This window comes from Podarcis erhardii (genome assembly GCF_964252035.2).
Source record: "Podarcis erhardii genome assembly, chromosome: 5".
Taxonomy (NCBI): Eukaryota; Metazoa; Chordata; class Lepidosauria; order Squamata; family Lacertidae; genus Podarcis; species Podarcis erhardii.
Genome location: NC_138509.1, coordinates 94,731,224 through 94,802,796, shown reverse-complemented (window position 1 = coordinate 94,802,796; position 71,573 = coordinate 94,731,224). Strand labels below are relative to the sequence as shown.

Genomic DNA, 71,573 nt, shown 5'->3' with positions numbered 1-71,573 from the left:
ATTCAAAGCAGACTTGCTAAGCACTGGACTAATAACCTCAACTCACACACTAGAAAAACACGCCTAAATAAGGATAGTAGTGTGTATTAAGGGAGGTAGAAGTTGGTAGTTGCAGAAGCCTACTAAATAAGATTAACCTATTGATATGTTTGCCTTGGACTTCATCAGATTTTGGAATGTGGACCTAGGTAGGCAGAAAAAAAAATTCCCTGGCCCATTTTAGAGAGTTTGGCTTAGGACAATGGAGTGTTTTAATCTGTGCTCACTATCACACAAGTGTACCTACTTCTCAGGGTTGTTTTGAAAATAAAGTGGGTGAGGGAGATATATCACACTGAATCCCTTGGAGAAAATGTGAGATTAAAATGTATTGCTAGACCAAATCATGAGAGTGACAGGTTTTGTTTTCTTCTTCCGTGCAGCTGTATGAACTCTTCCCGTGGTTGATGAAACATCTCCCAGGACCTCACAATAAGGCATTTTCTTCCATAGAGCTAGTGCATTCATTTGCAAAGGAAGAGGTAGAAAGGCATAGAAAGCAGCAAAAGGATGAGCCTCAGGATTTCATTGATTTCTATCTACTTCAAATTGAGAAAGTAAGTATCCAATAATAGCTCAAGACACTTTAGTGTATGAAACGAAGCAAACTCAGGTGGATTTAGCAGAAGTCCAACACCTGGAACCATCTTGCTGCACCATTTAGACACACATTCCTGGTCTCATCTATGAATTCTGAAGGCAGAATCAGAATTCAAAATGACCTTAACAGATTGAAAAACTGGACCCAAATTTGTTAGTTTCTGTTCTTATCACTGTGCAGCTGCGTGGAGTCACAGGACTCTGTTTACATTCCAGAGACCTTGCAGTCTCTTTTTTTTAATAATAATAATATTTATTACTTTCCCAATTTAAACACTACAAAAAAAGAACAATACAATACAACACAAAAACACCACACAACACCAACACATTTAAACTAACAAAACCAAACAACAACAACAACAACAACAAAACAAAACAATTTAATACACATCAAATAATTTCAATATCTTATCTTTCATTCACTTATTTCCGCGACCTCCTCACACCTCCCTTTTTGTATTTCACTTCTGTTAACTGTTTCAGCAATTCCTTTCCATCTTTCTCTGTTTTCTATCCTATAATTATCTTAACACATTCTAACCTTATTTTTCCCTTTAATACTCTATTAATCTATTTATACTTAATTCCTTATAACATTTCTACTAAAGCCATATAACTTCATTCCAACATTTTCCTAGCATTCATTCATTTTACAGTATTTCCGTAAATAATCTTTAAACTTTTTCCAGTCTTCTTCCACCGACTCTTCTCCCTGGTCTCGGATTCTGCCAGTCATTTCCGCCAGTTCCATGTAGTCCATCAACTTCATCTGCCATTCTTCCCGGGTGGGTAAATCTTGTGTCTTCCAATACTTCGCGATAAGTATTCTTGCTGCTGTTGTTGCATACATAAAAAAATGTTCTATCCTTCTTTAGCACCAATTGGCCGACCATGCCCAGGAGAAAAGCCTCTAATTTCTTCAGGAAGGTATATTTAAATAGCTTTTTCATTTCGTTATAAATCATCTCCCAGAATGTCTTAATCCTTGGGCATGTCCACCAAAGGTGAAAGAATGTACCTTCAATCTCATTACATTTCCAACATTTATTATCGGGCAGATGGTAAATTTTTGCAAGCTTGACTGGTGTCATGTACCACCTGTAAATCATTTTCATTAAGTTTTCTCTTAGGGCATTACATGCCGTAAATTTCATACCTGTGGTCCATAACTGTTCCCAGTCAGCCATCATTATATTATGTCCAACATCTTGTGCCCATTTAATCATAACTGATTTCACCATTTCATCCTGAGTGTTCCATTTCAACAGCAAGTTATACATTCTTGACAAATTCTTGATATTTGAGTCTAACAATTCTGTTTCCAATTTTGATTTTTCCACCTGGAAGCCAACTTTTTTGTCCAAATTGAATGCCTCCATTATTTGGTAATAATGGAGCCAGTCTCGCACTTTATTTTTCAATTTCTCAAAACTCTGCAATTTTATTCTGTCTCCATCTTGTTCCAAAATTTCCCAATATTTCGGCCATTTGGCCTCCATATTGAGTTTTTTCTGTGCCTTCGCTTCCATTGGTGACAACCATCTTGGGGTTTTCCTTTCTAACAAATCCTTATATCTTATCCAAACATTAAACAATGCTTTCCTAACAATATGATTTTTAAAAGCTTTATGTGCTTTTACCTTATCATACCACAAATATGCATGCCAGCCAAATACATTATTGAAACCTTCTAAATCCAACACGTCAGTGTTTTCAAGAAGCAGCCATTCTTTCAGCCAGCAAAAAGCAGCTGATTCATAATAAAGTTTAAGGTCTGGCAGGGCAAATCCACCTCTTTCTTTAGTATCAGTTAATATCTTAAATTTTATTTGAGGCTTCTTGCCCTGCCAAACAAATCTGGAAATATCTTTCTGCCACTTCTTGAAGCAATCCATCTTATCCAAAATTTGCAATGTTTGAAACAAAAACAACATCCTTGGCAACACATTCATTTTTATCACAGCAATTCGGCCTAACAATGATAACTTCAAATTTGTCCATGTTTCTAAATCCTTTTTCACTTCAGTCCAACATTTTTCATAATTATCCTTAAATAAATTCACATTTTTAGCAGTCATGTTAACCCCTAAATATTTCACTTTCTTAACCAATGTTAGTCCTGTCACCTCCTGAAACTTCTCTCTCTCATTCACAGTTAAGTTTTTCTCTATAAGGACTCTCCTCCCTGAAAGAGAGAGGAGTGGTTGTGGGCGGGAGCCCGAGCACCGCTCCTAGCAGGGGGCGTTTGCCCCCTGCCTCCAGCTCACCTGGCTGGCGCTCACGCCCCCCCCCCCCCCGGTGGCCATCCAACCAGGTGCCACGGAGGGGGAGTGTCCAGCAGCCTTTTGCTGCAGCGCCAGCCTCTCCCCGGCCTCATTCCTCGTCGTCGTCCTGTGCGAGTCATTCTCTCTCTCATTCTCTCTCTCATTCACAGTTAAGTTTTTCTCTATAACCTTAGTTTTCATCTTGTTCAACTTAAAACCTGCTACCTGTCCGAATTCTTGAATCAGTTCCAATACCCTTTTAGTACTGGATTCTGGCTCCTGTAAAGTCAGTACTAAGTCATCAGCAAATGCTTTCAGTTTGTACTGTTTAGCTCCCACTTGTATACCTTTAACCTCTTGGTCCTTTCTAATCATATTTAACAATACCTCAAGGACCGATATGAAGAGCAATGGAGAAACTGGGCAACCTTGTTGTGTCCCTTTCTCAATCCTAAACTCTTCTGTCACTACATTGTTCACAATTAATTCTGCCTTTTGTTCTGAGTAAATTACACCTTTACCATTTTCAAAACCTTGACCTACCCTCATCCCCTGTAGATTCTTCTTCATAAAACTCCAAGAGATGTTGTCAAAGGCTTTCTCTGCGTCCACAAATATCAAAACTGCCTTAGTATTGATATTCACTTGTAATTTTTCTAGGATATTAATTATATTCCTTGTGTTATCAGACAAGTGTCTGCCCGGGAGAAAGCCCGCTTGGTCTTTATGAATTTCTTCTACTAACACCTTTTTTAATCTTTTAGCCAAAATATCTGCAAAAATTTTGCAATCCACATTAAGCAGCGATATGGGGCGGTAATTCTTAAGCTGTGTCTTTTCAGTCTCTGTTTTCAGTATAAGTGTAATGTAAGCTTCCTTCCACGACTCTGGTGCCTTTCTCCCTTCCAATATTTCATTGCAGAGTTCCTTCAATGGTTGTATTAACCATTCTTTCAGAGATCTGTAATATCTTGAAGTCAAACCATCTGGTCCTGGAGATTTACCTCACTGCATGTTCTGGATGGCCCCTTCCACCTCCTGATCCATTATTTTATAATTCAACATTAGTTGTTTTTCCTGAGAGATTTTGTGTAGTCCATTTATTTTCAAAAATCGATCAAATCGACCTTGCAGTCTCACGGGGAAGGGAGACGGGATGTGACGTTAGTGGTTTCCTGTTTCCTTTGTTCCTTTGTTCAGTTGCTCTCTGCTTTCATAGAGAGAGATGTCTTTTCTGTTCTGAGTAGTTTAGAAATAAAACTCTTTACAATGTAGCCAAACCTCTCCTCTCTTTCCTGTCCTGGGAACCCTGCTGGATAGAATGTGCTTGAGGCCTTATCAAAGGCTCAGGTCATTAAACACGTCGGAGGCGATTTCAAAGGCTCGGCTCGGAGGAAGATGAGGCCCTATCGGCTTGGCCGAGCGGAGTTCCGACAAAATTAACAAAGTGAATTTTAATAGGGACAAATGTAAGGTTCTGTGTGCTGTGTGATCATGATTATGAAGCCCAGCTCCCATACTTCTGATGACTAGTGGCTATTCCATGCATGATTTTGTCCTACAACAATGGAAAAAGATATGTTACATGCCACCACAATCTCCACAGCAGTGCGAGAGTCCAGGGGTCTGGGACTTTACCCAGGGTCTGTGCATCCTTTGGAAATGTGGCACAGTGGAGACGGTGGTATCTTTATGATATATGGTTTACACATATATACAACCTGAGCCTGCCTTGGAGAGGTTCAGAGCATTCACACCCTAAGAAGGCCTTGCTTCTCCCATAGATACAGTTCTGGATTCAAACAGAAATCAAACATGCTCCAAAACATCACTCTGCCCCCCTCTATAGCTTGCTGACTACCCAAGATTTTCCTCCCTCACATATCAGGCAAACTGCAGTCCTAAAAACTACCAGCAGCCTTTTGTCTTACTAACTAAAACCAGGGCCTAGGGAGAGGCTTTACCCATTTGAATTTCTGGCAGTGATTCTCCTAATGATCTCTCTACTTTTTCTTCAGTTCACAACTCACAACAGGCTTTGTTCCCCTAATGACCCACTATCACAAGGCAGGGGTTCAATGCATAGCACAGTTTAACCCCCAAATTGTGATTAATTCTAACTTTTATTGGACCCAGGAATTTAGGATGTCTTGCACCCCACAAACTCATATCAGATCTATCTATCTATCTATCTATCTATCTATCTATCTATCTATCTATCATTTATATGCTGCCATGTAACATTATGTTCTTGGGGGAGAACTTAAAAGCAAGTCCTATCAAAATGAAAGATCCCCCCATCCCCACCCTTCACCCCATCACCTCTCATGCTGTGGGTGCTTCCCCAATCAGTTTGATTCCATTTTGGGGGTAGGAGAAGACTGGCTGATGTATGTTTTTTGGACAACTGAGCTGCAGAGCTATTCAGAAGTGTAGGAAGTCCCAGATCTGCTTTGAGAAACGTTGTTAGTGGGGTGATTTGATTTGGAAACATGATAACTTTTCCCAGATCACCCCAGTTCACCTTGTAATTCTGGGTTTTCTTTTTATTACCTCTTATGGTACATGTCTTCAGAAGAAAAGATCATTTCCTGTACCTTTTACACTGTAATGCTGTTTAAGATTACTACTCCAATCCATGACTCTGTACAGATATCTCCCAGCACACTCAGCTGTAAAACATATTATTAGGTGTTGCGATAGGAAGACACGCCCCCCCCCAGGTCATATAGATTTTGTGTGGCCTGTAATTAATTCCAACATTTCACCTTTTCCATTATCGTCAATAGAGCAAGGATGACCCCAACTCTACCTTTGATGAAGACAACCTGGCAGAGTGTGTTCTTGACCTCTTTATCGCAGGGACAGAGACGACTGCTGCTACTCTGCAATGGGGACTGCTGCTCATGGTGTCTTATCCAGATGTTCAAGGTGAGGGAGAACTTTGCAATGGAAGCAAGCACCTCCCTGGATCCCTGTAGGGAAGAGCTTAGATTTATTTGCTTTTTTAGTAGCAGGTTGTGATTCTTCCAAGGTTTCATAATGGGTGGATGACAAATATTCATTCATATCTAACAATCAACTAAAATGTACCGTATTTTTTGCTCTATTGGACACAGTTTTTCCCCTCCAAAAATTGAGGGGAAATGTGTGTGCGTCCTATGGAGAGAGGCTGCATGGGGCTATGGCTTCTTTAGCCCTGCGCAGCGTCTCCCGGCAAGGAGAGGCTGCACGGGGCTAAAGGGGAAGCCAAAACAGTGAGCGGGATCCATCCCGCTCGCTGCCTTGCCTTCTTCCATAGCTGCGCGCAACCCCTCTGGCAAGGAGAGGCTACACGGGGCTATGGATTCTTTAGCCCTGCCGAGCGTCTCCCGGCAAGGAGAGGCTGCATGGGGCTAAAGGGGAAGCCAAAGCAGCGAGCGGGATCCATCCCGCTCGCTGCCTTGCCTTCTTCCATAGCTGCGCGCAACCCCTCTGGCAGGGAGAGGTTGTGTGCAGCCTGTACGCTGCTCTTTGGGGCTGGGGGGGGGGAATATTTTTTTCCTTGATTTCCCCCCCCCAAAAAAAACTGGGTGCGCCCTATGGTCTGATGCGCCCTATGGTGTGAAAAATATGATATATATATATATGTATTTTTAATCCCACACAAAACACTTCAGGCCTAATAACCTATCTTTGAAGTTTAAAAGTGGGACATGTTCCAAGGAAAAATTTTATGGCTGTTTTGGAAAGGCTCAGTGAACTGAACTGAAAATGTTTGATCTATATCTGATATGCAAATGTAGTTTCTCCTACACTTGGCCGTACATTAGAAGCGATCATCAAAGGCATTCTCAACTGCAACAGCTTGGTACGTTAAAATCAAATGGATAGAAGTTCAGTCTCCCCCTGGGCATCTAGCACTTTGAGGTATTTCTGCCTACTCCTCATTTATTTATGTGTTTATTTATTTATTTTATAACCCATCACTGACTGAACCAGTCCATACTTCACCCGTCATACCAATTTCCACTGAATGAATCAATTTGGGAAGCCGGAGTGGGAAAAGGTGAGCCAGATGGATTTGGCAAAAATGGTGCTTGTTGTGTGTCAAGTAAGCTATGTGGGTATATAATATGTATATTTAGCTGGCTGTAGATTAATACTACCTATTAGAATACAGTGATACCTCAGGTTACATATGCTTCAGGTTACATACGCTTCAGGTTACAGACTCCTCTAACCCAGAAATAGTGCTTCAGGTTAAGAACTTTGCTTCAGGATGAGAACAGAAATTGTACTCTTGCGGCACAGCGGCAGCAGGAGGCCCCATTAGCTAAAGTAGTGCTTCAGGTTAAGAATAGTTTCAGGTTAAGTACGGACCTCCGGAACGAATTAAGTACTTAACCCGAGGTACCACTGTATATGGGAACAGAGATTCTATTCTGACTTGTCAACTGTACTAGATTCGTCTGCTGGGATAATCTTATTGCTTCTATGCAGAATGCTCAAAAAGGTGCTAAAATGCGCCACCACTTGGATAATGAACAACTCTCAGAGGAAATACACAGAGAAGGGCTTCATGTGGCAAACTTAGAGCGTGAGTAGGTTTTATGGAGAAAGGCAGCCCCCAATGTACTGGGGTCCTGAGCCAAAGAAGTCTTGGTCTGTGTTCTAATGTCGGCTATTATCAACAATGTAATTTTGTCAATATCTCCCCCCCCCCCCCAGTTCATCGGAGGGCTCACAGCTGCCACTCTGCCCTTTTTCCATTCTTGAGCCTCATAAGGGAAAAGGAGGGGAGTTCTATGATCAAGATGGGGAAAGCACAGAGCTCTCACCACTGCCATTTTACCTTTTTACATGGAAAAAGGAAATAGCTGCTAAGGATAGGCCTCAGTCCTGCTGTTAGGCTGTTAGCCATCCTTTTCCCCTTTCCTGCCCTGTCTCTCTGAGGCACTGAGAGGAAAAGGCAGGCCAGAGTGACCAGGCTGCTGCTGGTTACATTCCTGAGGTAAAAAAAATATGAGGAGAGGCCCCAGGGGACTCTGTGGGGCACCTTCACTCCTCCTTTAGTATCTGTGGGCTCTAGTTGTGGCCAAATGCCATTTTGCTGCTGCGGCAAGCTGCTTAATCCCTGCTACTCCTGCCACCTCCTTGGGGTTCTTTACATGGCGTCCCAAGATGGCAGCCGCAGGAGGGTTGGTTGGCCCTCAGTCCGACTCAGGAGCGTCATCGCCAGCTCTCCTCCTCTGCAACGCGCTTGTGCCTGCTTTGCAGATTTCACCACAGAAGCATTCGCTGCAGCAGAAGGCCTTGGGGCATGGCTGAGCAGGGCACGGTGTGGGTCGCCACAGTGGCCAAGCAACCACTTTGCCCTACTCCTGGCCAGGAAGAAGACAGGGGGGAATGGGCAGCCATATAATTGTGCCAACTAGCCCCTTTTGTTTCCATGCCCTGGCTGCAATCCTGACTGACAGCAGCTCTCCAGGGTTTCAGAGAAGGAACACTCCCAGCCATTGATGTAGCCAGGATTTTTGTTAGTGGGGGCAGGCCTTTTGTTAGGAGGGGGCAGAACCTCAATTAGCTATTTATTTTTATTTATTTTTATTGCTATAGGGGGGGCATCTGCCCCTACCTGGTCCCCCTCCCTGGCCCCCCTTGGCTATGCCCATGCTCCCATCCCTGACTGGAGATACTAGGAACTGAAGCTGGCACCTTCTGCATACAAAGCAGATGTTCTACCTGAGAGCAATAGACCTTTTCCACATGCACCTGCATTTACTTAATTGTTAACTTCTTATTTTCAGGATGCTGCCAGCATATATCAATGAGCTTCACTTAATATATCAGGGTCTTTTCATCCCACCCTACACAGCTTGATTGTCAGAAGTTTCTCAGATTTAAACCAGGGTATTTTAAAATAAAGCTTCATTTCCCACTTTTTCCTGCAGATAAAGTCTACAAGGAGATGGAAGATGTTTTTGGTTCCTCCCTTCCCATATGTTATGAAGATCGAAAGAAACTGCCTTACACCAATGCGGTGATGCATGAAATTTTGCGTGCAAAATATCCCTTATTAGTTGGGATTCCCAGACGAAGTGCAAAGGATATGAAGATGCGTGGTTTTCACATTCCAAAGGTAGGAAACATCTGTATGTTTTGAGAGAAAAGAGCATCTGATGGTGACACTTTGAATTAAGCATCCACATGTGTAATGCAGAGTCTGAGGAACTAGGGAAAGAAACCCTGAAGGTTAATAAACTGTTACGATATTTCCAGTTACAGATAGGTAGCCGTGTTGGTCTGCCATAGTCAGAACAAAATAAAAAAATTCCTTCCAGTAGCACCTTAAAGACCAACTAAGTTAGTTCTTGGTATGAGCTTTCGTGTGCATGCACACTTCTTCAGACACACTGAAACAGAAGTCACCAGACCCTTCTATATAGTGAGAAGGTGGGGAGGGGTATTACTCAGAAGGGTGGTGGGGTTGGGTGATTGGCAGATAGCTGTGATGAGCCTGTTGACGACTCTTAACGACTGCAATAGGTCTTACAGGAAAAAGCAAGGGGTGAGAAGGTGAAAAATGGCTTTGTCATGTATAATGAGATAAGAATCCAATGTCTTTGTTCAGACCAGGTCTCTCCATGGTTTTAAGTTTGGTAATAAGTTGCAATTCAACAACTGTTCTTGTTGATCTTGTTGACATTTGTTTCAGTGTATCTGAAGAAGTGTGCATGCACATGAAAGCTCATACCAAGAACTAACTTAGTTGGTCTTTAAGGTGCTACTGGAAGGAATTTTTTTATTTTGTTCTGTTATGATATTTATAAGCCAGAGACTGATTGTGTAAGCAATGTGGGATGAAGCCCAGATACTTAAGACATAACCAACTTTATCAAGATTAATAACTTCCCTTCACTATATGATGACTTCAGAATCCAGTTTAATTATCTTTTTCAACTGAGTCCTCGTTGATATCACTGTGTTGCCTGGGGACAATGACGATACAGTCTTCCCATAAATCTACTTCGTGTGCCAGCCTGCCAGCTCCTAGTTTTTCAAAACCATTCTGAAGTGTGCTGGTCCGGATGCATTCTGAGCCAACTGTTTCTTCTTTTTAGGGGACATTTGTTATTACAGATCTGAATTCTGTTCTTGTTGATCCCACACGATGGGAAACACCTGAAGAGTTCAACCCACACCACTTTTTGGACAAGGATGGAAATTTCAGGTCTAGAGAAGAATATCTCCCATTTGGAGCAGGTATGCACAGAAATAATTTACAGTTATATTTAGTAGCTTGCTTCAAAGAAACTGATGGTCAAATGTGTGTGAACAAATAAAAATGTGCAGGCACCATTCTAACTAGTTGCTTTGTGGGTAATGAATCTGCTCCCACTTTTCACTGTTTTTAGCTAAAGACTACTAGAGGGCCAGTGTACCTGCAGGAGCATCTCCACCCCTATCATTCAGCCCGGACACTGAGATCCAGCGCCAAGGGCCTTCTGGCGGTTCCCTCACTGTGAGAAGTGAGGTTACAGGGAACCAGGCAGAGGGCCTTCTCGGTGGTGGCGCCCACCCTGTGGAACACCCTCCCATCGGATGTCAATGAAAAAAACCACTATCTGACTTAGCAGACATCTGAAGGCAGCTATGTATTGGGAAGCTTTTAATGTTTTATGTTTTATTTTGTTTTTAGTGTTCTGTTGAGAGCTGCCCAGAGTGGCTGGGGAAACGCAGCCAGATGGGCAGGGTATAAATATTATTATTATTAATAAAAATAATTAAATCTAGACAAACACACACAGAGTGGGATAGGCACCAGACAAAAACATTCCTCTTTACCCAGGCCTTTGGCCACTATAATGTATGGCCTGTTAAATGTGGATGAGGGGAACTGATGTTATGATTATTTTATCATTTTGCTGTATATTATTTTGTTGTGTGTTGCGGTTTTTATCATGCTGCATAAATTATGTTCTTAATGTTATACACCAGTTTGGGATCTTAGGATAAAAGGTGGTATATAAATTGAATCTTGTTGTTGTTGTTTGATTAAAAAGTGAGAGGACCATGGAAGGATCACATATGGTTTAAAAATCAGGCTGGGGTCACAGTGCTGAGAGTGTGGGGATTTAACACTTTTCTTCCATGTCACTTTTCCAATGTGAATTCCCCTTCAAAACACTTTTTATGCCTTAGAGCAGGGATAGCCCTCCAGATGTTGGACTACAGTGCCCATCATCCATGACTCTTGGCTATGCTGCCTAGAGCTGGATAGTTCAAGAACCAGATGGAACCACATTGACTATCCCTCCCATGGAGCAACTGTCATCTCTTGAAGAGAAATTCAGTTTGGGGAAATGGTTTAGAAGTAAAGGGGTTAAATCCTCAGCTCCACCAGCCACACAGCTGCAGTAAGAATTGGGGCATTTGGTTCCTGTGCTTGGTTTTTTTATTTATTGGCAAAACAATATAGAAAAAAGAATGGATCAGTTAGAAACCGTAGCTCTGCTGTAAATTGCATGCACTTCCATGTACAGAATATTTTTCTCTGCATGGCTACTGCAGGAGCTGAGCCCAGAACAAATAGCTGCTCCAGCCTCTTTCTCTCTTTCCATCTCTTCATTTCTTCTTTCTGTTGTAGCTTCTGTTACCTCCATCACTGTTGGACTTGGTAGCTGCCACTATTAGCCACCAGGTGTCAGCTCTGAGATTCACACACAGGCAATGTGTGATTAAATGCACTTTGATTTATTCCTTCTCTTATGTCCTTCTGGCAGTAGTTAGACCTGCTTTCCCAAAGTACTACATATAGTGATGCAACCATGACCTTTGCTCCATATCCAAATTCTCACTCTGCTTTCAAGCTTAGTCTTCCTTTGGGAACTGCAGCCACTCAAGGTCAGCTTCCAGTATTTCCTGGAGCAAAGCCAGGACCCTCAGGATGTCAGCCCAGAGGATTAAAGGGAGGTACTTTGGGAGTAGCTGTTTTCCAGCTTTTTGTTGTTGCTGTTGTTATGGCTAAAACTACTGGCTGAGCAAACCAGGTGAACTGGAGAATACATGGAGTTGGTTGTGTCTCACTTGCTGCTTCCCCCTTCTTTCTTCTGCAGGGGCTCGAGCCTGTGTGGGAGAGCAGATGGCCAAGATGGAGATATTCCTCTTCCTAACCACCCTGTTGAGGGCATTCCGCTTCCAGCTGCCAGAAGGAGTGAAAGAACTCAATAAAAAGCCTGTTTTGGGGCTGACATTGCACCCCCACCCTCACAAACTCTGTGCTATTCCCCGCTGCAGTGCATCAGGAAGCATATAAAAATAATTACCGTGGTTTATTTATTTATTGCCATAAATTTCTCCATTATTATTATTTTCCACTTTGACTGACATTCTGTCCTTGGCTTTCTCAGTTCTACTATCATTGGACCAATTAAAATATCCCTCATTTGTTGCAGGGGCAGAGTTTGGTAATCTCTGATAATATGGCGTTCAGAGCTAGGCCAAAATTTGGCACCCCCAAACAGATCTTCTCAATGATGTGTCTTCTCAATTTTGTGCCCCCTCGGCTCAGTGCCCTGTGGAAGGGAACCTCCCACATTATTTTTATTTAAAATAATAAACCCCAATAACCCCCCTCCGACAAGCTCATTTAAAAGGTCATAGAATGTTTAATCAGCCAAAGGCCTGGTTATAGAGATATTTTTTTCACCTGGTGCCTAAAGGTGTATAATTAATGTGCCAGCCAAACCTTCCTGGGGAAAATATTCCACAAACAGGGAGCCACTGCAGAAAGGTCTGTTCTCATGCTGCTGCACACTGGACTTGTATTGATTTGTATTTGAATTGGTATTGCTATTTGGTATTGGCAGTCACGAAATTAAAAGACACCTGCTTCTTGGGAGAAATGCGATAATAAACCTAGACAGCATCTTAAAAAGCAGAGACATCACCTTGCTGACAAAGGTCCATATAGTTAAAGCTATGGTTTTCCCAGTAGTGATGTATGGAAGTGAGAACTGGACCATAAAGAAGGCTGATAGCCAGAGAGTTGATGCTTTTGAATTCTGGTGCTGGAGGAGACTCTTGAGAGTCCCATGGACTGCAAGAAGATCAGACCGATCCATTCTGAAGGAAATCAGCCCTGAGTGCTCACTGGAAGGACAGATCCCGAAGCTGAGGCTCCAATACTTTGGCCACCTCCTGAGAAGAGAAGACTCCCTGGAAAAGACCCTGATGTTGGGAAAGATGGAGGGCACAAGGAGAAGAGGATGTCAGAGGACAAGATGGTGGGACAGTGTTCTCGAAGAGAGGAACATGAGTTTGACCAAACTGCAGCAGGCAGTGGATGACAGGAGTGCCTGGCGTGCTCTGGTCCATAGGGTCATGAAGAGTCGGACACAACTAAAACACTAAACATGGTGTATATTGGACTTTTGTAATTGAAAATTAATTAAAAATTTATTTAACAATTATCTCAGGGTCCAGGTCAGTTCATATGGAGAGAGACAGTCCTTCATGTGTTGGGGTCCTGAGCCAATTATAGGTATAGCCAACATTTTGAATTGGGCCCAGAAACTAATCTGCAGCCAGTACAGTTGGGTCAGGATTGGCATTACAGTGGTACCTTTGGATACAAACGGGATTCATTCCGGAGCCCTGTTCGCATCCTGAAGTAAACGCAACCCGCTTCTGTGCATATGGCGATTCACCGCTTCCGCACATAAGTGTGACGTCAATTTGACCATCTGCACATGCCTGAGCAGCGAAACCTGGAAGTAATGCCAGTGTGGTGTAGTGGTTAAGAGCGGTAGATTCGTAATCTGGGGAACCGGGTTCGATTCCCCGCTCCTCCACATGCAGCTGCTGGGTGACCTTGGGCTAGTCACACTTCTCTGAAGTCTCTCAGCCCCACTCACCTCACAGAGTGTTTGTTGTGGGGGAGGAAGGGAAAGGAGAGTGTTAGCCGCTTTGAGACTCCTTCGGGTAGTGATAAAGCGGAATATCAAATCCAAACTCCTCCTCCTCCTCCTCTTCTTCTTCTTCTTCTTCTTCTAATGCGTTTCGCTACTTCCGGGTCGCCACGGAGCGCAACCCGAAAGTGCTTAACCTGAAGCAACTTCAATTCAAGGTATGACTGTATATGCTTGAACCGTCTTGCCCTGGTGTGCAACCTGGCTGCTGAATTCTGCACCAGCTGAAGTTTCTGAACAGTCTTCAGAGGCAGCTCCACTTATAACACATTGCAACAATCTAACCTACAGGTTACCAAAGCATAGATGACGGAAGTTAGGCTATCCTTGTCTTGATAGGTGTGCAGGTTGGCCACCAGCCAAAACTGGTGGAAGGCCCTGTGTGGCACTGAAGCCACCTAATCCTCAAGCAACAGCAATAGATCCAGAATTACCCTATTAACTTGTGTAGGAAAATTTTTAGGCAGATTGTTTATACTTCTAGGATGTAAGAGTACAAATATATTGCCACAATAAATGCTGAGCCTTATAATTACTATCATTATAAGGCTCAGCATTTATTGTGGCAATATATTTGTACTCTTATATCCTAGAAGTATAAACAATCTGCCTAAAAAATTTCCTACACGAGTTAATAGCCCCAGACCAGACTGGCTTTGTCCCTGGTCGCAATATAACAGACACCATCAGGAAACTACTGAACCTGATTGAACACAGCAAGGCAACTGTCAGGGAACTGACATCAGAGCGAGAGGTGGAGGCAGGGCTCCAGAGCGATGCCGGAGAGGGGACCAGCAGGGGGGAAGGAATTCAGCGTAACACCAGTAGAGAAGAGAGGGAGATGGAGGAATTGGAGACAGCTCTCCAAGACCCTTCACCAGAGACTAGTGGAGAGAGTGCTGACATGCTCCTGCCTTCCCCGTACTTGCGCAGATGAGTTCCGCGCAGGGAAAGTAGGAGGAGACTAGGCGTCAAACAGCTCTTATGCTGGAAGAGGTTCAAGAAACGCCCACTGACGGATTCTGCAAGTGACTGACCGGTCACGGAGTGTGAGCTGTCAGCTAAAGCATGGTTGGCCAGGCAATATAACTAAAACTGAAGGCAACTTACGCACAAGTAACCCCCTTACAACCATTACAGCAACCAAATTCCCATTGACAATTATGTCCCTAGACATCCTCAAAGCTTTTGATTGCTTAGAGTGGAAATACCTATTAGCAGTACTAACTAACATGAAGTTTGGCCCCAACTTCCTACAAATCCTCAAACAAATATACTCCCAAGAACTCATAACCCACCTACACTCAGCAACCAGAAACATCATAGCCAGACACTGGAGAGACCGTCAAGAGTAAGCATGGACCAATGGTACCAAATAGTATGAGAAACAGCCCTACTAGAAAAATTAACCGATAAACTGAAACTGACACGGGGACAAATAGAAGACGATACCTTCACCCCAGTATGGCTCCCCTTCATCACATACACAGCCCAACAAGACAACGACAAGAATCCACCAACAGCATATGAATCAATATGGCTAACCTGATTCAAAAACACACACCCCACTCACACACGAAAACAAAGTTCAACACAGCCAATCACAAACAAGCAACCACACCCTAGGCAACCACAATTTTTCTCACCACCAAAGGAACACAAGCGAATAGCAAAGAGAACCTGCACAAATGACACTGACACAAAAAACCCACACATACATTAAGCAAAATAGAAATATCGCCTCCCGACCCCACCCCCACTCACCATGGCCACCTCTTCTCCCCTTTTTTCTTCCTAATGTAACCCTAATGTCTCAACAAATGAAACTGATCTATGGAAAATGTCACTTGAAAAAAGAGACATTGCGCATACCTTCGTAAACCAAGAAAACTTTAATAAAATATTATTATTTTTAAAGGAGGGGGTAGTATAAACAATGCAAACAATTAAGGGCCCTAAAGCCAGAGAAAGTTAGTTGTGCTTAAATTACATTAAAATCAATGGGACATGTCTTAACATAATTATTTTGAAACAACATACAATTCACATTTGTCATGATAATACCCAAATGTGTTACTTTTTTCCTCAAATTGAAACCCTATTTTCTCCTTCAAAAGCTTTTGATCTTCCATTGTCATATTCTTTATTATCATTATCATTTTCTGGTGATTAATCTTAAAACCGGCTAATGTACAAAAATAATTTAATTTATTCATAAGAGTCTCTGCTCTCTGTAGTGGATTTTCCAAAACTATCATCCAATCATCAGCAAAGGCATGTAACTTGTAAGTTTCTTTTTTAAAATCTTTACCGCCAGAATTATTTCATCTTGTCTAATGTCTCTAAGCAAACCTTCTAAGACCAAAATAAAAAGTAACAGGGACAATGGACATCCTCCTCAGCAACAGATTGTTGACAATGTGTCACATCAGTTAAGGGTATTCAAGGACAGCACTGTAATGAACTTTGCAGTAAGAGGAGTGGTTTTAAAGGCTGAAATGCAAGGCACCTGAAGTTAAATCCAGATCAGTATGGAACACCCTTTGGTTTATGGCTCATTTGCCTGGGTTAGCAACATTCACCTTGTTTATTCCAGGATGCCTCCTTGACCTGCTGTGCCTTTAACAATTTTATACTGGTGCACTAGTTGCAATCCTAGTTTGGCCTGCGTGATTCATGCCTGGGAAAGAGATGACTGCAATTCATAGTGCTTCCTTTGAAGATTTGGTACCGGCTCTCAGTAGTTTTCTGGGCCCAATTTAAACTATAAAAGTGTTACCTGATAGAACGCTTTCTCATATATTAAGATCCTTTACAGAGGCTGTGTTTCAACCAGCTAAGCTTTCAAAACGGACATTGTCCCCCTGTTCACTTACATCAGGCAAACTGCAATCCTAAACAGAAACTACTAATCTTTTGTCTTACTGGCTATCTTCCAGCCAGTATCTGATGCAGCCTTAGCTTCACTGATGGCCAATCTTAATAGGTTATTACTGCCTCCAGGCGATTCCCTGGCCAGGATAACAAGTTTAGCCTGTATTTTTACACTGCCACATTAAATGACTGGCTCCTTTTCTTAAGCATTGGTTAAATTCTAACATTTGCTAAATCTAGGGAGTACCTTGCACCCACAAACTCTGGCACCCAAAACCTATAACAGTGATTTTCTTACCTGGTTACCTAGTTTCTTCTGAACAGCCTCAGGCACTCTCTGTTATTTTAATATTGCATTTTACTTGTTTCATAAGCCACATAGGAAACAGCTGTTTATGGTTGACCATAAATTCAGGAGTTCGGCCTACACTCGAGTAGGACCCTGGCAGAGACACAGGCCTGACTGGCATGTTCCCTCCCTCCTGGCAGTCTGTAAGGTTGTTAACCAGGACTTGGCACTGATGCCCTATTATCCCAGCATTTTGCTAACTGCTCTGGCGTCATGTCTTCTTTTGGACTCAATTCAAAATGCAGGTTTGACCTCTCATTCTCCTGGCTTGAGACCAAGGACTTTTAGACAGACTTATTCCTTTGTCACAGCACAGGTGGATACATAATGCCGAGATGCAATTTTCCTGGCCTCTCACTACAGAGACAGCCTGAATTTGTGGATGTGAAGTTCCATGTTATTCTAGGGTTGCCATTTTTTCAAAAAGTAAAAACCAGGACACCCCTAAGCTTTTCTTTGATTGATCCAGGATGAATTCCCCTCCCCCACTCCAGATATCAATTCCCCCTTCAAAATTCCAGTAATATCCGGGAAAATCTGGACGTTTGGCAGCCCTATGTTATTCAGAAGACCAGGGAATACTATCTGACTCCTCACATCCATGAACCAGCCCCAAAGCAGACTGCAGATGTTCTGACTATTTCCTGCCCCCCTCTCAAATGTTTTATTGGGGGGGAGGCGGCAGCGGCAGGACCTTATTCCCTAGGAGTTGGCTCCTATGTTGTAGAGGAAGAATATGCTCTTCACAGCTTAGGACAGCCTTTTTCAACCTTTGGTCCCCAAATGTTGGACTACAACTCCAGTCATCCCCAGCCAGCAGAACCTGTGTTCAGGGAAGATGGGAGTTGTAGGACTTCCGGGTTGGCGCCTCCGGCAATGGCGGAGCTCCTCCGTTCGGGAGGAACTTGCTCCATGAAAAACAGGGGCTGACCGCCACGGCGAAGGCGGAGACCCATTGAAATCACAGGCGGAAGAAGCTTGTGAACCTGGGATTCGGCTGGCACCTTTTGCGCCTCCCCCACTCGCGGGGAAACCAAGTGATTCTGCAGGAGAAAGTGAAAAATCAAAAACTGAATCACCGCATCTCTGAACCTGGGAATGGTTTGCAAAAAGTCCTTTGACGGTGAACAGGATAAATTTGACAGCTAGCCATAAAAGAAAGACATTGTTTCCATCGTCCGCTTCTGCGCTTAAAAAGAAGAAAAGGTAACTGAAAACTGTTACTATTTTACTTTTGGAATTGTGCTGGAAAGGATTGATACAAATGGAGCCTGTCTTCCTCTAGAGGGAGTTTTGGGACATTGTTACAAAAGTGCAGCTGGAGAATTTGGCTTTAAGATAAAGATTGTGGGAAACCAGATTTGACCTTGTACATCTCAAGAATGTCGACTAAGGAAGATGTAGTGTCTGTATTGAATAAGACAATTTATCTGTTGGGAAAGCTGCATAAACAGATAGATGTCATGGCTACTAATATTGATATCTTGGGAACAAAAGTGGGCATCAGCACAGAAATTGATCTGGCACAGGAATCTATTCTAATTGAACAAATGGATGAATCGGAGAAGGAGAAAGTTGTTGTTGCTGAATATAAAGCAATACAAGGGGGAGCCTCAACCTTACAGATGCAAATGGAGGATTACAAGTTGAGGCCCTATATGACTGTAACTAGAAAAAGCCAGATTATGAAGATGGGAGCCTGGCCTGATCTGGAAATGGAAAGTTGGAGAGATTCCCTTATTCAGGGATCAATTGACTTTTGGGATATGGACTTGGGCCAGGAGAAGATTGGAGCCTTTGGGGTCTTTGGATTTGGAGGAATTGCAAAGCAAGATTTGGAATGCTTTATGGGCCCTAGTTTTAACCATGGAGACCTGGCTGACTTATTAAGAAGGAATAAAAGTATTGTTGGGTTGGAGCATCCCCGAGATCTGCTTGTTAGTATCAAAGATCATCAAGAAGACCGGCAGAAGGGACGTGAAGAAGAGTTAAGAGCCTCAGATATAAGATCTCCAGGTTGATGGACTGTTGGGGGTTGATGGAAGTGACGGCAGGGGCCGAGACCAGGGAGAGGAGACGGTGGAAGAAGACTGGGAATTTAAAGTGTTTATAAGGAGACTTTAAGAACTTAATGAGGGATGGAAAAATCATGGAATGAAATTTTATGACCCTAGGAGAAATGTTTTTAAGAGATCAAGCTCAAATATATTAATTTTAATGAGAAATAAGATTAAATAAAGTAAAAATGGTTTGTTAATTGGTGAAAGAAGAGAATGTACAATTACAGTATATTAAGATAAATTATGGTGAAAGAAGAGAGTGTAACATTACAGTATATTAAGATAAATTATTGGGATAAAAACAAAGATGGAAAGGATTTGCTGAAATATCTAATTGAACTAGAATACAAAAAAGGGAGGTGTGAGGAGGTCAAGGAAATAAGCAAATGGAAAATAAGTTATGGGAAGGTTTGATTTGTTGTTTTTTCCTTTTCTTTTTTCTTCTTAATTGCTTGTATTTTTCTGGGTTTTTTATTTTTATTTTTATTTTTGCTTGTCTGTATTCATGGTCTCGTTTTTTCTTGCTTAATCTAGTGTTTTCTTTTGTAATTTTTAAAACCAGAATAAATATTATATAAAAAGAAGAAGAAGATGGGAGTTGTAGTCCACCAGCATCCTGGGACGAAAGGCTGATTTAGGGATAACCTGGATTTCTTGGGTGACAGGTTATCTTTTGTTTCTCACCCTTTGGCTTATGCCTCTAGGTGGTTGCTCCCAACTAAATACCTGACAGGTAAGAAGGACAAACAAAAGCTCAGGATAATCCTCCTAGACTAATGTGTAAATCATAAGACAATTATCCTTCTGATTTCACACTTCTTTAACTTTGCATTGTTGTTTTCAGCTCAAAAATAAACTGATATAAGTATTCTGAAATGTATTTAAGAATAAAGTAACTTTAGAAATGTTACCCCTTGCTTTTTCCTGTAATTCCAATTGCAGTCGTTAACAGTCGTCAACAGGTTTACCACACCTATCAGCCAATCACCCATTCCCACCACCCTTTTGAGTAATACCCCTCTCCACCCTCTCACTATATATAAGGGTCTGGTGACTTCTGATTCCGTGTATCTGAAGAAGTGTACATGCACACGAAAGCTCATGCCAAGAACAAACTTAGTTGGTCTCTAAGGTGCTACTGGAAGGAATTTTTTATTTTAGAAATGTGAACATTGAGAGGAAAATATGTTTAAATACATGCATTTTAACAATATGAATTTCCGCTCAGACTTCCCTTTTTTAAAAAATGTAGTGGGACAGAAGACTTATCCTGAGCACATATGAAAAGAAGTGATATAGACAGAAAGTAGATTGACCCATTCACCAAGCAGGGCATAAAAATGGAATCTACACTATGAAACAACAATCAGTGTTATACATACATTTACAAACTGAAGGTTTCAATATGGATGCCATGTGCAAAAATACACATCAGTTTTCGTGGAGTTTTCAATGAGGAATCAAGTACCCATTCATAGAAGTTAGTTGGCAAAGCCAGAATATCCAACATACCTTGTGGAATTTTCATCATCGCAGAGACTGTGGGGAGGCAAAGCCAAAGATTGTGTAAAAATAAAAGGACAGCTTTTGTGTACATATATTTAATGAAGAGTTGTTAAGTTTGTATTCAGAATAAATGTGGTCACCACCATTATCTATATCACCTGGTTGGCTTGATATGGAAATCTCTTTCCAACAGAAGCAACTAAGAACGTTTCCAGATTGTCGCTTATTTGTGAGAGAAATTTGATTCATTTTTTCTTTCTTTTTCACTTTTTCTTTTTGCAGTAATAACAGTGACAGGAAAAGGTACTAAAAAGAGTGGGAGACCAGTTCTTTCCTATGTTATATTATAACCTCCCCACAAACTTTGCACAAACAAATCAAGGTGACTACAGTAATTAATAAATAGGTCTAGAAGTAACCACACGTGCTGAAATAATACATGCCTATCTGATCCCATTCTGAAACTTATTAGATGTGCAAGAGGCCTTGCTGCTTACTAATATGTTAATTATAGTATTTAAAAGGCAGTGAGAAGAGAAACGAAGACAGAATGCAACATCTCTGAGAGAGCCAAAAAGCCACAGGAGAAAAGAGCATTCACCTCTCACAGGTGTGCTGGACAGATACAAAGATACAGAAAGAAAAGGCAGGAGGATGTTGGAAACAATGATAGACTGGATTAAGAAGATTCCATGCCCAGTTCTGAGCTATCTGAGACAGCTCTTGTCACTTAGACGCTATCCTCCAGGGCCTCTTCCACTTCCTCTCATTGGAAGCCTGTGGCGGTTTGGGATCAGACTTTCTTCAGATGCTTTCATTGAGGTACATCTTTCTAATTAATTGATCTGCTTAATTAATTAATAAAACCCACAATGTGAATTGTGAATTGTTTTCTTCCACTGGTAACTGGAAGAAATTATCCAGTGATAAATCATTTCAAGGTGTGAAATCTAAAATAAGTAGGAATGTAAAGCAACAATTGCCAGATGGGGAGCTATGTTAACCCATTTGCAGCTAAAATAACACGGAGATTTGCGGAGCCTTTAAACACTCACAACTTCATTAAGCTTATGCTGAGGGCCTCCTTGGTAGTTGCACCCGCCCTGTGGAACACCCTCCCACCAGATGTCAAGGACATAAAAACTATCTGACTTTTAGAAGACATCTGAAGGCAGCCCTGCTTAGGGAAGTTTTTCATGTGTGATGTTTTACTGTGGTTTTATAATTTGCTGGAAGCTGCTCAGAGTGGCTGGGGCAACCCAGAAAGATATACATAAATTATTATTATTATTATTATTATTATTATTATTATTATTATTATTATGATGTTGACAGTTTAAGATGTCAAAAGACTCTTGGCTATAAGATTGTATGCTTAGGAGAAAGAAAACTTAGTGACTTGTTTAGTCTACTGTTCAATAAAAGTACTGATAGTTTTTATTGATTTTACGTATCTTATAGTAAATTTATATGCACAATTATTATCGGTCAGTTTTCATATCATTTACTCAATAAACAAAAATCTTCTGCTTGCCTATAACTCCAACAGTAATGATTATTTTTATTTTACAATCATAAAATGACTAGCTCAGCTCCAGTTTGCCTGTGAGCATAGTAGCAAAGGAGACCCTAAACTTTACGCAGAGCCAGCCCTGGAAGGCGGGGTTTTCTGTATGACAGAGGTTTGAAAACTGTGGCTCTCGCAGCTCAGCTGGGATAGCTGGATGGTAAGTACCAATAAGGCATCAGCCCATATCAGTTTATCAGTCTCTAATACTGAAACTGCTTCAACTACAAAATTATCCAAAATCTCCAGCAAGTTGACCTAAAATCCCCAGTCAATGAACAATATGCCACTGAACCAGCATTTCCAAATCAGTCATCAAGGAGCACAACAAGCAGTGACTCAGAAGGTGTATAGACTCTACGAGTCACAGCTTTTTATCAAAGACATGCATCTCACACCTCTCTAAAGGCGGTGCTCCTTTGGAGGTAAAGTTAAACTGTTGGAAAGTTGCAACACCTTCTGTGGCTGTAGAGGCCGATATGGGAGAGACATGCTTTGTTGCAGCTGGGGCAGATGAAGGTGTGCGGCTGCAGATGCACCAGGGCGTTTCTTCTCTCTGCATTCCTCCCAGAGGTCATTCCTCCTCTGGTCACTGCTGTGGATACACAACCTATTTGATCGTTTCCTGGCACTGTGGTCATCTGCAAGGGATTTCCACATGGCAGCCTTCATGTCAGGTCTGCAGACATTTTACTAGTACAGTGTTGGTCTGCCCCTGGGCCTGGTACCTAAAGCCAGCTCTCCGCAGAGCATGTACTTGGGGATCTTGCCATCTTCCATTCTGTAGACATGACCAAGCCAGTGTAGACACTGCTGAGACAGGAGTGTTCTGCACCAAGTTTCTGAGCCATGTACAAAGTGCAAAGTAATGGCAACCTTCTTTTCACTTCAGACTCAACCAAGTATCTTGTTATGAGCTGGGCGGCAGGCAGTAGGCTGTATGCAAGAATGCAAGAGACCCTTCTAATCCCTGGATCAAGGAAGTATTAAAATATAAGCAAGGATTAAAATTCCTGGTGAGGTGATAGCCATTAAGGGAACAAAGGAAGTGGCTCCACACCAGTGGGAAATGCGTGGGCCTCCCTCACTGACTGAGAGTGGAGTGATGTGAGCTAGAAGCTAGAAGCAGCAGGCTGGGAAGCCAGAGAGACAGAGCGATGCTTGATTTCTGTTTGAATACAAGACTGTGGCTATGGGGGGGGGGGAGCAAGGCCCTTTTGGGGTGTTAATGCTGTGAGCCCCTCCACCATAGGCTCAAGCTGTATATATGTGTAAATAAACTATATATCCTAAAGCTGTGGGGTCAAAAAGGGCCAGACTTGATGAAGTGAAGGGCTGTGTGGGCCGACCAAAGTTGTTGAGCTTTTTTTAGGATTCAAGGTGTTGAGGTTTTTTAGGATTTTACCCAAATAAACTGCCACAGGGGGTTGGATTAAACTGACCGGAGGGCCGGATTAAGCACCTAAAGTGGACTTTGGACATGCCTGTCCTAAAGACTCCATACATTAGGGGTCTCTAAGGGACAGGAAGATTCTGGTCATTTTATTTCATGTATCATAGTTTCAGATTTACAAGTATCTATCCTGTATCTAGAGAAATATGGATGTTTTGATCTTAGATTGGGTGGTATCATTTAATATGTTTAGGCTTTGTATGCCCTGCATTTAGCTGGATACAGTATAATTTTTGTTTTGTTTTGTTACTGTTCATCTGTCTTTGTGGTTCTAAAGTAATTTGAAAAACAATTAAAAAACCTTTTTTAAAAAACCAAACAGTTCTATGTTGCTTTGGGGGGCAAAGCCCACCCACAGCAGCGCACATGAAAAAAGGCTACAATTATACAAAGTAAATATTTTTTTAAAAATCCAAAATAATACATTCTACCCCAGCTCCAGTCCAGCAAACAGGACACAAACTAGTCAAGGGAAGGCCAGATAAAACAAATGGGTGTTTAATAGCCCTCCCAAACTGTGGACTTAAGACTGTAACCCTCTTTCCATATTATATCTCTCTTATCTTGCAATATGCTTTGTCCTTCACTTTCTCAGAGGTTCCCCCCTCCCCCCCCCCCCCCGCCGTAACAGAGACTTCCCTTTTTTTCCATGGCATGGTAAGGCATTAGTAAGATACAGGTGCTCTTGTTAACAAAGTTGTGTATGCTTAGTTATTACATGATTATTGAATGAAGAAATGTAAGTGGTTACTTTAAAATAGTAGCTTATGTTTAAAAGGGAGTGGAGAGCTCCACCCTGCCAGAAGTTGAAGAAGGGTGTAGGTCACATACTAACTTGAAATCGCCTCCTCCATATGATTGCTTCTCGCCTCCACTTTGATCCCAATGGCAGATGGCAAAGCAATATGGAAACGTTTACACTATACGAATAGGACTTCTACCTGTCGTAGTACTGTCTGGCTTCGAAGCTGTGAAAGAAGCCCTGATCAACCATGAGGAAGATTTTGTTGACCGACCGGTGACCCCTTTCCTTAGAACAACATTAAAAGGAAGGGGTAAGTTGTGGATAATAAGATGTTTTACTTGTCTTCCCCCCAGGGAACTCATAAGAGTTGGAAGATTGAGGGCAGACAAACAAAAGTACTTCACACAGTGCAAAAATTAAACTATTGAATTCAACTACTGAAAGCAAGTTGGAGAGCTGTGGAAGATGCTTAGATATGGTTGCCATATTTCACAAAGTAAAAACCAGGACACCCTGAAAGATCCCCCAAATTAGGAAGACCCCAAAATTGTTGAGCTTCGGGGGGTGGTTTTTTTTTACAAAAACACAAATCTTCAGTTAACTTACCAAAGATCCAGGACTAACCACCGCCTTTCCCCCTGGATGTCACTTCCACCTTTGAAATCTCAGTATGGCAGCCCTAGCCTAGACAACTTTCAGGGAGGATAAAGCTATTCATGGCCACTAGCCACTATGGCGAAGCTCTTTCCCCACAATCAGAGGAAGTATGCTTCTGAATTCCAATTGCTGGAAACAAGAGAAGGAGAACGTAGTGTTGAACTCAGGTCCTGCTTGTGAGCTTCCAGCGAGCATCTTGTTGGCCACTATGACAGGAGGATGAGCCAGCAGGCTCTTGTTACTGTAGAGTACAACCATTATGGAGCTAAATTTAGAACCTGTTATCATCAGGAGCTGCAGCAATAATCCACTATTAGACTTTTTTGCCCCCTTCAGTCCCTTTATACTCTAACATTAAACACTTTAACTGAGCATTAGTATTAAAAAGAAAGTGGGAAATGGTGTATAAAGTCGACCACTTAACAACATTTAAGTAATATTTTAAAATGTTAGAATTTAAGGGAGCTGGTACAATGAGCATGAAGGTACCCCATGTTAAGAAGTCACAATTCTAATAACTACCGGTAATCAACAAAACCCAATCTTCTACGGATTTATCTGTAACCCTTCTATAATGAATAATTACCAGTTACTTAAAAATAATAACAAAGAGCGTCAACTGCTACAGCTGGACACCTTGGGTGATGACTAAGTGCCTCTTACACACCAGACAGAAGAGTACTTGAAATTAGTTCTGATACGGTGTCCTCTTTCTCTGTATGCCCAGTCAAATAAGATGCTATAATACATGGGTAGGCAAACTAAGGCCTGGGGGCCAAATCTGGCCCAAAAGTCGTCTAAATCCAGCCTGTGGACGGTCCAGGAATCAGCATGTTTTTACATGAGTAGAATGTGTCCTTTTATTTAAAATGCATCTCTGGGTTATTTGTGGGGCATAGGAATTCGTTCATTATTTCCCCCCAAAATATAGTCCAATCCCCCACAAGGTCTGAGGGACAGTGGACCGCCCCCCTGCTGAAAAAGTTTGCTGACCCCAGCTATAATAGTTCCTAGTTTTACTAGACATAAGGGCAAGGAGGTAATTATAAGGCATCTTGTCTAGTTTTGCTGTGGTTCAGCACCAGCCTTGCATTTTTTGCATGCATAAGCACTTAATTTGGCCTCTTCTAAGCTGGCAACCAACCCAACAATCTTTTGGGCATGAGTATTTGTGACCAATAATTTGTCGTTTCTTGATGGCTTCAGGCATTGTATTTTCAAATGGTCACACGTGGAGGCAGCAGAGGCGGTTTGGTATAGCTACTATGCGGAAGCTGGGGCTGGGGAAGAAAGGAATGGAGCACCAAATAGAAGAGGCAGCCCATCGTCTTGTGGAGGTCTTTGCAAATTCAAAGGGTATGTGATACAAGGGTGATAATGCTGGCACATTCCAGTCTGCTGAAACCTTTATTTGATCTATCTATGTTGGGGTGGAATGTCATGCATTTTGCTTGTTTTCTTCTGGAACAAATTATTGCTGGAGATTCCAGTATCCTTCCAACCCTAATGTGAAATTTATCAGCTTGACAGTAATATGACAGTAAATAACTTCTTTTGCAGGACAGCCATTTGATCCATCGGTACCAATCACTAAGTCAATCTCCAGTGTAATATGTGCTTTGACATTTGGAAACCAGTTATCTACAGATGATGAAAACTTTAAGAGACTGCTGGAGATACTTGAAATGAGCTTACAATTTGGAGGCAGCTTTTTCCATGCTGTGAGTTCTCCCCCCCCCCCTTCCTTATTGAGCCAGACAGATCTCCTCAATGCCCTAACCTATGGCCAGTAGCACTCAGAAAACCGTTTTGGTCATGGATAGAGTGTTGGGCATAGATGGAGAAGGCCTAGCTTTAAATACCTGTTTGGTCCCTCTTTCTCAGCCTAACCTTCCTCACAAGGGTTGTTGTAAGGGTTAAAGACGGGGAGTAGGTGGGAATATTCTTCCGTTTTTCAAGGTCCTCAGATCTTGGGTGACATTTCTTTTCTCTCCCCCAGTATTTTGCATAAGTTGTTCTTTTTGCAGTCATGGACAGATAGTACCTCTGATATTTAGTACTATTCTTTTCGAGTTATAAATAAACATTTGGATTTTGCTTCTCTTTAGCTTTATGAAATGTTCCCATGGATCATGCAATATCTCCCAGGAACTCATAAAAAGATATTTTCTGCCTATGATGAGGCAATTTCCATTGTGCTGAAGGAGATAGAGAAACATAGGGAGCAACATTCCCTGACTGAGCCACAGGACTACATTGATTTCTATCTACTTCAGCTTGAGAAAGTAGGTACAATATCCTCACTGTATGTGAATTCTGTTCATCACAAAAATGCATACCCTTGGCTAAAGTAGGCAAATATATTGCAAATCTTAGTTAAAACAACACACAAAATTGCTTGATATTAGAAGAAATTGCTTTGCCAAGCTGTGTATACTAGGTTAGGCAATAGTGAATACAAAAATGTGTATATTAAGAGAAAATTGCACAAAAATACTGAAGAATTTTCATGAACACCAAAAAGTGAAATGCTTTAAGTCTGTTGTAAAATAAATTTAATGTTTATTATTATCCTTAACAGACCCAGAATGATCCTTATACTACATATGATGAAGATAATCTGGCTGAGTGTATTCTGGATTTTTTTGGTGCAGGGACAGAGACAACTGCTTCTACTCTGAAATGGGCAATGCTCCTTATTGCAATTCATCCAGAAGTCCAAGGTAAGAGCAGTGCCGGATTTAGGGCAGTGCGGGCAGTTCCCCACACAGGGTGCCAAGGCAAGGGTGGAGAAACTGTGACACAGAGCGCTTGACAACATGCACAGAACAGAAAGCAAGAGGGAAGCGGGCACCGGGATTTGTCCTTGTTTAGGGCACCCTATTACCAAAGTCTGAGCCCAGGGTAAGAGAGACCTGTTCAGTGACAGCAACAGCCCATCCTGATCCAGGAATGAAATGGTCTGTATTCCATCCTGAGACTTCTCTCTCAGTCTGGAAAATACTTCCTTTCTATTGGCTCTGCCCAGAGCAGGAAGAAACCTCCCTTCCTCCTTTGCAATCTAGTTTCAGTCTAATTCTTCAAGCCTAGAAAGAAGGGTGAACTCACTCGTTCTTACTATTCCATCCTGAGACTTCTCTCTCAATCTGGATAGTATTCAACAAAAGTCCACAAAGCTCTCATACATAGATTTATTGAAGAGAATCAAGGCACATGTAGAAATATTACTCACATTCCAATAGTCTGTTGTTTAGCTCTGAATGAAGATGGTTAGAAAGCTTTATATGAAATTCTCTTTGGAGTTCGTGGAGTTATGTAAGAACAAGTGAGTAAATATTCTTTTCCCTCAGATAAAGTCTACAAGGAGATGGAAGATGTTTTTGGTTCCTCTCACTCAATCTCCTATCAAGATCGTAATAAACTACCTTATACCAATGCAGTGATTCATGAGATCCAGCGTGCTAAATATATATTGCTTTTTGGGCCACCTAGGCAGAGTGTGAAGGATGTAAACATACTTGGTTATCCCATTCCCAAGGTACAGACTCTGCTTTCTCTGCTTCATAGCCATTTGGGTCCACTGTGCACATTCTCTCCACATCTCTTCTCTATATATTATGTGGACTGAAGATAACATGAGCCTGGTGAAGTTGATTTCTATATTAAGAGATGTATTGTTTATTTATTAAATTTATACACCATCCTCCATCCAAGGATCACAGCAGTTTACAGTGTAAAAACACAAAAATACATAACATAATAACAAACAAAACAATAACCCAGCCATGCCTCCAGGTGCAATTCTGTTAAATCAGAATTGTGCAAAAGTATTTTTTAAAAAGAAAAATGAACAAGAAATCTGAGGTTTAATCTTGTAAGCTACTTGGGAATGGGGGAGGGAGGAATAAAAATACATACTGTGGATATTTCCTGCTAGCCTTCAACCAGTGGTGTAGGCAGCAAGCAGCAGAATGGCAATGAGCCTGTGCCAACTGAGTACGCAGAAAAATTGGGTCTCAACAACCCGTTTGCAAAATAATGCCCTGCCTGGATGTAGACTGAGTCATTTGTTTCTTCCTTGCAGGGAACCTTTGTTATTCCAGATCTGCGCTCTGTTCTTTACGATCCGAAACAATGGGAGAATCCTAGAGAGTTTAATCCAAATCATTTTTTGGACAAGGATGGAAATTTTGTGGCTAGAGAAGAATTTCTGGCATTCGGAGCAGGTAAATGATTAAGTGATTCATAACCATGTTTACCGGGTTGCTTCAATGAGGTCAAGCGTTGATCAGGAAGGTGTGATAGGGTACAAAATATAGGTGGCATTTCAGTACCAGGCACACAGCCAACAGAAATGAACTTTCATCTTGTAGAATGGATGCTATGAAGCAAACATTACAAGCAGCAGTTAAAACAATTGCTCTGTGAGATACGATCCTACTCCCACATTGCAGTGTTTTTAGCCATTGAGTGAATGTGGTTGGGTATTGGAAAGAGCAGAGTTCTCAGGGCAGGCAGAAAGAATAAATAACTGCTGTGTAGCAGGCAGATATGCAATAGGTTAATCTTTTTCTAGTATAGATATACAAATATGGGAAAGCTTCACCTGCTGGCATTTTGTCTTTTATTACCTGTGTGTGAGTCATTCATTATTACTGAGTCCTTTGTCCACCCCACCTGTGAAAGAGAATACAACTTTTCATATGGAATAAAGTGTATGCATATTTAATCCAAATTTGTGTCTTCTTCTGTAAGTACGTGGGACGCGGGGGGCGCTGTGGTCTAAACCACAGAGCCTAGGGCTTGCTGATCAGAAGGTTGGTGTTTCAAATCCCTGTAACGGAGTGAGCTCCCATTACTCAGTCCCAGATCCTGCCAATCTAGCAGTTCAAAAGCACGTTAAAGTGCAAGTAGATAAATAGGTACCACTCACATTTTGGTGTGCTGCTCTGGTTCGCCAGAAGCAGCTTAGTCATGACCCAGAAGCTGTCTGCGGACAAACACAGTCTCCCTTGGCCAGTAAAGCAAGATGAGCGCCGCAACCACAGAGTCGGTCACGACTGGACCTAATGGTCAGGGGTCCCTTCACCTTTACCTGCAAGTACGTAGAGACTCTGAAACAGGTCACAGTAGCCTTCTCAACCCAAGGGAAAACATGGGGGGGAGGGTTGAGTCACATACTTCTATGTAACCTCTGTTGCCAGTTAACTGGCAAGCTATCTATACATTAAGGGTAACTCTAGACAGCATGTTGTGAAACCTACTGAAAACAGTAAGATGCTCAAAGACCGCCTTGAAATTTGAGAACAGTGGCAAGCCATGTAAAGAAAAGTCATAGAACATGGCTTCAAATGAATTGTTTAGGATACATTTTCACTTTTGAAGCATTACTGTCAGCTGTCAAAACTCTGGGGAGAATGCAAATAATTAGCTGCTGAATCTAGGCTGTAATCCAAGAAGACTGTTAATGCTATTCTTCAGCAGCAGGAAAGAGATGAACAGAACTCTTCTCCCTGCATATATCTGGGACAGGTGATTTCATCTTCTTCCTTTTCCTGGTTAGTGAGTCAATTGATGGAGTGTGTCACACTGAGCTATCAGACTTTCATCATCAGCCTCCCAGCAAAGCCTGAGAATAGTCACAGGACCTCGAGCTCCAGCTCTGGTAGAAGATGGGAGGTTTCTGAAGAGGCTGTCAGCACTTTCCCATTCAATTTAAGCAAACAGCAGAAAGAGCAGTCCCCATCTATAGCTTATGCCTGCTCCATAGAGATGATTGGTGCACAGCTTAAAGGTCTTATCTTAAAGGTGTTTCTCGATGAAAAGGTCTACAGGATGGCTCTTCTGCCAGGGGATCTCTTAGGACAAAAAATCCGGTTTGACCAGTATTTTTGGCATTGCTATATTCAGTGTGTGGAACCTTCTCTTAACACTCCAAGTATTGATTAAATTCTAATATTTACTAAACCTAGAAATTATGAGGAGGATCAGGCTCTCCATGAGGTAGAGCTTACTACAATGATCCAAAGTTTAGGGGATCCTTCTGCCCCCAAACTTATAGCTCAGCTGATTAGAGTGTGGTGCTGATAACACCAAGGTTGCAGGTTTGGTCCCTGCATATTTCTGCATTGCAGGGGGTTGGACGAGATGATCCTCAGGGTCCCTTCCAACTCTAGAATTAATGATTCTATGATTTTATATATTTGAGGGAAAACAGACTAAGAAGAAGATCAACAATGGAGAGCCTATGCATTTTTTAATAATAATAATTTAAAAGGAAACTGCTAATTCCAGGAGGCAGAACTCACTACAATGATCCCATTTTTAATGCCATCTTTCCCAAACCAAGTTCTTCTATGACAGAGTATCCCTATACCTTACTTGGTTGCCTCTAAGGAAGAATACCTGAAGTTCCATTAGCCTCATGAGAAATAGGGGGGGGAAATCTTATGCTCTCCCAAAATATTATGTATAGTATAGTATTACTGAATTTGTTTTCAGGATGCAGAACATGTGGATAGCTATACTTTTGCAACTGTCTACATTTGGTGAAAGTTATTGGTGGCACTTGAATCATATGACAGTTAAAATTAAAGTTACTGCTAAAATTGGGTTTATAGCAGTGGGGTTTTCCATGAGACCACTTTTGGTGGTAGGTAGGAAACTTGGCCCACCCAGATTCCTTACTGAGATTTTAAACTAGTTGCTGAGAGTTGGATTTGGTGGGAAATGTTTTGCTCACTTCCCACTTTCTCCTTATTTCCTCTTCAGGAGCCCGTGCATGTATTGGGGAGCAGATGGCGAGGATTGAGCTGTTCATCTTTTTCACCAGCCTGCTGAGGGCATTCAGCTTCCACATACCAGAAGCAAAGAAACTCAACAAAGAACCTGTAACAGCATTGACAATGCATCCCCGTCCTTATAAACTCTGTGCTGTTCCCCGCAGCAGTTCATCGTAAGGCATATACTGCAAAAAATAATAATACTTCCAGCGTCTTATATCTTGCTATAAATTTCTACATCGTTCTTCTTCTCTTCATCCAACATGTACTGCAGGAAGTTGGACTAGATCCCTTTCAACTCTGCAATTCTCGAATTCTCGGATTCTGTGGCTTTCCCTTGGTTGCTCAGGTGCTACTTTAATTATGTGGTTTGTAGCTACATCTGAGTTTTTAAAATACTCTTTGGGCAAGATATGGAAAGGATGCTACAAACAAATCAGCTGTTGTGCAGAGGATCGGGACAATGAAGGTTTTCTTTGGAATTTAAACAATGTGAAAGGATAATGCCTGCTGTTGACTGGAATTAAGGGGAGTGGGGCAGATTATTTTATGTTTTATTACCATAGATAATTTGCTATGATGTGCTTGAGAACAGGGGCTCAATACTGCACAATCTAAAAAACAAGTTATAAACTTTTTTTATTATTATCTTATATGCACTAAGGGATTTCATGGGAAAGAAGCCTCCAGTTTGGGGAACTACTGAGTGAGATCCCATGGTCAGAAGCACTCAAGGAGACAGGGGTCCATGATGGATGGGAGTTTCCTAAAGGTGAAATATTGAAGGCCCAAATGCAGACAATTCCAGCAAAAAAGAAAATTGGGAGGCATCTAAAGAAACTGGTTTGGCTGCATAAGGAGCTTACAGATCAGCTGAAATTTCAGAAGGGTGTGTACAGGCAACCCTCGATTTGCACAGGAGTTGCATTCTGGGTCATTGTGTGCAACAGTGGAATGGATGTAAGCCCTGCTAAGTATAATAATTTAATTGACACTGAAATGGAGAAATTCCACTTGAGTGTACTAAGCTAGAAACAGCTCTCTCTGAGTGCCTAGATGAGTTTATCATTAACTATTGTTCTTGTCCTCTGCTACCTAACGCATGAGTGTTTAACCTTAGATCACATAAGAGGCATTGAATTAAAACTTCGCCATCTTGGAAAGGTGGTGGCTGAGTCATTCTTATGCTCTGTGAGAGTAAGATGCACAGCCTCAGGCAAACTGGAAGCTGTAGGAAGAGAGAGGCCTCAGCTTTTAGGTCTGTTTGGAATTATCTTTTATTTCTAAGATGCCGAGTCTGTGCTGGATGGCACAAAATATTATATGGAATTATTTGGTTGAATCATTTACTGCTTTTTGTTCCACAATTAAAGTTTTGAATCAAACAGAAGGGTCTAGACAATTTTTATCCATCCAGTCAATTCAAGCTGTGCAATATTAAAATCTGAAATAAGCCCACCCCGTTACACCCACCCCACCCCCTTTTACTGCTACTTCCAGGTTGTGGTAAAACACATGTGCAATGATCATTGCCTATATAAGAAATGGAAAAAATGGGAAATCACAAAGGAGGAGCATAAACAGGTAGCTAACAGATGCAGGGTGAATGTCAGGCAAGCTAATGCTCAGAATGAGTTGAGTCTTGCAAGAGAGGTTAAAAATAATTTTAAAAGCTTTCTTCAGCTATGTTTCAAGCAGAAGAACAGGTGAGGTTCCTACAGACTGGAGGTGAGCAAAAAAGGAATACCCAGGTAACTACCAACCAGTGAGCTTGACATCGATACCAGAGAAGGTCCTAGAACAGATAATTCAACAGTTGGTCTGTGAGCACTTAGAAAAGAATGCTATGATTACTAAGACCCAGCATGGGTTTCTCAAAAGTAAGTCATGTCAGATGAATCTCACTTCTTTTTGATGGAGTTATAAGCTTGGTGGGTCAGGTGAATGATGTGAATATTGTGTATTTTTATTTCAGTAAGGCTTTTGACAAAGACCCCCATGATATTCTCACAAGGAAGCTGGTAAAATGTTGGTTGAACTAGGTAATTGTTAGGTGGATTTGTAGCTGGTTGACTGATGGAATCCAAAGAGTAGTCATTAATGGTTCCTCACCATCCTGGGAAAAAGTGACAAGTGGGGTGCTGCACAGTTCTGTCCTGGGCCCATTGTTGTTTTAAAATGACTTGAATGAAGCAATTGATGAGATGCTCATCAAATCTGCAGATGACACCAAACAGGGAGGGCTGGGAGAAGACAGAATCAGAATTCAAAATGACCGTAACAGATTGGAGAACTGGGCGCAAGCTAACAAAATGAATTTCAATAGGGACAAATGTAAGGTTCGGCACTTAAGCAGGAAGAACCAGATGCATAAATATAGGATGGGGGACACCTTGTGGGAAATAGCAGATCTTCAGCCAGAAGTTTATGGAAGTGAGGCACACCTTAGCTTCCACTCTAACCAATGCAATCTCCAGTCATAACATGGCGTCTGATACACTTCTAGGGACTTGTACCATCATTCTTAGGAATTATGAATGAACTTGCTCTAAACAGAAGAAAAGGGAAGGTGGTGGTCCTAAAATGGTACCATATAATAGTTGGGCCAAAACTTTAGCCTGGTATAGTTTTGGAGCTGCGTGAGTGTAGTGGCCACCCCTAGTCTGGAGAAATTTGAGGATGTTATGCACAGATTTATTTATTTATTACCATTGTTGGTTACTTGAATGTTATGGGCTTTCCTTGAGCCAGAGGCCTGGAAAATTACACCTAGATATTAAAGGTCAGCACATCTTCAATTTTATGGCCTCCAATGGCAGGGGCGTAGGAAGGGGGGCCGGTGGGGGCACTCCGCCCCGGGTGCCATCCTCGAGGAGGGTGGTAAAAAGGCTTGAGCTGCCAACGCCACAGCGCACAACGGCTCACCCCGGCACCGCAGCATGCAGATCACACCACCCCCTGCGCAGCTCGCCCCAATGCTGATGCCGCAGAGCACAGCGGATCGCACTGGTCACCCCCCTGTGCAGTTCACCCCACCATTACCCCGCACTCCTGGCTGGAGAAGGCAGGCAGGCAGGGGAGAGGATGGGAAGGAGGAAGGCGAGCAAACAATGGAGGGGGCGGGAATGAGCGCCCCCCCATCCTGTCCATCCCTATGGGTGCCGCTTGCGCCATCCCATTCATCCCTATAGGTGGTTCGTCCAGCCCCAGGTACCCGAGAGGCTTCTTCCGCCACTGTCCAGTGGTCCATGTTCTAATCTTGTTTACCAAATGCCTTTATCTTTGGGGGTTTTTCTGGTGATTTATTGTAAGGGAATCTTCATTACAATATTGTTCTAAGGCTGGAATCCTTGATAAAATTGCAGCAGCATCTGCATACAGCAGAACTGAAATCCAATGATGGTGTAGCTTGGAAGAGTGGAGCTTTTCATAGAATCATAGAATCATAGAATCATAGAATCATAGAGTTGGAAGAGACCACAAGGGCCATCGAGTCCAACCCCCTGCCAAGCAGGAAACGCCATCAGAGTACTCCTGACATATGGTCGTCAAGCCTCTGCTTAAAGACCTCCAAAGAAGGAGACTCCACCACACTCCTTGGCAGCAAATTCCACTGTCGAACAGCTCTCACTGTCAGGAAGTTCCTCCTAATGTTTAGGTGGAATCTTTTTTCTTGTAATTTGGAACCATTGCTCCGTGTCCGCTTCTCTGGAGCAGCAGAAAACAACCTTTCTCCCTCCTCTATGTGACATCCTTTGATATATTTGAACATGGCTATCATATCACCCCTTAACCTCCTCTTCTCCAGGCTAAACATGCCCAGCTCCTTTAGCTGTTCCTCATAAGGCATCGTTTCCAGGCCTTTGACCATTTTGGTTGCCCTCCTCTGGACACATTCCAGATTGTCAGTGTCCTTCTTGAACTGTGGTGCCCAGAACTGGACACAGTACTCCAGGTGAGGTCTGACCAGAGCAGAATACAGTGGCACTATTAATTCCCTTGATCTAGATGCTATACTCCTATTGATGCAGCCCAGAATTGCATTGGCTTTTTTAGCTGCCGCGTCACACTGTTGGCTCATGTCAAGTTTGTGGTCAACCAAGACTCCTAGATCCTTTTCACATGTACTGCTCTCAAGCCAGGTGTCACCCATCTTGTATTTGTGCCTCTCATTTTTGTCTTAGGCTTTTAACCAGGTCGATAAAAGCCTTTAATCAATGTTTGTGGCCTCTAACTTGTGCCAGAGATTAGATCTAGAGATGGAATCAAAGGCCCCCTTTAGATCAATAAAGGCGACGTATAGTGATAACCACGCTCCATGATAAGTATTTCTCCTTGAGATGTTGGAGCATCATATAGTGGTCTATCTTACTCTTGCTTCCTCTAAATCCCACCTGTTGAGATATACTCAAATGAAAATCAGCTACTCTGCACTCAAATTTAACTGCAGGTTCTTATAATATGCAAATCACAAAGGCACACTCCAACAACAGCAACAACACTGACCCCTGCAGGTAATTGCTGCCGTTTGGAATGAAAGCATGTTTGTGCTCAACTTGTGCAGCAAGAAAAAATAAGTTTCCTCAGGAAATCAACCTTTAAGCTCATGAATAAAAAGACTGGGGTGTAATGCTGGTTCCTTTCTTTACACCTGATGTTACTGTCTAGGATGAGGCTTCATTTACACCTGAAGCCTGATCCATTACCTCCTGTAGCTGGCACTCTGAAATGGGTTTTAGTTACACAGCCAGCACTATCCAAATATTATCTTTTCCTTTAGCGTCTATCTGTGGCAAAAGTAAAATAGAAGGATTCCCTTGACGCCTAGATCCAGGTTTGGGGCAAGTACTCTTTAATGAGAGAGCCCCAGTAGAGATTAAAAATTACAAAACATGCAGCAAAGTGTAGAAATATAGGCAGTTAAAGCTTTAAAATGTCCCTTTCGAAGTTCCTTCCAAAATCATGCAATTCCCTTAGTATAGAAGAGACTGTTGGTGTAATTTGAAAAAAATGGGTGAAATTGCACTAAGTGTTTGGCCCATGTCTTGAGCAGCCCATCCTCTGTGTCTGGATTCTGTTTAGAGCTAGCATGCCAGCTGCACTGGGTGGCTTAGAACCCATTGACCATCGGCAACCATCCGACATAACCATCGTACGTAACCATCCTCTGCTACCATTTGTTGGAAAAACGCCCGGGAAGGCCGGCACCTTCCCAAGACACCGAGGTGTCTCTCCGGTGGTCACCCTCTGGCTGTAAATTGCCCTCAGTCCAGAGAGACCGGTAATAAGCGACCCCTCCCTCCTGAGAGGAGCACACTCATCTTCTGGCATCCCACTGCAGAAGAAAGAGACAGTCAGTAGCTACACACTACTTTATTTACAGACTCATCCACCCTCCCTTTCTTTAAGGGATGTATGTATGTACAAAGGCAGCTATAAGGCCAAGACTGCATTCAGCAGCATTGGCAGGAGTGTGAAGTAGCCACTGAGAAGAGGTTTTGCTCAGTGCAAGGTTATCAGCAGAGAAGCTGAAGATTACATGCTGTAAGGTTCAGTATAGCATGGTGAGCTAGCATGGTAAAGTGCTAGTGGATCTCTCTGTACACTTGTATCATTGCAAGGTTTACCGTACTTTTAAGTAAACAGACACTGTCTTTATTGTATTTTTGGCACCTGTTGAAGAATTTCCTCTTCAAACATGCCTTCTAAGTGATTACTTTTATCGCAGTCAGTACCTGAATTTAGCTGAAATTGTTTTTTATATATCCAATGGTATACTCTTTTCACAAATGCAGTTGTTTTGCATATGGCTTTTACTGTACCGTGAAATCACTTTGAGATGCTTAATCAGAAGCATTTAGTAAAAGAAATAAATGAACATGGTTCCTCTCCCCAATACTGCACAAACACACACGTTTGTGGCAGGGAAGAAACCATTCATAGCTGAAAATGGCAGGTTCACCATGATTGTGTGGGTGCATTGTGTGAATGCTTTTTAGAGGGCACCCACACAATGCCAGCACCCAATCATGGTGAACTTTATTTCCCCCTCAGTTCTTCCATCTTCTGAGACCTCATAAACTACCCCTACCCGAAACAGAAAAGTAGCACAACCTGCACAGTTGTAGATGCCTTTAGCACTATTATTCTGCCTTTTGAAAAGGTGGGGTTTTGTTGTGGGCAGAGACAGCAACATAGAAGGCTACCTTACCATTCGTCTATTCAGCTCAGTATTGTCAGCACCAACTGCCAGCATGTCTCCAGCTTTCAAAGAGGAAATCTTTCCTAGCCCTACCTAGAGTTATCCTACAGTGTGTCCATTTGAAAACCGATATGCACTATCCCAGCAATGGTGGCACAGAAAGTATCTACACCTGACCAATGGCATTGTGGGCTGGGTGTATAGCATGATCACAACCACCATTTCCTTCTTGATTCATCTGGGGCATGTGCACAGTGGAAAAGGCGTAGAAAACATAATAATGAGGAGGGTTTTCACATATCAAGTAGCCACCCCTAGGCAGGATCTAGAATCAGTCTACAATGAAAGCAGTATGTTAAGGACAAGAATGAACGATTCTGGATCGAAAAAAGCTACATTTTTGTACTACAAATAGGTTAGTATATCAACACAGCACAAAACTCCACTACTGACCCATCTCAGCATGCAATTCTCCATTTTAAATGCCCAATTCAGCACATAACAAAGAAATTACAATGACTCCATAAGCTGAAAAAGAGCAGATTCAACAAATGAGCCTCCTTTTCACCTTTCAGTGGCATAGCGTAAAAAAAATACCTAAGTTCAGATACAGAATTCAGTCCTGAGCACAGAAGCTGCAAAGAGCGGGGGGGGGGGGGTCCCCTCCACTGGGCACTGAGCTGAGGGGGCACAAAACTGAGAAGACACATCATTGAGAAGATCTGTTTGGGGGTGCCAAATTTTGGCCTAGCTCTGAACGCCATATTATCAAAGATTACCAAACTCTGCCCCTGCAACAAATGAGGGATATTTTAATTGGTCCAATGATAGTAGATCTGAGAAAGCCAAGGACAGAATGTCAGTCAAAGTGGAAAATAATAATAATGGAGAAATTTATGACAATAAATAAATAAACCACAGTAATTATTTTTATATGCTTCCTGATGCACTGCAGCGGGGAATAGCACAGAGTTTGTGAGGGTGGGGGTGCAATGTCAGCCCCAAAACAGGCTTTTTATTGAGTTCTTTCACTCCTTCTGGCAGCTGGAAGCGGAATGCCCTCAACAGGGTGGTTAGGAAGAGGAATATCTCCATCTTGGCCATCTGCTCTCCCACACAGGCTCGAGCTCCTGCAGAAGAAAGAAGGGGGAAGCAGCAAGTGAGTCATAACCAACTCCATCTATTCTCCAGTTCATCTGCTTTGCTCAGCCAGTAGTTTTAGCCATAACAACAGCAACAAAAAGCTGGAAAACAGCAACTCCCAAAGTACCTCCCTTTAATCCTCTGGGTTGACATCCTGAGGGTCCTGGCTTTGCTCCAGGAAATACTGGAAGCTGACCTTGAGTGGCTGCAGTTCCCAAAGGAAGACTAAGCTTGAAAGCAGAGTGAGAATTTGGATATGGAGCATACAGGTCATGGCTGTATCACTATATGTAGTACTTTGGGAAAGCAGGTCTAACTACTGCCAGAACAGCTTAAGGCAGGGGTCATGAAGACCATTTTACCATCCTACGAGCCGCCCCTGAACCAAGCCATCTGCTCAACGAGTCCCCCGCGCACTGCACTAAACCAGTGCAGCGCGGCACGGGGACACACCGAGCAGCACCAGAAATTGTGTCTGCGCATGTGCAGATACTGGAAATCGCGTCTGCGCATGTCCAGATGCCAAAAATTGCTTCTGCGCAGGTGCGATTTTTGGCGTCTGGGCATGCGCAGACGCAATTTCCGGCGTTGCGCTGCACCAGTCCGGCCCACAGACGATCTCCGTGGGAGTGATCCAGCTCATGGCCGGTAAACCTTGCCGACCCCTGGCTTAAGGGAAGGAATATTCAAAGTGCACACATTGCCTGTGGGTGAATCCCCAACATCTCAGAGGAAACATCTGGTGGCCAATAGAGGCAGCTGCCTCAGTGATAGAAGAAGAAGAAGAAGAAGAAGAAGAAGAAGAAGAAGAAGAAGAAGAAGAAGAAGAGTAGTAGTAGTAGTAGTAGTAGTTTGGATTTGATATCCCGCCTTTCACTCCCCTTCAGAAGTCTCAAAGCGGCTAACAATCTCCTTTCCCTTCCTCCCCCACAACATACACTCTGTGAGGTGAGTGGGGCTGAGAGACTTCAGAGAAGTGTGACTGGCCCAAGGTCACCCAGCAGCTGCATGTGGAGGAGTGGAGACGTGAACCCGGTTCCCCAGATTACGTGACTACTGCTCTTAACCACTACACCACACTGGCTCTCATGATGGAGATCCGGTCAAAGGCGACTATGGGGTGCGATGCTCCTTACAACAAAAAGAAGAAATGGAGAGAGAGAGATGGAAAGAGAGTGAGAAGAAGCTGGAGCAGCTGGTTGTTCTGGGCTCACCTTCTGCAGCAGCCATAGAGAAAAAAATATTTTGTACATGGAAGTGGATGCAATTTACAACAGAGTTGCAGTTTATAACTAATTCATCATCTTATGTTAATAATTTTTGGAATTTTATGAAACTTTCAGTATATAATTTTGTAAATAAAAAAGGAAGAAAACTGCAATAGATATATATATATAGCCACTGGATCCCCCAATTCTGATTGGGGCTTTAATTCTAGGAGAGTGAAGATTTTAACCCTTCCCCTCTTAAACCATTTCCCTAAACTAAATTGCTCTTCCAGAGATGCTGTTTGCGCCAAAGCAGGGATAGCCAATGTGCTACCCTCCAAGTGCCACTACAATTCCTATCAGCTCCAGCCAGCATGGGCAAGAGTCATGGATGATGGACGTTGTAGCCCAACAACATCTGGAGAGATACCCCTACTCTATGGAGGGAGAATTCAGATTGGAAAATGGTGTGGAAGAAGAATGTTAAATTCATTGCTCTCTCAACACTATCACTCCAACCTGATTTTTAAACCACAGGGGATCTATTCATGGCCCTCCCTCTCTTTAATCACCTTTGACCATTTGCTTGTTTGAAACAAGCTACTAAATGTGACCATGATTATTTCTACGTTTACCTGCTCCAAATGGCAGGTATTCTTCTCTAGACCTAAAATTTCCATCCGTGTCCAAAAAATGGTGTGGGTTGAACTCTTCAGGTGTTTCCCATCGCGTGGGATCGACAAGAACAGAGTTCAGATCTGTAATAACAAGTGTCCTCTGAAAAGAAGAAACAGTTGGCTCAGAATGCATCTGGACCAGCACAAAACAGTTTTGCCAATTCACTGCCCCAGTAATCAATCTTAAGACATTACTCACATACAAAGATACAGTCTATATTTATGGTATACAATAATCACAATATTGGATTCTAATTCTAATTTGGTGCATCAGAATATAGTGTGTGTCAGCCCAAGGCACCTCAGAGGCTGCTGAGTTCAAAACAGGGCATGTTTGAGGCTGCTCTCCTTCTGCTTCAATTTGTTGTTGGGAATTATATAACTTTTCTTTCCCTTTTGACAGAAGTGAATGAGATTGGCATGCATGCTAATCCCTCCCAGGTGGAAAAAGCCTGCCAAATTATAGGAAAGCAGGTCCAGGGATTCTTGTACTAGATACTTTCCTTGCAAGTTTTTATGCCTTTGGAGGTTAGATGACCATCTGTTATGGATGTTGTAGTTGAGATTCCTGTATTGCAAGGAGTTGGACTAGATGACCCTCAGCGTCCCTTCCAACTCTACAATTCTATGATTATATGTATCTTGATAAAACTTGTTATGTGTTTGGGTTTCATCCTCTCATTCCAGATAACTTATGCAATAGTCTGTTCCTTGTATTTGTCATAATAGAATTTTTTAACTTTCAGGTTATTAATCTTCAGATATATTTTTTTCGAGAGAGGGGAGATCCTTCTCCCTCAGATTTTGTGCTACATGTGTGCATTTAAAGTGCCACTATCAGATGCTCTTTGCTTTCAAAATATACAGCTGTTGCCTTATCTATACCCTGTACCTTTGGAATGTGAAAACCATGCATTTCCATATCCTTTGCACTTCGCCTGGGAATCCCAATTAATAAGGGATATTTTGCACGCAAAATTTCATGCATCACCGCATTGGTGTAAGGCAGTTTCTTTCGATCTTCATAGCAAATGGGAAGGGAGGAACCTAAAACATCTTCCATCTCCTTGTAGACTTTATCTGCAGTGAAAAGTGGGAAATGAAGCTTTATTTTAAAATACTCTGGTTTAAATCTGAGAAACTTCTGACAATCAAGCTGTATAGGGTGGGGTGAAAAGACCCTGGTATATTAAGTGAGGCTCATTGGTAGATGCTGGCAGCACCCTGAAAATAAGAAGTTAACAATTAAATACCGTGAATGCAGCTGCATGTGGAAAAGGTCTATTGTTCTGTGGTAGAACATCTGCTTTGCATGCAGAAGGTCCGTGATTCAATTCCCAGAATCTCCAGGTAGGGCTGGGAATGTTCCTTCCCTGAAATCCCGGAGAGCGGATGGCAGCCAGTGTAGGCAATACTGAGCTGGATGGACCCTGGCCCTGACTCAGCAGCAGCCAGTTTCTCATGTTTCCACAAATTCAGAGGGGAGTTCCTTACTCTCTGGGAAGACTATTTCACCAGGAGCCAGATCAAATGTTTCTTTCACCCACTCAGTTCTGCCCTTACTGAAACTCAGTGCCTGGCTTCTCTCCCACACAAAACAGGATTGCAGCCAGTGCATGGAGGCTAGTTAGCACAATTCTATGGCTGCTCATTTCTCCCTGTCTTCCTCCTGGCAAAGTGGTTGCTTGGCCACAGTGGCGACCCACACTGTGCCCTGCTCAGCCATACCCCAAGGCAAATACCTGCGGCTGCCGTTGGAAGATTCAGGACATGGTAAGGAAAGTACTTCTTCATATAAGGTAAAGGGACCCTTGACCATTAGGTCCAGTCGTGGCTGACTCTGGGGTTGCAGCGCTCATCTCGCTTTACTGACCAAGGGAGCCGGCGTACAGCTTCCGGGTCATGTGGCCAGCATGACTAAGCTGCTTCTGGCGAACCAGAGCAGCGCATGGAAACACGGTTTACCTTCCCGCTGGAGCGGTACCTATTTATCTACTTGCACTTTGACGTGCTTTTGAACTGCTGGGTTGACATGAGCAGGGACCGAGCAACGGGAGCTCACCCCGTTGTGGGGATTCGAACCGCCGACCTTCTGAACAGCAAGTCCTAGGTTCTGTGGTTTAACCCACAGCGCCACCCGCGTCCCAGGTCTTCTTCCTATAGCACAGAGTTAAATTCTGGAATTTATTCCCACAAGATGTGATGCCCACTCACTTGAATGGCTTTAGAATCGGATTTGATGATTTTTTAGAGGATAAGGCTATCAATGACTGATAAACATGATGGATATGTTCTCCCTCATCCCTCCAGTGTAAAAAGTAGTACCGTATTTTTCACCCTATAGGACGCACTTTTTCCCCTCCAAAAATGAAGGGGAAATGTGTGTGCGTCCTATGGGGCGAAGGCAGGCTTTAGCTGAAGCCTGGAGAGCGAGAGGGGTCGGTGTGCACTGACCCCTCTCGCTCTCCAGGCTTCAGGAAGCTCTCCGCAAGCCTTGGGAGCCCGCGGATAGCAGCCTGCATCTCAAAGCCTGGGGCACGCCCCACAGCGCGCCCCAGGCTTTGGTTCCCCAACCTGGTTTGGAGGCTGGCGGTGGGGAAAAGCACGCTTCTCCCTGCCGCCAGCCCCACAAGCTCAGGGGACAGCGGGGAGGCGGAGCGCCGCCATCCCGCTGTTCCCCGACCTGGTTTGGGCTTCAGGCAGATATCCGCAGGGCGTGGGAGCCCGGCGGGAGACCCCTGTTCTGGGGGCTGGGGTTGGGGAAAGCTCGGGCTTCCCCCGCCCCAGCCCCACGGCTCCCCCCCCCCCCAAAAAATAGGTGCGTGCTATGAGCCGGTGCGCCCTATGGGGCGAAAAATACGGTATGTCTGTAAATGCCAGTTGGTGGGAATCACAAGTACAGAGAATACTGTTCCAATCTGGTCCTGTTCACAAGCTTCCCATACGCACCTGGTTGGCCACTGTGGGAACTTTGTGATTTGGTGGATAATTTGTTGCATTTTTACTGGGGAGTACTGGGTACAGATTCTCCCAAGCTGGTCATGGGGCATTCTGGTTGCTCTTGAGAAAATAATTGTGCTCTGAACATATATTTGTCACCCACCCATTATGACACCTTGGAAGAATCACAACCTGCTACTAAAAAGCAAATAAATCTAAGCTCTTCCCTACAGGGATCCAGGGAGGTGCTTGCTTCCATTGCAAAGTTCTCCCTCACCTTGAACATCTGGATAAGACACCATGAGGAGCAGTCCCCATTGCAGAGTAGCAGCAGTCGTCTCTGTCCCTGCGATAAAGAGGTCAAGAACACACTCTGCCAGGTTGCTTTCATCATAGGTAGAGTTGGGGTCATCCTTGCTCTATTGACGATAATGGAAAAAGTGAAATGTTGGAATTATTTGCAGGCCACACAAAATCTATCTGACCTTGGGGTGGTGGTGTCTTCCTATCGCAACACCTAATAATATGTTTTACAGCTGAATGTGCAGGAAGATACTTGGACAGTCATAGACTGGAGTAAGAAAGGATCTCTCCAACACCCTTCTGAAGACATGCAGAATAAGAGATAATAAAAAGAAACCACAGCCCTTTCCAAGTCAGCTTTCCCCCCAAAAAATTGGGGTGATGGTGCAAAAACAGTGGCATCATCTGCAAAAATCCAGTGCAAGTTTATGGGTATGCTCTCCCAAACTTATTTAATAGTGGTTTGCATTGTCTGTTTGTGTACCTGAAATTACAAGGTGAACTGGGGTGATCTTGGAAATGTTTTTCTGAATCAGATCACACCACTACCAAGGCATCTCAGAGCAGATCAGGGACTTTCTACACTTCTGAATGGCTCTGTGGCTTTGTTGTCTGATCACCCCACCCCACCCCAAAATGAAATCAAGCTGGCTGGAGTAGAAAAGGAGGCTGAAAGGACGACATCATCATCATCATCATCATCATCATCATCTGAGCAGCAAAAAGTGATTATTGATCCACCCAACCAAAACCACCACAATAAATCATCTATTACGCCAAATGAAGCGATTTAAAGTCCAATTTCCCCCAATACAGTCGTACCTTAGTTGTCGAACGCCTTGTGACTCGAATGTCTTGGCTCCCAAATGCTGCAAATCTGGAAGTTCCTGCAGCCAGTCAGAAGCTGCACCTTGGTTTTCAAACGTTTTGGAAGTCGAATAGACTTCTGGAATGGATTCCCTTTGGGAACCAAGGTACAACTGTATATTGAATTATCCCTGTATTAGGTACACCCAAATTTACAGAGGGAAAGAATCAAGACAGGTGCTGTTTTAGGGTAACTTCATCTGGACTACATAAAGTAAGTGGGAACTCAGACACAAACACACATTGTAGTGTGGACAGGCCCCAAGTGCCTGGAGTTGACAGTGGATGCTTACTTTCTCCATCTGAAGTAGATAGAAATCAATGAAATCCTGCGGCTCATCCTTTCGTTGCTCTTTATGCCTTTCTAACTCCTCCTTTGCAAATGAAAGTATCAAGTCTGCGGAGGCAAATAACTTCTTATGAGGCCCTGGGAAATGTTTCATGAGCCATGGGAATATTTCATACAGCTGCAGAGGAGGAGAAAGCAAAAACCACAAGTCACTACCACAAAATGGTTTGGTAACAAGGTCTATCACCAAACTCATTTGGACTGGCACTTCAGCATCATGGCCTAGATTATTATTGAGGCTGTGGCTAAATGTCTGTGGGCGCTCTTTGACCCAGAGTTACTCCCGGGTGGCAGGTGGCAGAGTGCTTTTACATCACTTCAGCTGGCAGTGAATTGGGCATACTAAATAGGACCGCACTAGAAGACAGGTTGGGATGTTTAACCAGTACAAAAATGCAGCTGCCAGCAGTCAGTTCATATAACATTCGTTTTACACCATTCTTACATATTTTTAAGCCCTTCATGACCCAGGACCAGGGTCCCTAAAGCTGTATTCTCCTTTCAGAACCACAACTTCAGTCTCTGAGCTGCTCTGGGTCCCATCACCATTAGAAATATAGCAGCTGGCAGAATTCTTGGAGAATTTTCCATAGTGGCAGCAAAAACATGAAATACCCTTTCTAGGAAGTTCCTCCTAAACTTTTCTGTTTAGGTGAATAAACATGGTTCTGAAGATGATCTGTTGATGGATAGATGCTGTCTTCTGAACTTAACTAACCTGTCTGTTCTGATTCTGCTACATATTATTTTAATAAGTTTTAAAAAGGTGTTGCAGTTATGATTATATTGCTTCTGAAGCTTTGTGGTTTTTTGTTCATTCCTGGTTTCTCTTTAGCCTCTTTGAATACTTCAGAGAAAAGTGAGGTAGATATGTATTAAATTTATGTGAACTGTCAAAGCTTAAGGACACAGTGCTAAGGTGAATTATTCTCACATTTTGGCTCATTTTTGTTGCAAAGAGTTTCGTACAGCATTCATTCATTCAGCAGTTGGTCTGTGAGCAGTAGGATGCTGTGATTACTAAGGCCCAGCATGGGTTTCTCAAAAGTAAGTCATGCCAGATGAATCTCATTTCTCTTTTTGATGGAGTTACAAGCTTGGTGGATCAGGGGAATGCTGTGGTTATAGCATATCTTGATTTCAGTAAGGCTTTTGACGAAGTCACCCATGATATTCTTGCAAAATAACTCATAAAATATGGGTTGAATGAGGTAACAGGTGGATTTGTAGCTGTCACACAGAAAATGGAGCTAGCTTGTTTTCAATCATCATCATCATCATCATCATCATCATCATCATCGGGGCTTCTTTTTCAGCTGAAACTCACCGGAACTCAGTTCTGGCACCTCTCAGCTTGGCACCATTGCCATTATAAGAGAACAAGGGAGGCGTTAATGGTGAGTGGTGGCACCTTTTTTTCTAGAAAAATAGTGCTAATTGTTATCATTATCATTAGCAATCATTATTATTATACCCTGCTGGGTATAATAATAGGGTAGGACTTGAATCAATGGCTTCAATTTTCAAGAAAGTAGATTCTGACTGAATATCATCAAGAACTTTCTGACGGCAAGAGCTGTTTGACAGTGGAATGGACGCCCTCAGGAGGTTGTGGACTTTCCTTCCTTGGTATCAGCTTGGCTGCAGAAGTTGCTGGAAGGAGGCATACAAGACGGGCCATCCAACCCGGATTTAAATCCACATATCCCTGCAATGAATCGAGTACTCTGAGGGCTCATGCATACTTCTGCTTGTGCCCTGCTTTCTAGACACGGATGCAAACGGTTTTTCACTTTCCTGCCACTTTCCCCAGGAAAACCCACTGTTTATCACTGAATTGGAACATCAACTCACAGAAGAAGCAACTGACATTTGTTCCAATTCAGTGGCGAACAGCAGGTTTTCCAGGGGGAGAAACCTGCAGGACAAATAGAAGTGTAGATGAGCCCTAAGATTTAGGAGTACTGCCATAATGTTCTGTGAATGCTTATTTGACTTAGGGCCTCTGGGAATCAAAAGTCTACTCACCATGTGAATTACGTTATTTGAATCTTTCAAGATGCAATCAATGGCATCGATCAATTTTTGGAATTTTTCATCTTCAAGAGAAAATCGGTATCCAAAAGCCAAAACACATATCAAGCTGGACACTGCATTAGTGATGGGGAGTGAAAAATCATGTGGCTGCCCTGCAAATGAAATCATTTACATTTATATCTTGGAAAGCTGCTAGGATCAATTGCTATTTTAAAAATATTTGAATAAAAGTGAAAATGTATGAAATTCCATTCCAAAATGTGCAGAGATTGTGCATAAAGATCTCTGCAAACTGGGATAGGTATCAGCATCATTACTTACCATATTTACGTGAATGTAATGTGCACCTTTTTTGGCCAAATTACAGTGTGAAAATTAGGGTGCACATTAGATTTGATGGCACATTTGCATTCACCAGCAAATACTTTGTTGGTTTCAAGGTTTTGAAAACTGAGGTGTTCATTAGATTGGAGGGTGATTTGATTCATGTAAATACGGTAATATCACATACCTTTTGCATGTGCAAAGACCTCCACAAGACGATGGGCTTCCTCTTGTATTTGGAACTCCATGCCTTTCTTCCCCAGACCCAGCTTCCGCATAGTAATGACACTGAACCGTCTCTGCTGCTTCCAGGTGTGACCATTTGAAAAGACCAAACCTAAAACAGGAAGGAATCAATGAGAAAACATTACTCACAAAAATGCCATATTTTTAAAACTGTCAGTCAACCAAGATGAGACCAAATTTAGTGCAGAAAATGCCTGTGCATTTCAGAGATGCCATTCTTTCACAACCTAAGAACTGCAAGACTGGCACAGAATCTGTCTAGTAAAGAGATATTCACCAGCACTGTACTCTTCAGAAAATGCCTATGAGGCCATCACTCTATCTTGCCTTCAAGCACTGGAACTTATTTCAGTATAGCACACAGGATCCTTCCAGATATCCTTTTAATGGTGCATTCATGATTATTTGTGATTGTTATGTTATTGAGGTGGTCACCCTGCTTCATTTCCTTTTCTTTTAATAGAGTTTTTTTAAAAAAAGTTTTAACATATTAAGCAATAAAATCCAAACTCTTTTATAGAAAGATAAGAAAAGGCAACATATCAAGAAAAGAATACCGAGAGTTGATTCCCCCATCTCCCACCTGGGAGGTCTCCCCGTTCCTCAGCCTCACACCCTGAGAAAACCCTCTCTGATTTGTCTTCCACAGATCCCTTCTTTTTCTAATCCCCAGTTCTCTGTAAACGTCCTCCTTTATCACAGATATATATGTTCAAATATTAATTCCTGCATATAAGTAATACTTACAGAAAACTATCAAAAAATATGGTTCATAAAAAGCCAAATCAATAAAGAAAAGAACCTAAACATAAAAAGAAGAGACTGCTTCATTTACAGTAAGTGTATATCCTACAACTTTCTGCTGAAATCCTATAATTTTTTTCTTCTAGTTTATTTTGGTTCCACTTTTTTGCACTTTAGTCCCTCTGGACAGCAGTCATGTAGCATTGAGGAGGCATCACAGGATTAGTGAAATCAGAATATATTCACCACTAATTCCTTCACTCTACTTCTCATGCATGGAAGAGTCACTTCTTCCTTTCAAATCAGCAAGACTTCCTCTTTCAGTACCTTCCCAAGACTCCCACAAAAAGTGTTATCATAAGTTCATATCACCTTTGTTGACTTCTGAGTTTTGCACAAGAGCCTAGCCTATGAACCAGATTTTGTGGCAATCTTAGTGCCTAATGACCAAGCTGGTAAATGCAGTGCAATGACTTCTTTGAAGACCTCTGCTGTTGGAAAGAGCTTCGGTTGATGGGCATAGTCAAAGTTTGATTTTATACTCTTCTCTGGAGATAGGGCCAGCAAAACCCATCAGCCTTCTCAACAACTTACCCTTTTTTTTAAGTGCAGCTTTCAGGAAAGGGGTCACTGGTCGTTCAGACAAGACTTCTGGTGAGTTTGTAAGGCCTTCTTTCACCATTTGGAATCCAGACAGTACTACCATAGGATAATGTCCGAACCATACATTGTAAATGTCTCCATATTGCTTAGCCAGCTGCCATTAGCATCAAATTAGAAAAGAGAACCGTCATGTTAAAATATAGCAGATTATTACAAGCTTTTGTGACTATAGCCCATTGCCACAGGCATTCAGTGAGCTGGCAAAGGCTTCTTCTTCGCCACAACAGAGTGTATTTCAAGGCTGTCCAGTTGTTGTGAGACTGAGGACTTACCCACACTAAATCTTGTTCTGCTGCCCCCCCCCCCCCGGCAAGGAAAACCACTCTTTAGTGCTCAGTCAGAACAAACAGAAGTTCAGATTTTATTCAGATTGACATTTGCTCCGATTTAGCACTAAAGAATGAGTCTTCCATGGGAAAGGAGTGGGGCAAAGGAAAACCGTTCAGAGAGGCAATGGGTACCATGTGGGGATTTGATCAGGTTGAGGTTTCTATAATCCAAGCAAGGTTTCAGCTCCACTAAAGGGACGCAGTTGGTGCTGTGATCTAAAACACTGAGTATCTTGGGCTTGCTGATTGGAAGGTTGGTGATGAGCTCTCATTGCTTTGTCCCAGCTTCTGCCAATTTAGCAGCTTGAAAGCACACCAGTACAAGTAGATAAATAGGTACCACTGTGACGGGAAGGTAAATGGTGTTTCCGTGCTCTCTGGCTTCCATCACGGCTCCCTTGACCTGAAAGCGAGATGAGCGCCGCAACCCCATAGTCGCCTTTGACCGGACTCAACTGTCCAGGGATCCTTTACCCTTTTTTACCTTCAGCTCCACCGCCCACTTCTTCTTGACAAACACTACTGGGGCACCATCCAGCACCTTCAATGACTGCAAGAAGCCTGTTGCCAAATCATTATCCAGGAACTACTACAGAACTGTAAGCTCAGCCTCAGACGTTGGGTATAGGCAATTCCAAGGGAAGGGCGCCCCCAGGAATAGCTCAATCACACAGCAATATGGTTGGTGCCATGGCAACTTTGCTGGCTCCTTCTTGCAGAACACATCCCTGAAGGAGTGATACTCAGGCAGGAGTTGACCCTCCTCCCCTGTGATAGGTCCTGCTCACAAGCACCAGGTGAGGTGGTGGTGGCTGCAGCAGCTCACAGGTGCTTTTCTGTGCAGCAGTGGCCCTGGCAGTGCTCGGACTCAAAACTGGCTAATAGTTGCTTAGATTTTCTCAATCCAGGGTGGGTTTCTTATAGCCCTTATAATTCTTTATATTGTTAAAAGGTTGGGGGCCACCTCCAATCTCTGCCAAGCTGCTGTGGCAAGATGCCAAGGAGGTTCCAGGCACTCCCACAGGGTCTGTGCTACTTTGAGAATCAGGATGTAGTGGAAACTGTTGTAGCTTTAAGAAAAATGATTTATTTGCATATTTGCAACTGAATTTGAATTGTGGGAGTCCAGATCTTACAGGATGGTCATCTATGGGGTGGCTTGTTCCCCGCAGCAGTGTAGCACTATAGTCCAAGGCTCTCGTCCAAGGTACTGTCTTTGTTCTCCTTCTTCTTCCTAACACACCTTTGCTCCAAGCAACTCCTCCCCATCCATCTGCTATCCCAAGCCTAGTTTTTTAGAGCAACATTTCTCCTGTGAGGCCAGCCCGTGAGCACAGACCTGAGAACCTTCCTTTGATGTGCTAATCACAAGCCATCCACACCTTTGTCTATTGATGTTTTTGTTCTTAACTAGCCCTGGTCAAGCTGGTTCCCATAAGCCAGCCCAGGGATTCCTTGTGTGGCACAGTTCTGCAGATTGTGTTTTGCATTCATATCCCCAATATTAGCTAGATTCTGACATTCATCAATTTCTTGGGTTTAATGGAAGATCTCCCCACTCTACTTATAACAATATATTAGTTAATAGAAATCATTTTGTTTTATGGGAGACATTTACATATACATACAGTATGTGCACCTCAATTTTCAAAACCTTGAAGCCAAAAAAGTATTTGCTGGTGAATGTAAAAGTGCCATCAAATCTAATGCGCACCCTAATTTTCATGACGTAATTTGGCCAAAAAAAGGTATGCATTACAATCGAGTAAATACAGTGTATAGAATATACATATATAGAATATTAAATTTATAGTCAAATATAAAGTCATCACATATGTAAAAAAGTAATTCACAAACGTATTTTAGAATATTGGAGCTAATATAATGTATACAAAAAGTTTTTCTTTTCTTATATATCCCTGAATAATGTATATGGACTTGCTCCCCCAAAATCAAATACATACAGCCAATCATACAGCCAATCAATCTGGCATTATATATTTTAAAAATGATTATTGGTGATGCAAACACGCCAGATAAGATTCGTTATGTAGCAGGAAACCCCCCCCCCCCATCATTCAGTTTGTACAAACTTCACACACACTCACACACTACATATGCTACACTTCTGTTATAAATTCATAGAAAATCAACCATGCATCGGATTTGCACTGTTCTACTTTTATTTTACTCCATGAAGGAAGGGCTACAAAATGGGGAAGGTTTGATACAGGGCACCATAATCCCTTCACCATCCCAGCACATCCACAGGAGCCCTGCCCAGTTGCTATGCCAACCCTGATGGTCCTAGACAGAAGACAATCAAGATCACAAAGTTACAGATAGGTAGCCGTGTTGGTCTGCCATGGTCAAAACAAAATAAAAAAAATTCCTTCCAGTAGCACCTTAAAGACCAACTGAGTTAGTTCTAGGTATGAGCTTTCGTGTGCATGCACACTTCTTCAGATACACTGAAACAGAAGTCACCGGACCTTTCTATATAGTGAGAAGGTGGGGAGGGGTATTACTCAGAAGGGTGGTGGGAATGGGTGATTGGCAGATAGCTGCGATGAGCCTGTTGACGACTCTTAACGACTGCAATAGGTCTAACAGGAAAAAGCAAGGGGTGAGAAGGTGAAAAATGGCTTTGTCATGTATAATGAGATAAGAATCCAATGTCTTTATTCAAACCAGGTCTCTCCATAGTTTTAAGTTTGGTGATAAGTTGCAATTCAGCAGCTTCTCTTTCCAGTCTATTTCTGAAATTCCTTTGTAATAGAACAGCTACTTTGAGATCTTGTATAGAATGTCCTGGGAGATTGAAGTGTTCTCCTACTGGTTTTTCTGTCTTGTGGTTCCTGATGTCGGATTTATGTCCATTTATTCTTTGGCGTAAGGTCTGGCCTGTTTGTCTCTATATTGGACAAACAGGCCAGACCTTACGCCAAAGAATAAATGGACATAAATCCGACATCAGGAACCACAAGACAGAAAAACCAGTAGGAGAACACTTCAATCTCCCAGGACATTCTATACAAGATCTCAAAGTAGCTGTTCTATTACAAAGGAATTTCAGAAATAGACTGGAAAGAGAAGCTGCTGAATTGCAACTTATCACCAAACTTAAAACTATGGAGAGACCTGGTTTGAATAAAGACATTGGATTCTTATCTCATTATACATGACAAAGCCATTTTTCACCTCACCCCTTGCTTTTTCCTGTTAGACCTATTGCAGTCGTTAAGAGTCGTCAACAGGCTCATCGCAGCTATCTGCCAATCACCCATTCCCACCACCCTTCTGAGTAATACCCCTCCCCACCTTCTCACTATATAGAAAGGTCCGGTGACTTCTGTTTCAGTGTATCTGAAGAAGTGTGCATGCACACGAAAGCTCATACCTAGAACTAACTCAGTTGGTCTTTAAGGTGCTACTGGAAGGAATTTTTTTTATTTTGTTAAGATCACAAAGAACTTCCATAAGGGAATGGATTCAGCATGGACTGGAACAAAGGACAATGATCAGATCTTCCCTCAGGGGGCAGGAAACTGCGACTACCTTTTGTCTTCAGAAAATGACTCATGGGGAGAGGGAGAAGGGAACCAGCCAGGTGACAGGACACTCAGGTTACCACCACAACGCCTCCCTCAACCCCTCCTTTCTGTAATGTATGCATGATGTTTCTGGGGGTGGGCTTGACCTAGAGGATGGGAATTTCAAAAGTTTTTATAAGGTCTTGCACACCATTTTTCTGTGTCTTTCCTCTCACCTGCAAGTGAGGGGAGCACCCTGTTGCAACAGTCAATAAAGGCCAAGCCTACAGGCTGCTGATTTGCTCCAATTTACTCTGGTTGGTGTCTTTACTTTTTGTCCAAGGGAGCCCTCGGATTTTTCCGGTAACAGTTATGATGAGAAAACTGAAATCTTGAAAGACCTACTTGGCTCCCAGTCCATTTCCCAGCAAAATTCAGTGTGTTGGTGCTGACCTTTAAAGCCCTAAACGGCCTTGGTCCAGTATACCTGAAGGAGCATCTCCACCCCTATCGTTCAGCCCGGACACTGCAGTCCAGCGCCAAGGGCCTTCTGGCGGTTCCCTCACTGTGAGCAGCGGTTATTGTGGAACACCCTCCCATCAGATGTCAAGGAAATAAATAACTATCTGACTTTTAGAAGACATCTGAAGGCAGTCCTATTTAGGGAAAGGGTCATTCCACATCGAATCAATGCAAAAAACAAGGGTTTTGTCACCCACCGTCTCGGATTTTGATGAAACTTGGTATATTCCCTTCCCTTATGGTTGAAAGAAACCCCCTTAAATGTCCCCCCTCTATCTGATATGATCATTGGTTATGGAGGGGGAAAAAATAAAATGTACGCCAGGCCAAGGATCTCAAGAGGAACAGAAATGCAGATTTCACGGAACTTTGAAGTGCTATAAAAGTAAAACCGTTTGAGATAGAGGGGGAAAATTTAAGGGGGGTTCTTTCAACCTTAAGGGAAAGGTGTACGCCAAGTTTCATCAAAGTGCGAGACAGTGGGTGACATGATGCGTTGAACTGACATGGAATGACCCAAAGTTTTTTATGTCTGATGTATTAGTGTATTTTTAATATTTTGTTGGAAGCTGCCCAGAGTGACTGGGGAAATGAAGCCAGATTAAGATGAGCAGGGTATAAATAATAAATTATTATTATTATTATTATTATTACATTGAAATCCTTAATTGAATTTACTATGTGTACAATTAAAGTTGCTATAGCATGCAGAATACCTGCAGAATAATTTAGTTTTGATGAAGAGAGAAACAATTGTTCCAATTGTCAAGTTGCACTACATGTCACACTTCCATTTTCCAGAAGGTTTTACCAACACAACACTTTACTTTACTCACCAGTTGCTGTAGAAATAAAATAATCTGCTGTTCTATTAAGCCAGCTTCTTACTCAACTACTAAATAATTTAGAAAGAAGTACCTTCAAGAAAGTATCTGGTGAAAGTATTTTCCCAAACTGCCACATGCCTCCAATGACAGGAAGTGAGAAAGGTCCAGGAGGGTAGCGTCTGTGTGACCAGAGCTGTCTCAGGAAGTGCAGAATCAGAAGAGCCACCAGCACAAAAATCAAAATTTCCAAGATCCCTGCCATTCTCCTGTTGTTATCTTTCCTCTGTGGATTTCTTTTGCTAGTATAGCTGTGTGCATTGGAACATAGTTTCCCCAAGAGCGTGTTGCTTCCCTTCAAAGATATTGTCACTTGTCTCTGTTCATTCACCAACTACCTTTTTATACAGACCACACTGAAGACAGATGTGGCAAGATTTATTGCATCGTATCTAATTAGTTCTTGGGCTGCATTTCACTTTGCATTAATCCTTTTAGCACTTATGTCAAGGTTAGATCTGGTACAGTATGTATTTCAGTCAAGAACTGGAGTTGTTCCCACGCCTCTGAAGGAAGGAGTGATCTAAACACAAATTACCAGAGGGGTGGAGTGAACTAGGCCAGCCTAGAAGAAGAAGAGGGAAAGCATGCTTAAAAGCAAAAAAAACAGCTTCCATGCAAACACAAGCGGTGCTTACCTTTCACAGTGATAGTGACATCCCTCATTGCAACTTGGGCACGGGGAGAGCCAATGCAGTGATGTTGAGGTGGACACCCCCAGTAACACCTTGGCCCTCCCTGCACACAAACATCAATGCTATAGCACCTTCCACTCAGCGAGTTCCCCAGGCGCTGTTACAAGACCTGATTGTGCGTTTCACATACCTAACATATATATATCATGGAAAAGCTAATTTGGGGAAATGAGTAATACTGCCCCAGGGATCTTTGCTGGAGAAAACTGCATGCTACAGATAGGATTGCATGCCTGTCCCAACCCCATTACTGAGGCCACTTGTCTCTTCTGTTCTGCAGCTCTGCTTTGCCCCAGTTTACGCCTTCATGCCATCTGCCCATGCCTCGTCCTCCTGTACACAGCCCTCCTTGCACCCAAACCACCTCCACAGTAAAGCTGTGCCCATGGAATGGATATCCCTGCAGAGAGTCCCACCAGTGTATCAAAGCAGCACCAGTATTTCATGGCAGTGGTGTTCCACCAGCACAGTGGAGCTTCCATCATATTTCATAGGCCCTCGGCCAGTGCATCTTGACTATAGAGTTTTATACTAAATACCCAGCGACCAGTGTGATACAGCCTGGGTTAGTGATTATTTTACCACAAATATTCTGAAAAATCTACATACTGAAATTCTATCCATAGTGCTTTCTATTTTGTTTCCACACACTCTGTTAGCCAAGGAAAGTCTTCTGGAATATATTTATTTCTCTTTCTTTTCCAAACATATGTGTATGAAAAAATTCTTCTCCAAGAGAAAGCACTTCTTAAAGTTAGTGTGTATTATTGGAGCGAAACCAGTACATATGTAGATATATTGCATGTCTGCACAGAAAGTTGCTGTTTGCAGCACAATTTCCACCCCTTTGTGATTCCTTGCCTTGAGGCGGTGAGAACATGGAAGAATTGTGGAGCCACTAAGAAAGACAAATAATCAAAATAGTAACAATTATTGCACATTTATTAAAAATCAGTTTAGTTTAATTTAAAAACCATTTAGTTTAATTAATTCAACAAAATTGATGAACTTGATGCAGCGATACCAGCTTTTCAAAGTCTACTAGTAATTTAGCAAGAATCTTAGATACCACATTTCCTAACTATCTCACTGTTCTATAAATTCTTAATGCAATGGATGAGTTTGATGAAGTGATACCAGTTTCCCAATGTCTGATTTGAAGTCACTTAGCAGGAGTCTTAAAACACCATGTTTAGTGATATGGAAGGGGGGGGCGCATGCCTTCCTCTACCCTTCCGCCGGTCACCAGAGGGTCCGAGGCAATGACCTCAAGGGCACCCAGCCTTACGTCGACCCCTCAGCCCCCACACCGTTAAACAAGCACCACACTCTACCCAAGCCCCATAAATAAAGCGCCTTTCCCTTTCCTACACGGGCGAAATAAGCCCAAATTCTTATGCCTCTTTCCTGCTCTATCTTTACCGTGGGTTGACCGTATGAAGCTGTATTCCCTATTCCTTTCAATGGCTGCATTCTACCCAATCGGAACGATGCATTCGCTTTGCAGAGCTAGCTCAGCGAGCTCCTGCATGCCTCATTTAACCTCTTGACATGCTGCTGACAGGCTGGGAGAACAATGGAACTGAAACTTGTGAACTCGTAAAAGTGTCAAAACTTGCTACAATGTATCTATTTTGTTTCCGACTTCAATCACCAATATAATGGTTAAATGGACTAGAATGGACTAAAAATACTTGGAAATTCGTATTAAATCAACCACAGTTCTGATTTCCTTGCTTTTGGTGCCGATCAGCTCAGTCTCTTCAGGACTCCATGACATCTCCCCTGCCTCCATGATCCCTCGAGCGAGGTGTCACATACTCAGGAAGACCCTAATCCGGTCAAATCACTCTGCCAAACTTTCCTCCGGGCAATGCCAGGTGGCAGACTATACATACTTGGACCATTGTCTTCTCATCACCGGTACTCAGGAAGTGCTTATCTGTGCATATCTCCAGCTCTGCATATTCCCCTCCCTCCTCTATAAATTAATCCGGTGTAACCCAACCTCTCTTTAATGTATTCATGATGTAATCCGTGTAACCCAACCTCTCTTTAATGTATTCATGATGTAACTATGATGCATTTTGCACTGCATTCTGGGACATGGAGGGAAGTTTTAAAAGTTCATGTCACCCCTTTCCCGCTGTTCAATCTCACCTTGAACCTGTTGCGCAATAAACTTGGATCTTCTGCTGCTTGCTCCTGTCTCCGGCTGAGCTCATTTTCCTCCGCAGGGACCCGCGGACTTAGTCCGACGAGCTGGGTTGCAGAGTAGCCCTGCACCCAGATTTTACCGTAACATTTAGTCATCTGGAGTCAAGTTGGAGAGAAGTTGGATGAACACACTAATACCACATTCCACCAAATATGATGTTGGAAATGCAACAAGGAGTTTCTTAACCACTGTCCATAGTGCAGGATAGAGATCAGAAATTTACTTTTATCCAAACCCTTCCAGTTTTGATTCCCCTGTAAGTGGTAGGGAAAAAACACATTCCTTTACCTTCTCACAGAAATTTATTTCTATAACCAAAACTTTTGGTGTGATTTCTTAAACTTCAGCTCAATGCCATTCTGTTGCTCAGTTGGTTCTTCCTTCACTATCCAACTTCCTAAGTTTCTGAAAATGGATTTACCACCCAATCTGGAATTTCCAATGAAAGAAGATCCACAAGTTGCTCAGGCAAATCCAAATGGACACAAAATAACCTCACAGAACAGCTCAGACAGGCTCAGAAATTGGTATAGCTTGCAAGGGCCTAGATCATGTCCTCCATCATTTCAAGAGGCCAAACTGGGACACCAGCCCCCACATCCTGATGATCCCATTGCTTGTCCACTTGCCTACTCCCCCTGCTACCTTTGTCCACTGGCCTCCTCCTCCTCTATGTCTCTACCTCTATTTCTGTGGCACTGGGTGATACTGTGCTGGCTGGGTGATACTGCAGACGTACTTCTGGAAGCCAGCTTCTGGAAGTGCCATGATGGAAAGAGGAAGAAGAGTGGTGGGGGTAAGGAAAGGAAAGGTTTCCCCCCATTTTTTGGTTCTGTGCTCTGGTGTGAGCTGAAATAAAAAAAAATTAAGGTCTTATATATAATTAATGTTCATAAATGTACCAACCAAGCGCATACATAGATGTGTGGACCACATGTCTGGAGCAGCACAGGAGGACCGCCCTGAAACCATTCTAACTCCCAAACTGACCAAATGTTTTCTCTGCAAGGAGGGGTGGGGGAGCCTTCCCATTGTCTCAGGAATTGGGTAATCACCATCTCAAAGGAATGGGCAGATTACCAGGAAAGGCAATCAGATAAGGCATTATCAGATAACCTGGCACCCAGGAAAAACAACAACATTCAAATTTCTGTTGTAGACCATCTTTTCTGTGATGCACGTATGATGTTTGTGGGGGGTGGGCTTGGGTTACACCCCTTCTGTGATGTATGTATGATGTATGGAGGGGTGGTCTTGAGCTCCAGGGCAGGGAATTTAAAATGTCTATATAAGGACAGGCACACCTTGGTTCTGGGTCCTCCTCCTTTTCCTGCGTGTGAGGGGAGACCCTGTTGCAACAGTTCAATAAAGATCAAGCTTAATAGCTGCTTTGCTTCTCAATATTCTCTGGTTGGCCTCTGTTATTTTCTCTGACCAATGGAGAACCTACAAAGGACTCTATAAGGGCTCTTGTGTCCCCCATAAGGGAATTAGGACAGGTTTTTGTTTATTACAGAGCCAACTGACTTTGTGCCACAGCATGAAACCAAAAATACTCACCTTTTGGTCCCACCAGAATATGGGAGCCAAAACTGAACATCCCATATTGGCATCAGAAGCTGGGGTGGCTTCTGTCAGTCCGAGATGTCCCATTTAAACCTGGACACTTGGAGAGTATGCTATATTGTGCTTGAATAGAGTTGACTTTGAAATAAACATAGAGGTGACAAAACAAAATAAAAAAATTCCTTCCAGTAGCACCTTAAAGACCAACTGAGTTAGTTCTAGGTATGAGCTTTCGTGTGCATGCACACTTCTTCAGATACACACATGCACACGAAAGCTCATACCTAGAACTAACTCAGTTGGTCTTTAAGGTGCTACTGGAAGGAATTTTTTTATTTTGTTTTGACCATGGCAGACCAACACGGCTACCTATCTGTAAATAGAGGTGACAAGTTTGGCCTCATTTCCTTGCAACTGCAAATTCAATGCACTGAACTTTGCAAATAGTTCCAATAATAAGCAATGTCATGCCTAATCTCTTTTGAGTTCATCAATGAGCAAAGCATTGTGTGAAGGAGTGCAAATATCCAGAGATGTAGTGATCAGGTGGGATTGCTATGATGAATTATAACAAGTATAGAGTAAGCCATCTGTGTCAGCAATGAAAGCATTGCGTTGACTGGGTTTAAACTATTTTGATATGATTCTTGATCAATCCACACCTCTACATCTCTGGCCATTTTCTCCACTGCCCATTTCTCTTTCTTCACAAGTCACGTACACAGCCCAGTTGCTTCACCAGGCAGGATCCTGGGTCATCAAAGACAGTGGGCGAGTTTCTTTGATGTAGGATGTTAATCTTAGGGCCAGGTAAACAGATCTCATATAAAGGTGATAATGATCACTGTCCTCCTGGCCATCCTCCTTATCAGGTATATTGCTTGTTTATCACCTCCCACGGTTGCCAAATGCTCTTCTTTGTAGTTCTGTTCTTTGTTTACCCTGTGCTTAATTAGTTATGGTGGTTTAACTTTCTCCCCATGTGGGTTTGTTGAAATGCTCAGAAGAAATCTGATTGGGGACTTCTGGGTTGACGCGATCGGATTAATGGCGGATTCCCTCCGAGCTCCGGGGGGAATCGGCTCCGCTGAGAACGGGTCTTGCCGCGCCGGCGACGCGGGGACCCTTAGAAACCACAGGTGCGGATACCTGTGGACCTGGTGACTCGGTGGGCACCTTAAGCGCCCTCCTCGACAGTCAAAGAGCCTTTTTAAAGGCTGCGGAGAAGGTACGAGGAGTGGCGTGGTGCTGAGAGTAGACCGCTACCTCAGTGGAGTGAAGCCGCAAGCCATTGCCGGAGAGCGTCAACTTTCTTCCCGACATTTGGACTGAAAGTAAACACCCCGTGAGTAAAGGAAATTCGATCTTTAAAAGAAATTTTATCCCTAATCTGGCTACCGGGGGGGACGTGCTAAAGGGAAGTCCGCACCCCCCCTCATACAGACAATTTAAAGCAAGGAGCGAAAGCCTAAGATCAGAGAGAAATAATCTCGTGTCTTTCGGAGATTGACAGAGATTTTATCAATTTACGTGAACAAGTCGTGTGTTTTTTTCTAAGCTGTGCTGGAGGAAAGAGGAGAGTTTCAGAAAATTTCTGTGTACCCCCCCCCCCGAACCCGGGAGTACCCTGTAACAGCCTAGCGCGAAAGAACAGAGTTTTGACAGCTGTCAAGTGAGCTGTCAAACGGCAGGACTAAGAGAACTGTATTACTTTATATCTTTTGGATTTACAAAGTGTTATATTCAACTAGAAGTGGTTGGAAACAAAGTAAATAACGAGCTAAAAAGACTGTTGGTACAGAACTTTAACAATGGCAATCCCTCTAGAGGGGACTGGAGACATTACAATGGCTGCAGAAGGAAAACTACTAGCAGAAATAGAAAGAGCCTTCTTTCTCGTGGGAACTTTACAAGAGCAAGCTATGATTATGGATAAACAGTTGATGACCTTGATCTCTAAGACAAGTAATCCTGCTGATGGAAGGAAGGAATTGACTCTGGAAGATTCTGCAGCTGAACCAGAAAAGATATCTTTGGAGTTGGAGGAAAAACAGGTCGAAGGGGAGAAAGTACAGATGTTAAACTTCTTACAGGACTCTTTGCAGCCAAGGAACAGAGAAGCCCTTTGGACTACAAGTCATGGAGAGAGAGAAGCAAGGGAGGAAGCCGCTGGACGCAATAAAAGACGAGAAGTTAAAAAAATAAAGAAATATAACTGGGGCCTCCTCCTCTTTTCTGGATTTGATGACTTGGGACTTTGGGGACCTTTGGCAGAACCTTGGCACCAAGTCCTTCTAACTAGGATCGATCTGAGAAAGGATGAAGAGACCTCCCGAGACTTGAAGACCAATAAAATGGATTACCAACAGAACAGGCAGGGAGAGACTGAAATAGACTTAAAGGCCTCCGACGTGAGAAATCCGGGCTAGGGATCTTAGAAGAGGACAGTAATTTTGGAAGGGACAGATACCTGGGCAGGGAGGGAAGGGGAAAAGTAGAATTTAAAATTTTAGGATTTTTGGGTTTTTTTTATAATGTTGATTCATATTTTAATATTTAAAAAAGGGTAATTTTTGGTATAAGAATCTTGATTGATCTTAGAATAAGGATCTAATGTATATAAGCAAAAGATTATTGAATTGGGCCTAACAAAAAGAACCAAATTTAAACATAATAAGAATAGGATTGGGGAAGGAAATAAGAACTTGCTGAATTTAATATGGAAATTGGGATGTATGGGGGGGTGGGGGGAAGTCAGGGAAAGAGGGTTATGAAAGCAAGGATATGAAACTATTTATATGTCTGTGTGTGTGTTGTTATAAAATGTGAAAATCCAATAAAAATTTTTTTTAAAAAAAAAAAAACAGAAGAAATCTGATTGGTTCTTTTGAACACTCTGTAAGTCTCGCTGGTTCAAGCCTCTATGTGTATTCTTATTAATCAGAGTTCAATCCTTTCTTTACTTTGGGAACGCCTCAATTGTGTCTTCAAAAAACTCTATAACAGTGTTGAAAAAGCATTTCACACAGTTGTCTTTTTATAGCCAACAAACTTCAGTATGATGCAGCAAATGTTCAAAAACGTCGTCATTCACAACACAGAGCTCCCAGAATAGATGATCGCTGAGAGGACGGGCTTTAATTTTATTCACTACAGTAGTGACGGTGTGTAATGACTTGCACAGGTGACCGCAGAGGGTTTTTGCAACCAGATGTTGGTGATACAGTGAATAGTAAAAGGGTGAAGGCGGCTGTAGCCATGGAGCATACAAGAAGCATCATCTGCAGGCCTGAAAGTTGGCCCTTTTAGGACTCTAGTTTTCAAAAGGGAAGGGATGGAGCCTGGGAGAGCTGGGTTAGAGGCAGACACAAAAGGCCTCAGTCCACCTCTAGCCCTCATTGGAGCAAGCTGAAGTCTTGCTCTGTGGCTGCCTCTGCAATACCAGAGCAGGATAAATATTTCCATTAGATTGTATGGGTAGAAGGGAAAGCCCACAGAAATGGCTTGTGGGGGGGATGTCACCTCAAACCTAGAAAGGTTTATTGGGGTAAAAAAAATCATTGCTTTGATGAGGCTGATATTTTCCCACCCCAAGCAGTTTCTGGGAATCCAGTCTCTTCTTACAACATATGTAAATTAACTGATACCTTGCATTAACAACCTGAACAGATGCAGAGGTGTGCATAAATTCAAACTGAAGGGCCACCTGCTCCCCATATTTGCAGGATAATGACACAGCACATTAAACAAAGGCGATAAAGAGCTCCACAGGAGTAGCAGCTGAATTTTAGAAAAACACCATTGTAGCGATGCCTCACAAATTTATTTATCATTCTGTATTAAACTTGTATGCCACCGTTCATCAAAAGACTACAGGACATTTTACAACATAGGACAAAATATATGTAGATAGATAATATAATATCTAAATAATGCAAAAAAGTTATATAACCTCAATTATGATAATTCCTGAGGCAAAATGCAAGGTGCTGCCCTTCACACAAGCAATACTCCCCCCCCCCCCGCTTGCCGAAGCTTCTCTTACTGGGTTCACACAGCTTTAGCTTCTAGTGAGCTCTTGCAAGAACACGGAGAGATCATGCAGAGGCCACCACCCAAACTCTCAGAGCTCTCGCAAGATCTCACCAGAACCTGGAAGCGGCTGCAGCTGCTTCTCCTTACTTCTCTGGGAAAGGCTCCCCATCAGACAGGGGTGGCAGTAATCTTTTCCAAGCCTTTGAAGAGTATAGACTCTGCTAGTCCATCAATGTGTGACTTCTTAGTTTAAAGGTGAATAAGAGGTGACATGACATAAGTGTGCAAAATTATGCATGGCATGAAGAAAATGGATAGAGAAAATGTTTTTTCCTTTCTCTAATTCTGAATTTCAGGTCCATCAATGAAGGATGAGAAACATCAAAAAGAACCAAGGTTATTATTCCTTGGAGAGAGAGAAATAGAAAAGAAAGTGACTTGGCAAGAAGCAGGCTATGCACACATTAGGAACTTAAAATGCAATGCGTTCACCCCCCACCCTGAGTTTCAAGTTGCATTTGCACATTGCTGGGCACAGCAGAGAGGGTGCAGGGATGCCTTCGCTCGGTGCACATTAACAGTTTGGTTTCCCCACACCCACAGACACCTTAATTCCTATCATTATCATTGTCATTGTAATCCAACTTCTCTTCATGAAACTGTCTCTGCTTGTGTGCTATCATCTGTGCCTGGGCAAAAGCTCTCTCAAATGTACACACCTCAGCTAAACAGACAGAAGGTGTTTCAAAGGAAAACGCATCACACAGCAGTATTTCTCAATAAATTACAAGACAGGTATGGGTTGCAGCTAGCATCATGTGTACCCAGCTTCACATGCCAGAAATTGGATGGCACTGGAGCCTAAGCAACAGCCTTGGGCAATAGATCTTGGAGTGGTAGAACGGGGAAGCATTGCCTGAGGAGGTCTTGGAATAAGATGTTCGCCTGATATGTGCAGTTAACACAACTCTTGGCAGACCTATTGGTAGTTGTAGCCTACTCTCAATAATGCCCAAGATCAGAGTTACAAAACTCTGCTGCCATTCCAACCCACGTCTGTGCTTGTTCTGTTCTTTAGTTATGCAAAGACTCATTCTGCCAACAACAGGGATTTGTCATATTAAGTTTGTTCATCCACTTTGATGTCTCTTTTTACCATCAGAGTTGCAGGGTTGGAGGGGATCACAAAAGCCCATTTAGCTTAACCCTAATCCAGTGAGACCTGGAACATAAAGAAGGCTGATCGCCGAATAATTGATGCTTTTGAATTATGGTGCTGGAGGAGACTCTTGAGAGTCCCATGGACTGCAAGAAGATCAAACCTATCCATTCTGAAGGAAATCAGCCCTGAGTGCTCACTGGAAGGACAGATCCTGAAGCTGAGGCTCCAATACTTTGGCCACCTCATGAGAAGAGAAGACTCCCTGGAAAAGACCCTGGTGTTGGGAAAGATGGAGGGCCCAAGGAGAAGAGGACGACAGAGGACGAGATGGTTGGATAGTGTTGTCGAAGCTACCAGCATGAGTTTGACCAAACTGCGGGAGGCAGTGGAAGACAGGAGTGCCTGGCGTGCTCTGGTCCATGGGGCCATGAAGAGTCGGACATGACTAAACGACTAAACAACAACAATCCTATTACACTAACTATCATTCCTTTTATATGCAAAGTTTGGGAACACTTCCTTTTGCAACCCAAATGGTGGCATTCATGCAAAACAGGGATGTGTCAGCAGGTTTGGAGAAATGAAACAAACTTGATATTGGGGGGGGGGGGATGGGACCAAAAAACCCAAGAAGCATTAAGCATGCTTAGGATGCCCAGATTGGTGAGTGGTGGAAGAGGAGGGTAAACGAGGCATGAGGGGCGATGAACAGCAAAATGTACCGTAAGAGGTTTATACGGTTGGGGGGAAAACCAGTATGTGAGTGGTGTGAGATTCCAGGAGCTCACCAAGGGTTCATGTTTCATTTTAGAAATGAGGGACAGTGGAGACTGTGGCATCTTTATGACGTTGTCAGCAATATACTGATGCCACACAGCTAGGGCTGCTGGAGACCATAGGAGGCGACAGCGCACCCTTTGATCCACTCCTGCTTGAAGCTGGGAGCTGGACTCGATATGTTCTTTCCCAAGCCCTGCAGACTAGAGTCTGTAGGTTGAAAAGGAAGATGTAGCAAAAAAAGAGGGGGAGTGGCATGGTTATTTCATTATATTCCGGGAAGAGAAAATTTAATTATAATTTTAAAAGATACAGCAGAAATTAACAAAGGGGGAGGCTGACTCACACAAATGAAGTTTTGATTGTTTACAGTATGGCAGCAGAGGCAGTACCTCACTATTCCTGGAATGCTTCAGGTTACAGATGCTTCAGGTTACAGACTCGACTAACCCAGAAATAGTACCTCAGGTTAAGAACTTTGCTTCAGGATGAGAACAGAAATCGCATGGCGGCAGCACAGTGGCAGTAGGAGGCCCCATTAGCTAAAGTGGTACCTCAGGTTAAGAACAGTTTCAGGTTAAGAACATAATCCAGAACAAATTAAGTTCTTAACCCGAGGTACCACTGTACTGGGAAAACCATAGTTTTAACAATACGGACCTTTGTTGGAAAGGTGATATGTCTGCTTCTTAAAGTGCTGTCTAGATTTGTCATTGCTTTTCTCCCAAGACTCAGGCGTCTTTTAATTTCGTGACTGCTGTCACCATCTGCAGTGATCATGGAACCCAAGAAAGTAAAATCTCTCACTGCCTCCATTTCTTCCCCTTCTATTTGCCAGGAGGTGATGGGACCAGTGGCCATGATCTTAATTCTTTTGATGTTCAGATTCAGACCATATTTTGTGCTCTCCTCTTTCACCTTCATTAAAAGCTTCTTTAATTCCTCCTCACTTTCTGCCATCAATGTTGTGTCATCTGCATATCTGAGGTTGTTGATATTTCTTCTGGCAATCTTAATTCCAGCTTGGGATTCATCCAGTCCAGTCTTTCACATGATGAATTCTGCATATAAATTAAATAAGCTGGGACACAATATACAGCCTTGTCATACTCCTTTCCCAATTTTGAACCAATCAGCTGTTCCATATCCAGTTCTAACTGTTGCTTCTTGTCCCACATAGAGATTTCTCAGGAGACACATGAGGTGATCAGGCACACCCATTTCTTTAAGAACCCACCATAGTTTGCTGTGGTTGACACAGTCAAATGTGTTTGCATAGTCAATGAAACAGAATTAGATGTTTTTCTTTAACTTTCTACCATTCTCTATAATCCAGCACATGTTTGCAATTTGGTCTCTGGTTCCTCTGCCTCTTCTAAATCCAGCTTGCACTTCTGGGAGTTCTTGGCCCACATACTGCTTAAGCCTGCCTTGTAGAATTTTAAGCATAACCTTGCTAGCGTGTGAAATGAGCGTAATTGTGCGGTAGTTGGAGCAATCTTTGGCACTGCCCTTCTTTGGGATTGGGATGTAGACTGATCATCTCCAATCCTCTGGCCACTGCTGAGTTTTCCAAACTTGCTGGCATAATGAGTGTAGCACATTAACAGCATCATCTTTTAAAATTTTTCAGCTGGAATATCATCACTTTCACTGGCCTTGTTATTAGCAGTGTTTTCTAAGGCCCATTTAACTTCACTCTCCAGGATGTCTGGCTCAAGGTCAGTAACCCCACTACCTGGGGTGTACGAGACATCCATATCTTTCTGGTATAATTCCTCTGTGTATTCTTGCCACCTCTTCTTGATGTCTTCTGCTTCAGTTACATCCTTACCACTTTTGTCCTTTATTATGGTAATGTCACAGTCCAGTCTATGAGTGATCGAAGTCCCGGCTGAGTACGTCGGGACCGGGGGCAAGATGGAGGGGTGAGAGCAGGAATGAGAGTCCAGAAGTCAGGGGTCCGAGGGTCAGGAAGCAAAGAGTCACGAAGTCAAGGGTTCAAGGGTAGAGAAGCAAGGAGTCACGAAGTCAAGGGTCTGAGAGGCATTGCTCGTTTAAGAAGGCCCTCTTGTCTCTCCTTGCTATTCTTTGGAAATCTGCATTCAATTTCCTGTTTCCCTCGCATTTTGCTTGCCTTCTCTCCCCTGCTATTTGTAAGGCCTCGTTGGACAGCCACTTTGCTTTCTTGCATTTCCTTTTCATTGGGATGGTTTTCGTTGCTGCCTCCTGTATAATGTTACGAGCCTCCATCCATAGTTCTTCAGGCATTCTGTCCACCAAATCTAAATCCTTAAACCTGTTTCTCACTTCCACTGTGTATTCATAAGGGATTTGATTTAGATTGTATCTTACTGGCCCCGTGGTTTTTCCTACTTTCTTCAGTTTAAGCTTGAATTTTGCTATAAGAAGCTGATGATCTGAGCCACAGTCAGCTCCAGGTCTTGTTTTTGCTGACTGTATAGAGCTTCTCCATCTTTGACTGCAGAGAATATAATCAATCTGATTTTGATGCTGCCCATCTGGTGGTGTCCATATGTAGAGCGTCTCTTGTGTTGTTGGAAAAGAGTGTTTGTGATGACCAGCTTGTTCTCTTGACAGAACTTTATTAGCCTTTGCCCTGCTTCGTTTTGAACTCCAAGGCCAAACTTGCCAGTTGTTCCTTTTATTTATTGACTCCCTACTTTAGCATTCCAATCCCCTATAATGAGAAGAACATCCTTCTTTGGTGTCATTTCTATAAGGTGTTGTAAGTCTTCATAGAACTGGTCAATTTCAATTTCTGCAGCACCGGTAGTTGGTGCATAAACTTGGATTACTGTGATGTTAAAAGGTCTGCCTTGCATTTGTATAGGGATCATCTATCATTTTTGTTGACTATGAGGGCCACTCCATTTCCTCTATGGGATTCTTGCCCACAGTACTAGGTATGATGGTCAACCGAAGTGAATTTGCCCATTCCCGCCCATTTTAGTTCACTGATGCCCAGGATGTTAATATTTATTCTTGCCATCTCATTTTTGACCACATCCAGCTTACCAAGTTTCATGGTTCTTACATTCCAGGTTCCTATGCAATATTTTTCTTTACAGCATTGGACTTTCCTTTCGCTTCCAGACATATCCACAACTGAACAACCTTTCGGCTTTGGCCCATGTCAGGGAACTGCCATCAGAGCCAGAGGGAGAGAGAGGGCTCCAGAGGGATTCCGGAGAGCGTCCCGGGATGGGGAGAAGCAGCCCATCTTCTGGGGAAGGAAATCAGCGTAGCACCAGTGGAGAAGGGGGGCAGATGGGGGAATCGGCAAGGCGGTCCCATGACTCCTCGCCGGGGACCAGCGGGGAGAGCACGGGTCCTCCGCTGCCCACACCCTCCTTGCGCAGAAGGCTTCCGCGCAGGGAGAGTAGGCGGAGACTAGGCGTCAAAGAGCTTCTTTGCTGGAAGAAGTTCAAGAAACGCCCACTGACGGATTCTGCCAGCGATTGAGACAGCCACGAGTGAGTGGCTGTCTGGACGGAAAAGGTTCACTCAGGCAACCCAGCCAGGTGTGGCGCCAGTTTACACACGAGCAACCCCTAGAACCATTACAGAAATCCGTCAGTCACTGACGTTGCTTGTGCGCAGCCCCGGAGAGGCAGCACAATGAGCCAAACAGGGACAGCCGGAGAGACGGAGCAACAAGCTGCGGTGCGGAGTCTGGTTGAGAGGAACCAAGACTTGGAGGCGCATGTAGCTACCCTGATGCCGCGGCTGGACGAGAGGCGGGCTCAGGATGCACAGGTCAGAACCACCCCCATTGCAAGGAAGGTACCGGGGCTGGTACACAAGTTTGGTGGAAAGCCCCAAGACAACAATGCTTTCTGAACGGAAGTGCAGTATGCTTTGGAACTGCAGAAAGATGACTTTGCTGATGACGAGGAGAGGGTGGCTTACATTGTGGGGCATCTGCAGGATGGGGCACACGAATGGATCAGGCCCCTAATGGCGACGCAAAATGATGCCTTGAAGGACCTTAAGAAATTCTTCCAGGCAATGGACGCAATGTTCTCCAGCGAGGTGGAGCAAAGTGTGACACGGCGGGAACTGATGGGGTGCAAGCAGGGGGGCCAGTCCGTCAGAAACTACTGGTCGCGTTTTGCGATGTTAGTCCACCGACTCGGGTGGGATCTGGACTCTGAACCGATACAAATGTTGTTTGAGGCGGGTCTATCCCCCGAAGTGAAAGACGAGTTGTCCCGAGCGCCCCAGCCACGGTCAATGGATGAACTCACAAAGGCTGTGCTTGCGATTGGTGTACGCCAGGAAGCGCGGGCTCAGGAGAAGCGGGAGATAAGAGGGGAACGTTTCCATGACAACCGCATTCCTGAGATACCGAGGGAGCCTTCCCAGGCGGCGGAGCCAATGGAAATTGATGGCGCTCGTGTGTGCAAAGTTTCAAACACTGGTGAAGGTCGTAAAAGGGAGGGAAAGGAGTGGAAAACTACCAAGAAGTGTTTCCTCTGTCAACGACCGGGACATTTTGCTAAGGTCTGCCCTCAACGAAAAGCCGAAGATTTTCCCTTGCAGGTGACCACCATCGATGGCAGGGAACTTCTGGGAGGGGAGGTGACACACCAGACACCGCCAATGCGAATGAGAGTCTCCAGGCACACGGAGACCATTGCCTTTCACGTGGCCACGCTGGCAGGACCCCCAATAATACTGGGAATGAGCTGGCTGGCACTACATGATCCAGTAGTGTCATGGCATCAGCGGTCAGTCACCTGTGGGTCAGCTTACTGTTTAGAACACTGTCTGGGAGGGAAGGACCCAAGAATGATGGTGGCCAGGGTGGCTGGGATGGCCTTGCAACAAAAAGGGGAGGTGCCACCACAATATGCTGACTTGAAGGAAGTCTTCAGCGAGAGGGAGGCAGATAGACTACCACCCACAGGCCCTTTGACTGCCAAATCAACCTACTCCCAGGGGCTCAGTTGCCGGTGGGTAAGCTGTATGCCATGTCCGACTGGGAGATGCAGGAGTTGCGGCAGTTTATTGACAAGAACCTGAAGAGAGGGTTCATAAGGGAATCAAAGGCGGTGGGGGGCAGTCCGGTGTTCTTTGTGGACAAAAAAGAGACTAATCAGCCCAGACTGGTCGTGGATTACAGGACCCTGAACCTGGTGTCGGAACCCGTGGCCTTCCCAATGCCCAGGATTGACGACATTTTAACACGGGTGAGGCAGGGGAAGATTTTTACCAAACTGGACCTCAGGGGAGCATACAATTTGATCAGGATAAGGGAGGGGGACGAATGTAAAACAACCATGTTCACCCCCCTGGGGGCTTTTGAGTACTTAGTTATGCCATTTGGATTACAATCGGGCTCCGCCTGCTTTCAAGCATTCATGCACCACGTGTTGGGGCCCCTGCTGTACAAGAATTGCGTAGCCTTTTTGGATGACGTCTTAATCTATTCGGACAATGAGAAGCAACACGTCAGAGACGTCAGGGAAGTGCTACAGAGATTGCAGAAGCATCAGTTGTGGGTCAAGCTGGAACAATGCCAATTCCACGCCAGAGAGGTCGAGTTTCTGGGGTACAAGTTGTCAGACAAGGGCCTAGATATGGACCCAGGCAAGGTGAAAGCAGTGCTGGAATGGAAAGCCCCCAAAACCCGGAAGGATGTGCAGAGGTTCTTAGGCTTCAGCAACTTCTACAGGAAGTTCATAAGGAACTTCGCTCACTTGACAGCGCCCATAACAGATTGTCTTAGTAGCAAAAAGAAGTTCGTGTGGACAGAGAGTGCGCAGCAATCCTTTGAAAGGCTGAAGAAGGCATTTGCTTCGGAAGAGAAGCTCCTGCACGTGGATCTGGAGACGGACGCGTCCGACTGAGCCGTTGGAGCGGTCCTTTTGCAGCCCGGGGCCAAGCAGAGCTGGAGGCCCTGTGCCTTTTTCTCAAGGAAGCTGAGCAAGTCAGAGCAAAACTACACAGTGTATGACCGAGAACTGCTTGCGATCTATGTGGCGTTTCGGCAGTGGAGACATCTATTGATAGGGGTGCGGCACAAGATCCAGGTCTCTACGGACCACAAGAACTTGGAATACTGGCGGACCGCACGAGTGCTCAACCAGAGACAGATTCGATGGGCCCAGGAGTTTGCCAACTTTTCCTTCGAGATCAGATACGTGCCGGGAGAGGAAAACGTAAGAGCAGATGCTCTCTCCTGGAAACCGGAGTACATGGAAGGAGAGGGACCACCAGAGACCCGACACGTGTTTCCCAAGGACCGGTGGGTGTGGGGGGGAGCGTTGGT

General features: G+C 43.2%; 3 protein-coding genes across 5 annotated transcripts in view; 2 read left to right on the top strand and 1 right to left on the bottom strand.

Moving 5' to 3' along the window:
- The window catches only part of LOC309342206 (cytochrome P450 2J6-like), a 22,489-nt gene extending 10,147 nt beyond the window's left edge, over positions 1-12,342 (top strand). For both annotated transcript variants that reach the window (XM_081862595.1, XM_081862594.1), the window contains 5 exons: positions 423-596; positions 5,696-5,837; positions 8,840-9,027; positions 10,010-10,151; positions 12,005-12,342. In XM_081862595.1, the coding sequence (XP_081718721.1) occupies positions 423-596; positions 5,696-5,837; positions 8,840-9,027; positions 10,010-10,151; positions 12,005-12,204 (846 nt within the window). In that variant the 3' untranslated portion in view covers positions 12,205-12,342. The remainder of the gene's footprint in view (positions 1-422; positions 597-5,695; positions 5,838-8,839; positions 9,028-10,009; positions 10,152-12,004) is intronic.
- A 7,392-nt stretch (positions 12,343-19,734) lies between these two features.
- LOC309342212 (cytochrome P450 2J4-like) lies at positions 19,735-33,241 on the top strand. Its single transcript, XM_081862610.1, has 9 exons — positions 19,735-21,469; positions 24,560-24,722; positions 26,276-26,425; positions 26,630-26,790; positions 27,178-27,354; positions 27,651-27,792; positions 28,420-28,607; positions 29,154-29,295; positions 31,841-33,241. Exons 1-9 carry the CDS (start codon positions 21,302-21,304, stop codon positions 32,026-32,028), a joined length of 1,479 nt encoding a protein of 492 aa, XP_081718736.1. The 5' UTR covers positions 19,735-21,301; the 3' UTR covers positions 32,029-33,241.
- Positions 33,242-37,208: 3,967 nt separating this feature from the next.
- LOC309342205 (cytochrome P450 2J4-like) lies at positions 37,209-55,152 on the bottom strand. 2 transcript variants are annotated; one of them, XR_014156715.1, is made up of 10 exons: positions 54,857-55,152; positions 49,486-49,648; positions 48,089-48,238; positions 47,569-47,729; positions 45,485-45,658; positions 44,299-44,440; positions 41,974-42,161; positions 41,040-41,181; positions 38,503-39,183; positions 37,209-38,458 (listed from the first exon to the last, which is right to left on the bottom strand). XR_014156715.1 is itself a non-coding variant. In XM_081862593.1 (9 exons), the coding sequence occupies exons 1-9, from the start codon at positions 55,025-55,027 to the stop codon at positions 38,984-38,986; spliced, it is 1,491 nt and encodes a 496-aa protein (XP_081718719.1). In that variant the 5' UTR covers positions 55,028-55,152; the 3' UTR covers positions 37,209-38,983. The 2 variants fall into 2 exon arrangements, 1 of the variants encoding a protein (XP_081718719.1); XM_081862593.1 differs by having other exon boundaries at positions 37,209-39,183.
- Positions 55,153-71,573: the final 16,421 nt, after the last annotated feature.

Excerpts from the sequence above, each read along its gene's own strand:
- LOC309342205 (XM_081862593.1), bottom strand. The coding sequence starts at position 55,027 with ATGGCAGGGATCTTGGAAATTTTGATTTTTGTGCTGGTGGCTCTTCTG. Across the intron at positions 47,730-48,088 it reads GGTCTTTGCACATGCAAAAG|GGCAGCCACATGATTTTTCA; the intron begins GTATGTGATATT and ends TTTCATTTGCAG. Across the intron at positions 41,182-41,973 it reads ATGGTTTTCACATTCCAAAG|AGGACACTTGTTATTACAGA; the intron begins GTACAGGGTATA and ends TCTTCTTTTCAG.
- LOC309342212 (XM_081862610.1), top strand. The coding sequence starts at position 21,302 with ATGTTGGAAACAATGATAGACTGGATTAAGAAGATTCCATGCCCAGTT. Across the intron at positions 21,470-24,559 it reads CTTCAGATGCTTTCATTGAG|ATGGCAAAGCAATATGGAAA; the intron begins GTACATCTTTCT and ends TCCCAATGGCAG. Across the intron at positions 26,791-27,177 it reads GAGGCAGCTTTTTCCATGCT|CTTTATGAAATGTTCCCATG; the intron begins GTGAGTTCTCCC and ends GCTTCTCTTTAG.